The 72089-nt window shown below is 38.1% G+C and overlaps 3 non-coding genes across 3 annotated transcripts; 2 read left to right on the top strand and 1 right to left on the bottom strand.

The window, feature by feature from the left end:
• The first annotated feature begins 29446 nt into the window (after nucleotides 1–29446).
• On the top strand, nucleotides 29447–29554 carry LOC148564782 (small nucleolar RNA R71). Its single transcript, XR_015883933.1, has one exon. It is a non-coding gene; the product is annotated as a small nucleolar RNA R71 (small nucleolar RNA).
• An 8564-nt stretch (nucleotides 29555–38118) lies between these two features.
• LOC148564781 (small nucleolar RNA R71) lies at nucleotides 38119–38222 on the bottom strand. Its single transcript, XR_015884560.1, has one exon. It is a non-coding gene; the product is annotated as a small nucleolar RNA R71 (small nucleolar RNA).
• Nucleotides 38223–50347: 12125 nt separating this feature from the next.
• LOC148564780 (small nucleolar RNA R71) lies at nucleotides 50348–50455 on the top strand. Its single transcript, XR_015884694.1, has one exon. It is a non-coding gene; the product is annotated as a small nucleolar RNA R71 (small nucleolar RNA).
• Nucleotides 50456–72089: the final 21634 nt, after the last annotated feature.

The raw sequence follows: 72089 nt of genomic DNA, 5'->3' as shown, positions 1-72089 counted from the left end.
TAACCAAATTTTTTTAATTCTTAGATGCATAACTAAATTTTCAGATTTAACATCTTTATATCTTTTTCAATTACAAATCTCATCTTTTTCATATCATGATTTTATTTTCTTCCATCAATCATACCTCTATGTCATATTTCTTTCAAATTTTTCGAAATCCCTCCCCTCCTCCTATAAATATACATTCGGCCATCCCCTCTTCTCCAATAATTCAATTACAAATCTCATATCATTTTTTTTATAAAAAAGATTTGAAAAAGATAAGATTTTTAAATTGAAAATTTGATTTGACTCATAAGAAACAACTAAGTTTTAAAAAGTTTTGAAAAAATCAACTCAAATTTTCAAAATTTATGAGTGAAAAAGGGAAAGATATTTTTTTGATTTTTGAATTTTTAATGATGAAAGAGAAAAACCTGAAAAGGACTCAATGCATGAAAGTTATGGATCAAAACAATGAATGCATGCAAGAATGCTATGAATGTCAAGATGAACACTAAGAACACTTTGAAGATCATGATGAACATCAAGAACATATTTTTTTTGAAAAAGTTTTCAATGCAAAGAAAACATGCAAGACACCAAACTTAGAAATCTTTCATGTTCAGACACTATGAATGCAAAAATGCACATGAAAAACAAGAAAAGACACAAAACATGAAAACATCAAGATCAAACAAGAAGACTTACCAAGAACAACTTGAAGATCATGAAAAACACTATGAATGCATGAATTTTTCGAAGATTTTATGCAAACTTTAAAACATGCAATTGACACTAAACTTAAAATTGACTCAAGACTCAAACAAGAAACATGAAATATATATTTTTTTATTTTTTATGATTTTCTAATTTTTTTGGTATTTTTCGAAAATTAATTTGAAAAAGGAAAATAAGGATTCCAAAATTTTTAATATGAATTCCAGGAATCTTGCATTCTTAGTCTAAAGCTTCAGTCTAGGAATTAGACATGGCTCACTAGCCAGCCAAGCTTTCAATGAAAACTCCGGTCCAAAACACTAGACATGGTCAATGGCCAACCAAGCTTTAAGTGACAAATCAAGCATACAGCAGCTGATGGATTAGCAACAACTAGCTTGCTCTTGATAATGTTGGGTTGGAAGCCCCAGTCCAAAAGAATTTAGACATGGCTTTACAGCCAGCCAGGCTTCAACATGCTTCATGAAACACTAGAATTCATTCTTAAAAATTCTGAAGAATATAAATAAAAAATTTTTTTTTTGAAATATTTTTTTGAAAATTTTCGAAAATAAAACAAAAAGAAAATTACCTAATCTGAGCAACAAGATGAACCGTCAGTTGTCCAAACTCAAAACAATCCCCGGCAACGGCGCCAAAAACTTGGTGTGCGAAATTGTTACTCTGGGGTTGTAAAATTTGTTGTTTGTTCTCTCCCTGGCAATGGCGCCAATAACTGGTGCACAATACCATGGTCCAAACATAACTTCACAACTTTGCACAACTAACTAGCAAGAGCACAGGGTCGTCCAAGTAATAAAACCTTACGTGAGTAAGGGTCGATCCCACGGAGATTGTCGGTATGAAGCAAGCTATGGTCACCTTGTAAATCTCAGTCAGGCGGATATCAAATGGTTATGGAGTTTTCGAAAATAAATAATAAATAAATAGAAAATAAAGATAGAAACACTTATGTAATTCATTGGTGGGAATTTCAGATAAGCGTATAGAGATACTTTCGTTCTTTTGAACTTCTGCTTTCCTGCTGTCTTCATCCAATCAGTCCTACTCCTTTCCATGGCAAGCTTTATGTAAGGGCATCACCGTTGTCAATAGCTACATCCCATCCTCTTGTGAAAAAGGTCCAAATGCTCAGTCACAGCACGGCTAATCATCTGAGGTTTTCGATCATACTGGAATAGGATTCACCCTCCTTTTGCATTTGTCACTACGCCCAGCACTCGCGAGTTTGAAGTTCGTCACAGTCATTCAATCCCTGAATCCTACTCGGAATACCACAGACAAGGTTTAGACTTTCCGGACTCTCATGAATGCCGCCATCAATCTAGCTTATACCACGAAGATTCTGATTAAGAGATCCAAGAGATATTCATTCAATATAAGGTGGAACGGAAGTGGTTGTCAGGCACGCGTTCGTAAGGGAATGATGATGATTGTCACGTTCATCACATTCATATTGAAGTGCAAATGAATATCTTAGAAGCAGAATAGGTTGAATTGAATAAAGAAACAGTAGTACTTTGCCTTAATTCATAAGGAACAGCAGAGCTCCACACCTTAATCTATGGAGTGTAGAAACTCTACCGTTGAAAAATACATAAGTGAAAGGTTCAGGCATGGCTGAATGGCCAGCCCCCAAACGTGATCAATATGATCCAAAGACGAACTAAAATCATAAGATGTCTAATACAATAGTAAAAAGTCCTATTTATACTAAACTAGTTACTAGGGTTTACAGAAGTAAGTAATTGATGCATAAATCCACTTCTGGGGCCCACTTGGTGTGTGCTTGGGCTGAGCTTGAAGTTTACACATGCAGAGGCTTCTTTTGGAGTTGAACGCCAAGTTGTAACGTGTTTTTGGCGTTCAACTCTGGTTCGTAACGTGTTTCTGGCGTTTAACTCCAGACTGCAGCATAGAACTGGCATTCAACGCCCTTTTGCGTCGTCTAAACTCGGCCAAAATATGAACTATTATATATTGCTGGAAAGCCCTGGATGTCCACTTTCCAACGCAATTAGAAGCACGCCATTATGAGTTCTGTAGCTCCAGAAAATCCACTTTGAGTGCAGGGAGGTCAGAATCCAGCAGCATCAGCAGTCCTTCTTCAACCTCTGAATCTGATTTTTGCTCAAGTCCCTCAATTTCAGCCAGAAAATACCTGAAATCACAGAAAAACACACAAACTCATAGTAAAGTCCAGAAATGTGAATTTAACATAAAAACTAATAAAAATATCCCTAAAAGTAACTAGATCCTACTAAAAGCATACTAAAAACAATGCCAAAAAGCGTATAAATTATCCGCTCATCACAACACCAAACTTAAATTGTTGCTTGTCCCCAAGCAACTGAAAATCAAATAGGATAAAAACAAGAGAATATACTATAAATTCCAAATTATCAATGAAACATAGCTCTAATCAGATGAGCGGGACTTGTAGCTTTTTGCCTCTTGAATAGTTTTGGCATCTCACTTTATCCATTGAAGTTCAGAATGATTGGCATCTATTGGAACTTAGAGTTCAGATAGTGTTATTGATTCTCCTAGTTCAGTATGTTGATTCTTGAACACAGCTACTTTATGAGTCTTGGCCGTGGCCCTAAGCACTTTGTTTTCCAGTATTACCACCGGATACATAAATGCCACAGACACATAATTGGGTGAACCTTTTCAGATTGTGACTCAGCTTTGCTAAAGCCCCCAATTAGAGGTGTCCAGGGTTCTTAAGCACACTCTTCTTTTGCTTTGGACCTTGACTTTAACCGCTCAGTCTCAAGTTTTCACTTGACACCTTCACGCCACAAGCACATGGTTAGGGACAGCTTGGTTTAGCCGCTTAGGCCAGGATTTTATTCCTTTAGGCCCTCCTATCCACTGATGCTCAAAGCCTTGGGATCCTTTTTATTTACCCTTGCCTTTTGGTTTTAAGGGTTATTGGCTTTTTGCTCTTGCCTTTTGGTTTTAAGAGCTTTTGGCTTTTTCTGCTTGCTTTTTCTCTTTTTTTTTCGCTATTTTTTTCTATTTTTTTTCTGCAAGCATTTGTATTCACTACTTTTTCTTGCTTCAAGAATCATTTTTATGATTTTTTAGATTATCAAATAACATGTCTCCTTGTCATCATTCTTTCAAGAGCCAACATATTTAACATTCATGAACAACAACTTCAAAAGACATATGCACTGTTCAGGCATTCATTCAGAAAACAAAAAGTATTGTCACCACATCAATATAATTAAACTAAGTTCAAGGATAAATTCAAAACTCATGTACTTCTTGTTCTTTTGAATTAAAACATTTTTCATTTAAGAGAGGTGATGGATTCATAGGACATTCATAACTTTAAGACAAAGTTACTAAATACTAATGATCATGTAATAAGACACAAACATGGATAGGCACTTAACATAAAGAAAACGAAAAACAGAGAATTTAAGAACAAGGAATGAGTCCACCTTAGTGATGGTGGCATTTTCTTCTTGAGGAACCAATGATCTCCTTGAGCTCTTCTATGTCTCTTCCTTGTCTTTGTTGCTCCTCCCTCATTGCTTTTTAATGTTCCACCCTTAATTGTCCCATGTTGGAACTTAATTTTCCTAGGGAGGTGTTGATTTGCTCCCAAAAATTCTGTGGAGGAAAGTGCATCCCTTGAGGTATCTCAGGGATTTCTTGATGGTGAGCTTCCTCATGCGTTTCTTGAGCCCCATGAGTGGGCTCTCTTGTTTGCTCCATCCTTTACTTAGTGATGGGCTTCTCTTCCTCAATGGGAATGTCTCCTTCTATGAAAGCTCCAGCTGAGTAACATGGATGGCAAATAAGATGAGGAAAAGCTAGCCTTACCAAGGGTGAGGACTTTTCGGCTATTTTGTAGAGTTCAAGGGTGATGACTTCATAAACTTCTACTTCCTCACCAATCATGATGCTATGAATCATGATGGCCCGATCCACAGTAACTTCAGATCGGTTGCTAGTGGGGATGATGGAGCGTTGGATGAACTCCAACCATCCTCTAGCCACAGGCTTGAGGTCCAGTCTTCTAAGCTGAACCGGTTTGCCTTTTGAGTCAATCTTCCATTGAACTCCTTCCACACATATGTCCGTGAGGACTTGGTCCAACCTTTGATCAAAACTGGCCCTTCTAGTGTAGGGGCGTGCATCTCCTTGCATCATAGGCAAGTCAAACGCCAACCTCACATTTTCCTGACTAAAATCTAAGTATTTCTCCCGAACCATGGTGAGATAATTCTTTGGGTTCGGGTTCTTACTTTGATCATGGTTCTTAGTGATCCATGCATTGGCATAGAACTCTTGAACCATTAGGATGCCGACTTGTTGGATGGGGTTTGTTAGAACTTCCCAACCTCTTCTTTAGATTTCATGTCGGATCTCCGGATACTCATTTCTCTTGAGCTTGAAAGGGACCTCGGATATCATAGAAGTGGTCTTGATGAGCTTTGGAGATGAATCTTTCCATCTCCCATGACTCGGAGGTGGAAGCTTTTGTCTTCCCTTTCCCTTTTCTAGAGGATTCTCCGGTCTTGGGTGCCATCAATGATAATGAAAAAACAAAAAGCTTATGCTTTTACCACACCAAACTTAGAATATTGCTTGACCTCGAGCAAGAGAAGAAAGAATAGATGATGAAGAAGAAGAAAATATGGAGGAGAGAAGGAAGAGGTGTATTCGGCCAAGAAGGGGAAGAGAGGGTTGTGTTGTGTGAAAATGAGGAAGAATGGAGTGCTTTATATAGGGAGGGGAGCAGGGTTTAGTTTCGGCCATATAGGGTGGGTTTGGGTGGGAAATTGATTTTGAATTTTGAAGGTAGGTGGAGTTTATGAGGTAGGTTTATGGGGAAGAGTGGATGGATGTGAGTGGTGAAGTAGTGATAGGGAAGAGAGATTGAGGTGATTGGTGAAGAATTTTGGGGAAGAGTGTTTATTGGGAAGAGAGGATGAACATTGAGAAGAGGGAAGAGAGTGAGTGGAGGTAGGTGGAGATCCTGTAGGGTCCACAGATGCTGAGATGATCCTGTGGGGTCCACAGATCCTGAGGTGTTAAGAAATTGCATCCCTGCACCAATTAGGCATGTAAAATGCCTTTTCATGCAATTCTGGCGTTTAAACGTCGAATTGGTGCTTGTTCTGGGCATTCAGCGCCCAGATGCAGCATATTTCTGGCGTTGAACGCCAGTTCTATGCTTGTTTCTGGCGTTCAGCGCCAGCTTTCCACACTGTGCATTTCTGGCATCTGAACACCAGGATGCTGCTTGTTTCTGGCGTTCAACGCCAGATCCATGCTCTGTTCTGGCGTTGAACGCCAGCCAGATGCTCCTTACTGGTGTTTAAACGCCAGTAAGTCCTTCCTCCAGGGTGTGATTTTTTTCTTCTTTTTTTGATTCTGTTTTTGATTTTTCTATTTATTTTGTGACTCCACATGATCATGAACCTAATAAAACATGAAAGAACAATAAAATTAAAATTAGATAAATAAAAATTGGGTTGCCTCCCAACAAGCGCTTCTTTAATGTCAATAACTTGACAGTGGGCTCTCATAGAGCCTCACAGATGTTCAGAGCATTGTTGAGACTCCCCAACACCAAACTTAGAGTTTGGATATGGGAGTTCAACACCAAACTTAGAGTTTGGTTGTGGCCTCCCAACACCAAACTTAGAGTTTGACTGTGGAGGCTCTGGTTGACTCTGTTTTGAGAGAAGCTTACTGTGCCTCTTTTCCATGTTTACAGAAGGAGAACCTTGAGTTTTAAACATAAGGGAGTCCTCATTCAATTGAAGGACTAGTTCACCTCTATCAACATCAATCACAGCTCTTGCTGTGGCTAGGAAGGGTCTTCCAAGGATGATGGATTCATCCTCATCCTTCCCAGTATCTAGGATTATGAAATCTGCAGGGATGTAAAGGCCTTCAACCTTTACTAACATGTCCTCTACTTGTCCATAAGCCTCTTTTCTTGAATTGTCTGCCATCTCTAATGAGATTCTAGCAGCTTGCACCTCAAAGATTCCGAATTTCTCCATTACAGAGAGGGACATGAGGTTTATCCCTGACCCAAGGTCACATAGAGCCTTCTCAAAGGTCATGATGCCTATGGTACAAGATATTAGGAACTTTCCAGGATCCATGATGAGCGGATAATTTATACGCTTTTTGGCATTGTTTTTAGTATGTTTTTAGTAGGATCTAGTTACTTTTAGGGATGTTTTCATTAGTTTTTATGTTAAATTCACATTTTTTAACTTTACTATGAGTTTGTGTGTTTTTCTGTGATTTCAGGTATTTTCTGGCTGGAATTGAGGGACTTGAGCAAAAATCAGATTCAGAGGTTGAAGAAGGACTGCTGATGCTGTTGGATTCTGACCTCCCTGCACTCAAAGTGGATTTTCAGGAGCTACAGAACTCAAAATGGCGCGCTTTTAATTGCGTTGGAAAGTAGACATCCAGGGCTTTCCATCAATATACAATAGTCTATACTTTGGCGGAGTTTAGATGACACAAAAGGGCGTTGAACGCCAGTTCTATGCTGCAGTCTGGAGTTAAACGCCAGAAACACGTCACGAATCAGAGTTGAACGCCAGAAATACGTTACAACCTGGCGTTCAACTCTAGAAAGAGCCTCTGCATGTGTGACATTCAAGATCAGCCCAATCACACAACAAGTGGGCCCCAGAAGTGGATTTATGCATCAATTACTTACTTCTGTAAACCCTAGTAACTAGTTTAGTATAAATAGGACTTTTTACTATTGTATTAGACATCTTATGATCTGGGGATCATCTTTTGATCATTTTTAGATCTCTAGACCTCCATGGGAGGCTGGCCACTCGGCCATGCTTACCCTGTATTCACTTATGTATGTTTCAACGGTAGAGTTTCTGCACTCCATAGATTAAGGTGTAGAGCTCTGCTGTTCCTCATGAATTAATGCAAAGTACTACTGTTTTATATTCAATTCAACTTATTTCGTTTTTAAGATATTCATTCGCACTTCAACATGAATGTGATGAACGTGATAATCATCATCATTCCCATACGAACGCGTGCCTGACAACCACTTTCGTTCCACCTTAGATTGGATGATTATCTCTTGGATCTCTTAGTCAGAATCTTCGTGATATAAGCTAGATTGATGGCGGCATTCATGAGAGTCCAGAAAGTCTAAACCTTGTCTGTGGTATTCCGAGTAGGAGTCTGGGATTGAATGACTATGACGAACTTCAAACTCACGAGTGCTGGGCGTAGTGTCAAACGCAAAAGGAGGCTGAATCCTATTCCAGTATGATCGAGAACCTCAGATGATTAGCCGTGCTGTGACAGAGCATTTGGACCATTTTCACAAGAGGATAGCATGCAGCCATTGACCACGGTGATGCCTCCAGATGATTAGACATGCAGTGACAGCGCATCGGACCATTTTCACAGAGTGGATGAAAAGTAGCCATTGACAATGGTGATGTCCTTACATAAAGCCAGCCATGGAAAGGAGTAGGACTGATTGGATGAGGACAGCAGGAAAGCAGAAGTTCAGAGGGATGAAAGCATCTCTATACGTTTATCTGAAATTCTCACCAATGATATACATAAGTATTTCTATATTTATTATCTGTTTTTTTATTATTATTTTCGAAAACTCCATAACCATTTGATATCCGCCTGACTGAGATCTACAAGATGACCATAGCTTGCTTCATACCAACAATCTCCGTGGGATCGACCCTTACTCACGTAAGGTTTATTACTTGGACGACCCAGTGCACTTGCTGGTTAATTGTATCGAAGTTGTGAATAAAAAACGATTTATTAAGACGTGCGTACAGAGTTTTTGGCGCCGTTGCCGGGGATCACAATTTCGTGCACCAAGTTTTTGGTGCCGTTGCAGGGGATTGTTCGAGTTTGGACAACTGACGGTTCATCATGTTGCTCAGATTGGGTAATTTTCTTCTTTTTTTATTTTCAAAAAGTTTTCAAAAAATTTTTCAAAAATCTTTCAAAAATTTCTCCTTTATTTTCGAAAAAAAATAAAAAAAATTCTTTTAAAAAATTTTTATTATGTTCTTCAGAATTTTTAAGAATGAATTCTAGAGTTTCATGAAGCATGTGAAGCCTGGCTGGCTGTAAAGCCATGTCTAAATTTATTTGGACTGGGGCTTCCAACCCAACATTATCAAGAGCAAGCTAGTTGTTGCTAATCCACCTGCTGCTGTTCCTGATCCACCTGATTTACATGCTAAAGCTTGACTGGCTATTAAGCCATGTCTAACCCTCAGATTGGAGCTTTAGACTAAGAGTGCAAGATTCTTGGAATTCATATAAAAAAAAAATTTGGAATCCTTATTTTTCTTTTTTTTTCTTTTTCACATTAATTTTCGAAAAACCCAAAAAAATCATAAAATCATAAAAATAAAAAATATTTTGTGTTTCTTGTTTGAGTCTTGAGTCACTTTCAAGTTTGGTGTCAATTGCATTTTTTCTAAAAATACTTTGCATTTTTCGAAAATTCATGCATTCATGCATTGCATTCATCATGATCTTCAAGTTGTTCTTGGCCAGTCTTCTTGTTTGATCCTCATATTTTCTTGTTTTGAGTCTTTTCTTGTTTTTCATATGCATTCTTGCATTCATAGTGTCTATACATGAAAAATTTCTAAGTTTGGTGTCTTGCATGTTTTCTTTGCATTGAAAATTTTTCAAAAATATGTTCTTGATGTTCATCATGATCTTCAAAGTGTTCTTGGTGTTCATCTTGACATTCATAGCATTCTTGCATGCATTCATTGTTTTGATCCAAAATTTTCACGCATTGCATCATTTTCATGTTTTTCTCTTTCATCATTAAAAATTCAAAAATAAAAAAAAATATATCTTTCCCTTTTTCACTCATAAATTTCAAAAATTTGAGTTGACTTTTTCAAAATTTTTTAAAACTTAGTTGTTTCTAATGAGTCAAATCAAATTTTCAATTTAAAAATCTTATCTTTTTCAAAAATCATATCTTTTTCACTTTTCTTATTTATTTTCGAAAATTTTTAAAATATTTTTCAAAAATCTTTTTCTTATCTTTATCTCCTAATTTTCGAAAATAACATCATCAATTAATGTTTTGATTCAAAAATTTCAAGTTTGTTACTTGCTTGCTAAGAAAGATTCAAACTTTAAGTTCTAGAATCATATCTTGTGATTTCTTTTGAATCAAGTCATTAATTGTGATTCTAAAAATCAAATCTTTTTCAAAAACTAATTTCAATCATATCTTTTCAAAAATATATTCCTATCTTATCTTTTTCAAAAATTTGATTTTAAAATATCTTTTCTAACTTATTATCTTCTTATCTTTTCAAAAATTGATTTTCAAAATTTGTTTCAACTAACTAACTAACTTTTTGTTTATTTCTTTTCTTTTTAAAAACTACCTAACTAACTCTCTCTCTCTCTAATTTTCGAAAATATCTCTCTCTTTTTCAAAAATTCTTTTTAATTAACTAATTGTTTCAAATTTTAATTTTAATATTTCTTCTTTTAATTTTCGAAAATCACTAACCATTTTTCAAAAATAATTTTCGAAAATCCTTCTCTCTCATTTCCTTCTATTTATTTATTCATCTACTAACATTTCTCTCCCATCAAAAAATTCGAACACTACCTCCCTCTCTGTGTTCGAGTTTTTCTTCTTCCCTTCTTTACATTACATTCTTTTCTTCTTCTACTCACACAGGGGAACCTCTATACCTGGGTAAAAAGGATCCCTATTATTATTATTTTTCTGTTCCCTTCTTTCTCATATGAGCAGGAGCAAGGACAAGAATATTCTTGTTGAAGCAGATCCAGAACCTGAAAGGACTCTGAAGAGGAAACTAAGAGAAGCTAAATTACAACAATCCAACAAGCACCTTTCAGAAATTTTCGAACAAGAGGAGGAGATGGCAGCCGAAAATAATAATAATACAAGGAGAATGCTTGTTGACTTTACTACACCTAATTCCAATTTACATGGAAGAAGCATCTCCACCCCTACTATTGGAGCAAACAATTTTGAGCTGAAACCTCAATTAGTTTCTCTGATGCAGCAGAACTGCAAGTTCCATGGACATCCATCTGAAGATCCTTTTCAGTTCTTAACTGAATTCTTGCAAATCTGTGATATTGTTAAGACTAATGGAGTAGATCCTAAAGTCTACAGGCTCATGCTTTTCCCTTTTGCTGTAAGAAACAGAGCTAGAGTGTGGTTGGACTCTCAACCCGAAGATAGCCTAAACTCTTGGGATAAGCTGGTCATGGCTTTCTTAGCCAAGTTCTTTCCTCCTCAAAAGCTGAGCAAGCTTAGAGTGGATGTTCGAACCTTCAGACAGAAAGAAGGTGAATCCCTCTATGAAGCTTGGGAGAGATATAAGCAACTGACCAAAAAGTGTCCTTCTGAAATGCTTTCAGAATGGACCATCCTGGATATACTCTATGATAGTCTGTCTGAATTAGCTAAGATGTCATTGGATACTTCTGCAGGTGGATCCATTCACCTAAAGAAAACGCCTGCAGAAGCTCAAGAACTCATTGACATGGTTGCTAATAACCAGTTCATGTGCACTTCTGAGAGGAATCCTGTGAGTAATGGGACGCCTCAGAAGAAGGGAGTTCTTGAAATTGATACTCTGAATGCCATATTGGCTCAGAACAAAATATTAACTCAGCAAGTCAATATGATTTCTCAGAGTCTGAATGGAATGCAAGCTGCATCCAACAGTACTCAAGAGGCATCTGCTGAAGAAGAAGCTTATGATCCTGAAAACCCTGCAATAGCAGTGGTGAATTACATGGGTGAACCATATGGAAACACCTATAATCCCTCATGGAGAAATCACCCAAATCTCTCATGGAAGGATCAACAAAAGCCTCAACAAGGCTTTAATAATGGTGGAAGAAATAGGTTTAAAAATAGTAAACCTTTTCCATCATCCACTCAGCAACAGACAGAGAACTCTGAACAAAATACCTCTAATTTAGCAAACTTAGTCTCTGATCTATCTAAGGCCACTGTAAGTTTCATGAATGAAACAAGGTCCTCCATTAAAAATTTGGAGGCACAAGTGTGCCAGCTGAGTAAAAGGATCACTGAAATCCCTCCTATTACTCTTCCAAGCAATACAGAAGAAAATCCAAAAGGAGAGTACAAGGCCATTGAATTGACCATCATGGCCGAACCCACAAGAGGAGAGAAGGACATGAATCCCAAGGAGGAAGACCTCCTGGGACGTCCTGTGATCAAAAAGGAGTTTCCCTCTAAGGAACCAAAGGAATCTGAGGCTCATCTTGAGACCATAGAGATTCCATTAAACCTCCTTATGCCTTTCATGAGTTCTGATGAGTATTCTTCTTCTAAAGAGAATGAGGATGTCACTGAAGAACAAGTTGCCAAGTACCTTGGTGCAATCATGAAGCTGAATGCCAATTTATTTGGTAATGAGACTTGGGGAGATGAACCTCCCCTGTTCACCAAAGAACTAAATGCATTGGATCAACTGAGATTGCCTCAGAAGAAACAGGATCCTGGAAAGTTCCTGATACCTTGTACCATAGGCACCATGACCTTTGAGAAGGCTCTATGTGACATGGGGTCAGGAATAAACCTCATGCCACTCTCTGTAATGGAAAAACTGGGAATCTTTGAGGTACAAGCTGCTAAAATCTCATTAGAGATGGCAGACAATTCCAGAAAACAGGCTTATGGACAAGTAGAGGACATATTAGTAAAGGTTGAAGGCCTTTACATCCCTGCTGATTTCATAATCCTAGATACTGGGAAGGATGAGGATGAATCCATCATCCTTGGAAGACCCTTCCTAGCCACAGCAAGAGCTGTGATTGATGTCGACGGAGGTGAACTAGTCCTTCAATTGAATGAGGACTCCCTTATATTTAAAACTCAAGGTTCTCCTTCTGTAAACATGGAAAAGAGGCACAGTAAGCTTCTCTCAAAACAGAGTCAACCAGAGCCCCCACAGTTAAACTCTAAGTTTGGTGTTGGGGAGTCTCAACAATGCTCTGAACATCTGTGAGGCTCTATGAGAGCCCACTGTCAAGCTATTGACATTAAAGAAGTGCTTGTTGGGAGGCAACCCAATTTTTTATTTAATTATATTTTTATTAGTTATATGTCTTTATAGGTTCATGATCATGTGGAGTCACAAAATAAATCAAAAAATTAAAAACAGAATCAAAAACAGCAGAAGAAAAATCACACCCTGGAGGAGGATTTACTGCCGTTTAAACGCCAGTAAGGAGCATCTGGCTATCGTTCAACGCCAGAACAGAGCATGGATCTGGTGTTGAACGCCAGAAACAAGCAGCATCCTGGCGTCCAGACGCCAAAAATGCACAGTGAAGAAGAGCTGGCACTGAACGCCAGAAACAAGCATCTGGCTGGCGTTCAACGCCAGAAATATGCTGCATATGGGCGTTGAACACCCAGAACAAGCATCAGTTCGGCGTTTAAACGCCAGAATTGCATGCAAAGGCATTTTACATGCCTAATTGGTGCAGGGATGCAATTCCTTGACACCTCAGGATCTGTGGACCCCACAGGATCATCTCAGCATCTGTGGACCCCACAGGATCCCCACCTACCACCACTCACTCTCTTCCCTCTTCTCAATGTTCATCCTCTCTTCCCCAAAACTCTTCACCAATCACCTCAATCTCTCTTCCCTATCACTACTTCACCACTCACATCCATCCACTCTTCCCCATAAACCTATCTCATAAACTCCACCTACCTTCAAAATTCAAAATCAATTTCCCACCCAAACCCACCCTATATGGCCAAAATTAACCCCCCTCCCCTCCCTATATAAAGCCCTCCATTCTTCCTCATTTTCACACAACACAACCCTCTCTTCTCTTCTTGGCCAAATACACCTCTCCCTTCTCTCCTCCATATTTTCTTCTTCTTCTTCATCTATTCTTTCTTCTCTTGCTCGAGGGCGAGCAATATTCTAAGTTTGGTGTGGTAAAAGCATAAGCTTTTTGTTTTTCCATTACCATTGATGGCACCCAAGACCGGAGAATCCTCTAGAAAAGGGAAAGGGAAGACAAAAGCTTCCACCTCCGAGTCATGGGAGATGGAAAGATTCATCTCCAAAGCTCATCAAGACCACTTCTATGATGTTGTGGCCAAGAAGAAGGTGATCCCCGAGGTCCCTTTCAAGCTCAAGAGAAATGAGTATCCGGAGATCCGACATGAAATCCAAAGAAGAGGTTGGGAAGTTCTAACAAACCCCATCCAACAAGTCGGAATTCTAATGGTTCAAGAGTTCTATGCTAATGCATGGATCACAAGGAACCATGATCAAAGTAAGAACCCGAACCCAAAGAATTATCTCACCATGGTTCGGGGGAATTACTTAGATTTTAGTCCGGAAAATGTAAGGTTGGCGTTCAACTTGCCAATGATGGAAGAGAACGCACGCCCCTACACAAGAAGAGTCAACTTTGATCAAAGGTTAGACCAAGTCCTCATGGACATATGTGTGGAAGGAGCTCAATGGAAGATTGACTTAAAAGGCAAACCGGTTCAACTGAGAAGACTGGACCTTAAGCCTGTAGCTAGAGGATGGTTGGAGTTCATTTAACGCTCAATCATTCCCACTAGCAACCGGTCTGAAGTTACTATAGACGGGGCCATCATGATCCATAGCATCATGATTGGAGAAGAGGTGGAGGTTCATGAGATTATACCTCAAGAACTCTACAAGGTGGCTGCCAAGTCCTCCTGTAACGGCCCAACTTCCAGCATGTCATGATCATACTAAAAGTTGAACGTTACCAACTTGTTTCCCCAACTTAAGTAATATTTAATAAATATAAGCCTGTTCATTGTTAACACCTCGCGAGTTTCGAGTAATTTAATTTTTTTTAAAACAATAGTAGTTTAGAGTTTCATACATAGAGTATAACAACGAAACATGAGTACACACATTCAAGGAATTGTAGAAGGCAATACATAGAATATCACACCACAATATACGTCATAATGTAGAAGCAGCTCAGTTATACTAGTAAGGAATTATAACACAGCATCCTTCAGTTAGTGACTCATATAATATATATACACATATATACATAAGACGTCCCGGGGCCTGACCTGTCCAAAAGCCCCTAAGCTGGCACCCAGGCTAGGCTAACTCTATGACATGCCTATTCCCTCTGAGCATGCTAGTATAAGTGAGGGAAACACTCTAAGGTACCGTGGTTAGAATGGACGCGTCAAAAGTCTCCTCGTCTCTGATCCAAAAGCCCCTCACAGAAAACTGTTGGGTTGGTGATGATGCCTGCTCGCTGGTGCCCCATTTGGCTCATTGCTACCAGAAGAGATATCCTCGATCTCAGGGTCACGTACTATATAATTACGTACACAAGGTGCCGCACATTGGATGTAATACTCGTAGCTACGCACTGGATCGTCGTGGATGTACGGATGATTAATCTCGTAGGGCAGGACTCCCGTGTCCATCTGAAGAGGTGTAAGGGGTAAGAACTGGGGAGTTCTTAGTAAGGTCGGGGTTCATAGTTAAGTCCATTTATAATGTCCGCTTGCAAGTTTCTAAATCCTTTGAAAGTTGATGGTTTAACAATCAAATATTCAAAACCTTTTCAAAAGAAATCAGTTAATTAACCATAAATCCAAACTTCTTTTCCAGATATAAGAATGTCAGTTAATTAACCTTATAATGTCCGCTTGATTTTTCATACTTTACTAGACTATAAACATAAAAGAAGTTACCTACGCGGTATAAATGATCATCTTGTTCCAAGCATAGGTTCATTAAGTCTATGCTGAATCAGTCAGATACTTTATACAAAGCTAGACCTCAAACAAACCAACCACAGCCTTAGGCCCAAACAACTCAATCAACATCCAATCACCACAATCCAAACAATCAGTTACAAACACAAGTAATGAGGTTCAAACACAATCAAGAGCAGTTATGTTAAGTATAGCAGTTAGCAATTAAACAGAGTTGTTCACATAGGCAAACTAATTAAAATATGCACAAACAAGTATGATGCATGTCTGATCCTACTGCAGGTAATGAGCTCATTTGTCGGTTTCGACCCGCACCCGACGCAATCCGACCCTCCAGGTAAGATAAGGCCATCCCAGAACTTAATCCCAGATTAAGTACCGCATACCCTCTACCAAGTACTCTCGACTTGCAGGGCTGGTATTTGCTCAAATCTGAATATACCGCAGGTATGCGAATCAGGCCTCTACCAAGCATTCAGCTTGCAGGGCTGGTACATCTCTACCGCAGCCTGTCTGGGAAGCAACATCATAATACGGGCGTCCCCGCATAATATTCACAAGCATCGGCCGAAGGCTCATAAGTCACATATAACCATACTATTCATCACTTAGTAATCATCTTCATCATATTTCCACAATCATAAATCAAGCATCACAACATCATAGTGAGCTCATTTTACAATTTTCTGCTTACTCTGTAAGGTCAAGCACACTACTATATAGCTTCTAATTCCTTTTCTTTCCAACATGTATGAAAGTTTATAAAACCTCTTTCATTACCATACATACCTCAATATTTTCTGGACTCAAAACTGCCTTCCTGAGGCTTTTAGGAAAAACTGTCTTTTTATCAATATTTTATTATTATTAATAAAATAATATTATTAATAAAATAATATTAACAATAAAATAATATTTTAATATTTTAATATTAAAATAATAATATTTTATTCAACTTTCAAAAATTGCATTTTGACCCCTGAACCTTTTGGAAATTGAATTTTGACCCCTTAACTTTTAATATTTGCACTTTGGCCGCTTAACTTTTCTTTAATTAACTTTCAACCCCAAACTTTTTAATAATTATAATTTGACCCCAAAATCATCAAAACCAACGTTTTTCTTGTCCTTCAAAGACCAAAAATATTTTTCCAAAACTTCATCAGATTTCAGCTTGATTTTCAACTAGTTTTTCAATCTTTTCGGTAATTGATTTTTACCTGATTTTGACCAAACCAAAGAGCAACGTTTCAGCCATAAAATACACATCAAAAACACATCAAATATCATGAATTTCATGGCTGGAAAGCCACGTTTTCCAGCAGCAACAACAACAACTTCAGAACCATCAAAAACTTGATTTTCAAGCATTAAACAACAAGATCTCATGATCAAACCATCACACAAACACTCAAAATCAAGCTTCAAGCAACAAGAGCTGATTTAACACTTCAAGAACCAAACCAATCATTGATTAATTTACCAAACCTTACCTCCTTTGCAGCTGCCAAGAATTGAACCAAGAACAAGCTTCCAAAAGCACTTTTACGCCTATTTTAACATCAAAAACAACTTTAGAACCATATGAACCATGAAGGCTGAAGCTTCATGATGGTGAAAAGTAGGTTTTCCTCACCTCAAGGCAGCTAGAAATCATGTTTTCTTAGAGCCTGTGGTGATTGAACAAGAGATCTTAAGAGAAAATATGAAGAAAACATCATCAGCTTGAGTTCCCACCATGGATGAAACTTCAAGGAGGAGGAGCAGCCATCATGCCTTGATTTAATCCATGAAAATTGATATAGAAATGAAGAGGAGGAAGAGGTGATCATTTTGGACGGATTAGATTTTTGATAGGGGTTTTAGTTTGAAAAAGAACGGAGAAAGAAGCTTAGGTGTTCATGGAAGTTTTCATCGAAGTTCTTCCATTTCTCTCTCAAGAATTTCGAATTCTAACTTGTTTAGAAAGTAAAAATGATAGTAATGATGATACATGGGAGAACGTGGGGTTTGGATAAGCATTATCCTAAATTTTGGTGTAAAAATATCTCAAGAAAGGATAATTACGGAAGCTAGATGTATTAGAACACAAGTATTTCTTACTTTCTCCTTAAGAAAGCTTTGCTTGGAGAGCAAGAAAGGAAACATGTGGTGGCTAACTCTAGGAGAGCCACGTGTCACTGGGTGCTGACTCATCAGAGTTTAATAATAAAATATCATTCTGAAGATAATTACGAAAATTAGATACATCAGATTATACTACTTAAGGATAAGTATGAGCTTTACTAGTATAAATAATACTAGTAACATGATAATCATGAGAATAAAAGATATATGATGAAGCATTAGCATTGCTAAGTTCATCTAAGAATGCCGGTATTATCCATTACCGGTAGATTTCTAGCTCAGTTATTATATTACCAAACATAGATCAACATTAACCACATTAGAGAAAATAATAATATAATATTCCAAATAAAATAATAATGTATGAATATTATATTAATATAATTTTTCTCTCGAAATTCGAGACCGGCTCGTCACATAGAGACAAACTACGGAAATCAGAATTTTGAAATTCGGACCCGAAGTCGTTCAAAAACGTAACTTTTTGCGACGTGCCTGCTTAGATTAGGAGAGGTGTCTGGTGCAGTCAAGCTGCTGACTCAGCAGCTTGATGACATAGCACCTATGTAGTGGAGGTGCTTATATGCACTAAAATTCCTAAAAATTCCATAAAAATTCCGGTTGATCCCGAAAAAGTGCCGTTTCTTCGAGGCTAAAGGCTAGGCCGCTACATTCTACCCTCCTAAAAGAAAATTTTGCCCTCAAAATTTTAATTACCTCTAAAGAGAAACAGATAGTCTTTCCTCATTTCGTCTTCTAGTTCCCATTTGTACTCTTCAATACTAGTTTGTTCCCACACCACCTTAACCAATGGTACTGTTTTCCTTTTTAGCTGTTTGTCACTTCGTTCCACAATTCTGGCTGGTAAAGTTTGATATGTTAAGTCGGCTCGTAGCTGAGCTATCTTTGGTTGTAAAATGTGGCTTTTGTAGGGATTATATTTCTTGAATTGTGTAACAGGAAAAATATCGTGAAGGTTTGACAAATAAGAAAGGAGGGCTATTTGGTATGCTACTGGATCGACTCTTTTAAGAACTTGAAAAGTACCTAAGTATCGTGGACTCGATTTCTTAGTTCTAAGAGCTCTACCTATCCCAATTGTAGGTGTCACTCTTAAGAAAATATGGTCACCGTTACTAAACCCTAAGGGCCTATGCCTAATATCTGCATAGCTCTTCTGTCGACTTTGAGCAGTTTGATTCTCTTCTCGAATGTGCTTAATCCATTCAGCAGTCTCTTGTACTAATTCTGGCCCCAAAATCCTACCTTCATCCTTGTCATATCAGCATAATGGTGACTGACACTTTCTTTCATAGAAGGTTTCATATGGTGCCATTTTGATGCTTTGTTGATAACTATTATAATAAGCAAACTCAACCAACAGCAAATATTTGTCCCTGTTACCTTGTTGATCTTTCACCCAAGATTTCAACATATCTTCCAAAGTACGAATCGTTCGTTCTATCTACTCATCAGTCTGTATGTGATATGTTGTACTAAAATGCAGTTTTGTCTCTCTTATTCCTAATTTTAAGCTTTCAAAGACTGGGATCATCTCTTCTTCCTTGATCATCATCAGGGATATGCCCAAACTCTTTCGACTCAAAACATCTGCGACTACATTTGCCTTTCCAGGATGATAGCTTAACTTAAAGTCATAATCTTTTAGGAATTCCATCCATCATCTCTGCCTCATGTTAAGGTCTTTATGATCAAAGATATACTTCAAACTCTTATGATCAGAGAAAACTTTCAATTGAGCTCCATGCAAATAGTGTCTCCAGATCTTGAGTGCAAAAACCACTGCCACTAATTCTAGATTATGTGTCGGATAATTCTTTTCATGAGGTCTCAGCTGTCTCAAAGCATATGCCACTATATTCCTATGCTGCATCAATACGCATCCAAATCTCTTAAAAGAATCATTATACTACACCTCAAAAGGTTCATGTGGGTCTGGTAACACCAAAACTGATGCCGTCGTCAACTTTTCCTTTAAAGTTTCAAAACTTTCTTCGCACTCTTTTGTCCATTCAAACGGAACTTCCTTCCCTGTGAGGTAAGTCAAGGGTAAAGTTATCTTTGAAAAACCTTCAATAAACCACAAATAATATCCTGCTACCCCAAGAAACTACGAACTTTTTTAACTGTTGTAGGTTGTTTCCATTGTATCATTGCATCATTCTTTGAAGGATCTACCATTATACCGTCTTGTGTGATCACATGTCCCATGAATGCCACTTTTGCCGAACAAAGCTCACATTTTAACAGTTTCATATACAGCTTCCATCCTCTTAGTATCTAGTTTGAAAGGCAATCTTAACCATCCGAGTCCTTCACTCAAATTTGATGGTAACTCGACCGCAAAGAAATCTTAGAGAATACTGTCGCACCTCTCAGCTGGTCCATTAGATGATCTATTCTCAGTAGTGAATACTTATTCTTGATTGTAATCTTGTTCAGTTGCAGATAATCTACACACAATCTCGTCCCACTATCTTTCTTCTATACCAGTAACACTGGAGCTCCCCATAGCAGATAATAGAAGATAACCCTCTAACCCACTACTACCAAAGGTAACTCTTAGGGAATTCGAATAGAACATACAAGACTCAACTCACTCAATATGCATGCCAAATGTTTGGGAATATAGCATTTCATTTAGAACAATCAAGGAAAACATGATGATTAGACAACCAATCTAGACCTAAGATAACATCTATACCACATAAAGGCAAGTCGACCAGGTCTTGTATGAAAGTCCTAACCTCAATAACAAAAGGTACCTGTTGACACACTTGTCTAGTCAAGGCATTATGAAATATAGTTGTATGGACAATCATATCATAATTTAACACAGTAGAATCTAATCCCTACTCATGCGCAACAGTCGCAGAAATAAAAGAATGTGACGCACCAGAGTCATACAATACAGTTAAGAGTCGAGATTTGACATAACACTGGCCTTGGATTAGGGAGTCTGATTTCATTGCATCATCAGCAATCATAGCAAACACACGTCCCTGCTGTCGCGGCCTATCTATTCCTTTTATTGGCTTCTTCGGACAGTCCTTAGCCATATGTCCAGATTGACCACAAGAAAAACAGATAATGCCTGTAGGTTGACAAGGTCTACCTCCAGGCTCCTTTCCACACTGGCTACACACTGGTCACACTTGTGCCTGCTGAGATTGCTTACCCATATCCTATCTCATTCTTCCTCCGTTACCACTATTACGCTTTCCCAAACGATCAACTGCTGAAGTAGTAGCAGTCGCCGTTTCACGCACAGCCTCAGCCATAGCGTGAATCACAGTAAATAGGTTATCATCGTTTCGTACGGAATGTTAGCGGTAGTCTCTCCCCAAGCGCTGCGTCTCTGTGAACTCATCCTAATCTTGTTCACACCAAACAATCGATACCAAGCTGGTCAGTCTCAATACCTCAAGTTGGGCGTGAACATTCTCAGAATGAAGGCACAAAGACAATCATGCAACACATATCACATGGATATCCTATAAGCATGAGACGCACAACAGAGCATGCAATGAAGCATGATCCAGTCCATTCCTCAGGCTCTAACAGGAAGGATAGCTCTGATACCAAATTGTAACGGCCCAACTTCCAGCATGTCATGATCATACTAAAAGTTGAACGTTACTAACTTGTTTCCCCAACTTAAGTAATATTTAATAAATATAAGCCTGTTCGTTGTTAACACCTCGCGAGTTTCGAGTAATTTAATTTTTTTTTAAAACAATAGTAGTTTAGAGTTGCATACATAGAGTATAACAACGAAACATGAGTACACACATTCAAGGAATTGTAGAAGGCAATACATAGAATATCACACCACAATATACATCATAATGCAGAAGCAGCTCAGTTATACTAGTAAGGAATTATAACACAGCATCCTTCAGTTAGTGACTCATATAATATATATACACATATATACATAAGACATCCCGGGGCCTGGCCTGTCCAAAAGCCCCTAAGCTGGCACCCAGGCTAGGCTAACTCTATGACATGCCTATTCCCTCTGAGCATGCTAGTATAAGTGAGGGAAACACTCTAAGGTACCGTGGTTAGAATGGACGCCTCAAAAGTCTCCTCGTCTCTGATCCAAAAGCCCCTCACAGAAAACCGTTGGGTAGGTGATGATGCCTGCTCGCTGGTGCCCCATCTGGCTCATTGCTACCAGAAGAGATATCCTCGATCTCAGGGTCACGTACTATATAATTACGTACACAAGGTGCCGCACATCGGATGTAATACTTGTAGCTGCGCACTGGGTCGTCGTGGATGTACGGATGATTAATCTCGTAGGGCAGGACTCCCGTGTCCATTTGAAGAGGTGTAAGGGGTAAGAACTGGGGAGTTCTTAGTAAGGTCGGGGTTCATAGTTAAGTCCATTTATAATTTCCGCTTGCAAGTTTCTAAATCCTTTGAAAATTGATGGTTTAACAATCAAATATTCAAAACCTTTTCAAAAGAAATCAGTTAATTAACCATAAATCCAAACTTCTTTTCCAGATATAAGAATCTGAAAAGTTTCCAAATGGTATGAATGACCAACTTGTCCCAAGCATAGGTTCAATTAAGTCTATGCTGTAAGAGTTTGATTTTTCATACTTTACTAGACTATAAACATAAAAGAAGTTACCTACGCGGTATATATGATCATCTTGTTCCAAGCATAGGTTCATTAAGTCTATGCTGAATCAGTCAGATACTTTATACAAAGATAGACCTCAAACAAACCAACCATAGCCTTAGGCCCAAACAACTCAATCAACATCCAATCACCACAATCCAAACAATCAGTTACAAACATAAGTAATGAGGTTCAAACACAATCAAGAGCAGTTACGTCAAGTATAGCAGTTAGCAATTAAACAGAGTTGTTCACATAGTCAAACCAATTAAAATATGCACAAACAAGTATGATGCATGTCTGATCCTACTGCAGGTAACGAGCTCATTTGTCGGTTTCGACCCGCACCCGAAGCAATCTGACCCTCCAGGTCAGATAAGGCCTTCCCAGAACTTAATCCCAGATTAAGTACCGAGTACCAAGTACTCTCGACTTGTAGGGCTGGTATTTGCTCAAATCTCAATATACCGCAGGTATGCGAATCAGGCCTCTACCAAGCATTCAGCTTGCAGGGCTGGTACATCTCTACCGCAGCCTGTCTGGGAAGTAACATCACAATACGGGCGTCCCCGCATAATATTCACAAGCATCGCCCTGAGGCTCCTAAGTCAAATATAACCATACTTTTAATCACTTAGTAATCATCTTCATCATCTTTCCACAATCATAAATCAAGCATCACAACATCACAGTGAGCTCATTTTACAATTCTCTGCTTACTCTGTAAGGTCAAGCACACTGCTATATAGCTTTTAATTCCTTTTCTTTCCAACATGTATGAAAGTTTATAAAACCTCTTTCATTACCATACATACCTCAATACTTTCTCTTGAACTCTTCCTTAGGTGTCTAATAAAGAGAATTAAGGAATTCTGGACTCAAAACTGCCTTCCTAAGGCTTTTAGGAAAAACTGTCTTTTTAATAATAAAATAATATTATTAATAAAATAATATTAACAATAAAATAATATTTTAATATTTTAATATTAAAATAATAATATTTTATTCAACTTTCAAAAATAGCATTTTGACCCCTGAACTTTTTGGAAATTGCATTTTGACCCCTTAACTTTTAATATTTGCATTTTGGCCCCTTAACTTTTCTTTAATTAACTTTCAACCCCAAACTTTTTAATAATTATAATTTGACCCCAAAATCATCAAAACCAACGTTTTTCTTGTCCTTCAAAGACCAAAAATATTTTTCCAAAAGTTCATCAGATTTCAGCTTGATTTTCAACTAGTTTTTCAATCTTTTCGGTAACCGATTTTTACCTGATTTTGACCAAACCAAAGAGCAACGTTTCAGCCATAAAATACACATCAAAAACACATCAAATATCATGAATTTCATGGCTGGAAAGCCACGTTTTCCAGCAGCAACAACAACAACTTCAGAACCATCAAAAACTTGATTTTCAAGCATTAAACAACAAGATCTCATGATCAAACCATCACACAAACACTCAAAATCAATCTTCAAGCAACAAGAGCTGATTTAACACTTCAAGAACCAAACCAATCATTTATTAATTTACCAAACCTTACCTCCTTTGCAGCTGCCAAGAATTGAACCAAGAACAAGCTTCCAAAAGCACTTTTACGCCTATTTTAACATCAAAAACAACTTTAGAACCATATGAACCATGAAGGCTGAAGCTTCATGATGGTGAAAAGTAGGTTTTCCTCACCTCAAGGCAGCTAGAAATCACGTTTTCTTAGAGCCTGTGGTGATTGAACAAGAGATCTTAAGAGAAAACATGAAGAAAACATCATCAGCTTGAGTTCCCGCCATGGATGAAACTTCAAGGAGGAGGAGAAGCCATCATGCCTTGATTTACTCCATGAAAATTGATATAGAAATGAAGAGGAGGAAGAGGTGATCATTTTGGTCGGATTAGATTTTTGATAGGGGTTTTAGTTTGAAAAAGAACGGAGAAAGAAGCTTAGGTGTTCATGGAAGTTTTCATGGAAGTTCTTCCATTTCTCTCTCAAGAATTTCGAATTCTAACTTGTTTAGAAAGTAAAAATGATAGTAATGATGATACATGGGAGAACGTGGGGTTTGGATAAGCATTATCCTAAATTTTGGTGTAAAAATATCTCAAGAAAGGATAATTACGGAAGCTAGATGTATTAGAACACAAGTATTTCTTACTTTCTCCTTAAGAAAGCTTTGCTTGGAGAGCAAGAAATGAAACATGTGGTGGCTAACTCTGGGAGAGCCACGTGTCACTGGGTGCTGACTCATCAGAGTTTAATAATAAAATATCATTCTGAAGATAATTACGAAAATTAGATACATCAGATTATACTACTTAAGGATAAGTATGAGCTTTACTAGTATAAATAATACTAGTAACATGATAATCATGAGAATAAAAGATATATGATGAAGCATTAGCATTGCTAAGTTCATCTAAGAATGCTGGTATTATCCATTACCGGTAGATTTCTAGCTCAATTATTATATTACCAAACATAGATCAACATTAACCACATTAGAGAAAATAATAATATAATATTCCAAATAAAATAATAATATATGAATATTATATTAATATAATTTTTCTCTCGAAATTCGAGACCGGCTCGTCACATAGAGAAAAACTACGGAAATCAGAATTTTGAAATTCGGACCCGAAGTGATTCAAATACGTAACTTTTTGCGACGTGCCTGCTTAGATTAGGAGAGGTGTCTGGTGCAGTCAAGCTGCTGACTCAGCAGCTTGATGACATAACACCTGTGTAGTGGAGGTGCTTATATGCACTAAAATTCCTAAAAATTCCATAAAAATTCCGGTTGATCCCGAAAAAGCGCCGTTTCTTCGAGGCTAAAGGCTAGGCCGTTACACCTCCACTATGGAAAGGTTAGTTTTTCCTCACCTCATTTGCCATCTATGCAATTCGGCTGGGATTGACATAGAAGGAGACATTTCCATTGAGGAAGAGAAGGATGGAGCAAACAAGATAGCCCATTCATGGAGCTCAAGAGACGCATGAAGCTCATCACCATGAGATCCCGGAGATGCCTCAAATGCATTTTCCTCCACAAAAACTATTGGGAGCAAATCAACACCTCCCTAGGAGAACTAAGTTCCAACATGGGACAATTAAGAGTGGAACATCAAGAGCACTCCATCATCCTTCATGAAATTAGAGAAGATCAAAAAGCAATGAGGGAGGAGCAACAAAGACAAGGAAGAGACATAGAAGAGCTCAAGGACATTATTGGTTCCTCAAGAAGGAAACGCCACCATCACTAAGGTGGATTCATTCCTTGTTCTTACATTCTCTGTTTTTCGTTTTCTTTATGTTAAGTACTTATCCATGTTTGTGTCTTATTACATGATCATTAGTATTTAGTAACTATATCTTAAAGTTATGAATGTCCTATGAATCCATCACCTCTCTTAAATAAAAATGTTTTAATTCAAAAGAACAAGAAGTACATGAATTTCGAATTTATCCTTGAACTTGGTTTAATTATATTGATGTGGTGACAATACTTTTTGTTTTCTGAATGAATGCTTGAACAGTGCATATGTCTTTTGAAGTTGTTGTTTAAGAATGTTAAATATGTTGGCTCTTGAAAGAATGATGAAAAGGAGACATGTTATTTGATAATCTGAAAAATCATAAAAATGATTCTTGAAGCAAGAAAAAGCAGTAAAGAACAAAGCTTGCAGAAAAAAAATAGCGAAAAAAAATAGAAAGAAAAAGAAAAAGCAAGCAGAAAAAGCCAAAGCTCTTAAAACCAAAAGGCAAGAGCAAAAAGCCAATAGCCCTTAAAACCAAAAGGCAAGGGTAAATAAAAAGGATCCCAAGGCTTTGAGCATCAGTGGATAGGAGGGCCTAAAGGAATAAAATCCTGGCCTAAGCGGCTAAAACAAGCTGTCCCTAACCATGTGCTTGTGGCGTGAAGGTGTCAAGTGAAAACTTAAGAACCCTGGACACCTCTAATTGGGGACTTTAGCAAAGCTGAGTCACAATCTGAAAAGGTTCAGCCAACTATGTGTCTGTGGCATTTATGTATCCGGTGGTAATACTGGAAAACAAAGTGCTTAGGGCCACGGCCAAGACTCATAAAGTAGCTGTGTTCAAGAATCATCATACTGAACTAGGAGAATCAATAACACTATCTGAATTGTGAGTTCCTATAAATGCCAATCACTCTAAACCTCAATGGATAAAGTGAGATACCAAAACTATTCAAGAGGCAAAAAGCTACAAGTCCCGCTCATCTGATTGGAGCTATGTTTCATTGATAGTTTGGAATTTATATTATATTCTCTTCTTTTTATCCTATTTGATTTTCAGTTGCTTGGGGACAAGCAACAATTTAAGTTTGGTGTTGTGATGAGCGGATAATTTATACGCTTTTTGGCATTGTTTTTAGTATGTTTTTAGTAGGATCTAGTTACTTTTAGGGAGGTTTTCATTAGTTTTTATGTTAAATTCACATTTCTGGACTTTACTATGAGTTTGTGTGTTTTTCTATGATTTCAGATATTTTCTGGCTGAAATTGAGGGACTTGAGCAAAAATCAGATTTAGAGGTTGAAGAAGGACTGCTGATGCTGTTGGATTCTGACCTCCCTGCACTCAAAGTGGATTTTCTGGAGCTACAGAACTCAAAATGGCGCGCTTCCAATTGCTTTGGAAAGTAGACATCTAGGGCTTTCCAGAAATATATAATGGTCCATACTTTGGCCGAGTTTAGACGACGCAAAATGGCGTTGAACGCCAGTTCTACGCTGCAGTCTGGAGTTAAACGCCAGAAACACGTCACGAACCAGAGTTGAACGCTAGAAATACGTTACAACCTGGCGTTCAACTCCAGAAAGATCCTCTGCATGTGTAACATTCAAGCTCAACCCAAGCACACACCAAGTGGGCCCCGGAAGTGGATTTATGCATCAATTACTTACTTCTATAAACCCTAGTAACTAGTTTGGTATAAATAGGACTTTTTACTATTGTATTAGACATCTTATGATCTGGAGATCATATTTTGATCATTTTTAGATCTCTAGACCTCCATGGGAGGCTGGCCACTCGGCCATGCTTACCCTGTATTCACTTATGTATGTTTCAATGGTAGAGTTTCTGCACTCCATAGATTAAGGTGTGGAGCTCTACTGTTCCTCATGAATTAATGCAAAGTACTACTGTTTTATATTCAATTCAACTTATTTCGTTTCTAAGATATTCATTCGCACTTCAACATGAATGTGATGAACGTGACAATCATCATCATTCCCATACGAACGCGTGCCTGACAACCACTTCCGTTCCACCTTAGATTGGATGATTATCTCTTGGATCTCTTAGTCAGAATCTTCGTGGTATAAGCTAGATTGATGGCGGCATTCATGAGAGTCCGGAAAGTCTAAACCTTGTCTGTGGTATTCCGAGTAGGACTCTGGGATTGAATGACTGTGACGAACTTCAAACTCGCGAGTGCTGGGCATATTGACAGACGCAAAAGGAGGGTGAATCCTATTCCAGTATGATCGGGAACCTCAGATGATTAGCCGTGCTGTGACAGAGCATTTGGACCATTTTCACAAGAGGATAGGATGCAGCCATTGACAACGGTGATGCCTCCAGATGATTAGCCATGCAGTGACAGCGCATCGGACCATTTTCACAGAGAGGATGAAAAGTAGCCATTGACAATGGTGATGTCCTTACATAAAGCCAGCCATGGAAAGGAGTAGGACTGATTGGATAAAGACAGTAGGAAAGCAGAAGTTCAGAGGGACGAAAGCATCTCTATACGTTTATCTGAAATTCTCACCGATGATATACATAAGTATTTCTATCTTTATTCTCTGTTTATTTATTATTATTTTCGAAAACACCATAACCATTTGATATCCGCCTGACTGAGATCTACAAAATGACCATAGCTTGCTTCATACCAACAATCTCTGTGGGATCAACCCTTACTCACGTAAGGTTTATTACTTGGACGACCCAGTGCACTTGCTGGTTAGTTGTATCGAAGTTTTGAATAAAAAACGATTTATTAAGATGTGCGTACAGAGTTTTTGGCGCCGTTGTCGGGGATCACAATTTCGTGCACCAATCCTGTTTCTTCTGAGGCAATGTCAGTTGATCCAGATCACTCAGTTCCTTGATGAGCAAGGGAGGTTCATCTTCCCAAGTCTCATTACCAAATAGTTTGGCATTCAGCTTCATTATTGCACCAAGGTACTTGGCAACTTGCTCTTCAGTAACATCCTCATTCTCTTCAGAAGAAGAATACTCTTCAGAGCTTATGAAGGGCATAAGGAGGTTCAATGGAATCTCTATGGTCTCTAGATGAGCCTCAGAGTCCTTTGGTTCCTCCTTGGATTCGGCCATGATGGTTATATCAATGGCCTTGCACTCTTTCTTTGGATTCTCTTCTGTATTGCTTGGAAGAGTACTAGGAGGAGTTTCAGTGATCTTCTTACTCAGCTGGCCCACTTGTGCCTCCAAATTTCTAACGGAGGACCTTGTTTCATTCATGAAACTCAGAGTGGCCTTAGATAGATCAGAGACTAAATTTGCTAAGCTAGATGGATTCTGCTCAGAATTTTCTGTCTGTTGCTGAGTGGATGATGGAAAAGGTTTACTACTGTTAAACCTATTTCTTCGGCCATTATTAAAACCTTGTTGAGGCTTTTGTTGATCCTTCCATGAGAAATTTGGGTGATTTCTCCATGAGGGGTTATAGGTGTTTCCATAAGGTTCACCCATATAATTTACCTTTGCTATTGCAGGGTTCTCAGGATCATAAGCTTCTTCTTCAAAAGATGCCTCTTGAGTTCTGTTGGATGCAGCTTGCATTCCATTCAGACTCTGAAAAATCATATTGACCTGTTGAGTCAATAGTTTGTTCTGAGCCAATATGGCATTCAGAGTATCAATTTCAAGAACTCCCTTCTTCTGAGGCGTCCCATTACTCACAGGATTCCTCTCAGAAGTGTACATGAACTGGTTATTAGCAACCATGTCAATGAGTTCTTGAGCTTCTGCAGGCGTTTTCTTTAGGTGAATGGATCCACCTGCAGAAGTATCCAATGACATCTTAGCTAATTCAGACAGACCATCATAGAATATATCCAGGATGGTCCATTCTGAAAGCATGTCGGAAGGACACTTTTTGGTCAGTTCCTTGTATCTCTCCCAAGCTTCGTAGAGGAATTCACCTTCTTTCTGTCTGAAGGTTTGAACATCCACTCTAAGCTTACTCAGCTTTTGAGGAGGAAAGAACTTGGCTAAGAAAGCCTTGACCAGCTTATCCCAAGAGTTCAGGCTATCCTTAGGTTGAGAGTCTAACCATATTCTAGCTCTGTCTCTTACAGCAAATGGGAAAAGCATCAGCCTGTAGACTTCAGGATCTACTCCATTAGTCTTAACAGTATCACAGATCTGCAAGAATTCAGTTAAGAACTGAAAAGGATCTTCAGATGGAAGTCCATGAAACTTGCAGTTTTGTTGCATCAGAGAAACTAATTGAGGTTTAAGCTCAAAACTATTTGCTCCAATGGTAGGGATGGAGATGCTTCTTCCATGTAAATTGGAATTAGGTGCAGTAAAGTCACCAAGCATCCTTCTTGCATTATTATTATTTTTGGCTGCCATCTCCTCTTCCTGTTCGAAAATTTCTGTAAGGTTATCTCTGGATTGTTGTATTTTAGATTCTCTTAGTTTCCTCTTCAGAGTCCTTTCAGGTTCAGGGTCTGCTTCAACAAGAATGTTCTTGTCCTTGCTCCTACTCATATGAAAAAGAGGGAACAGAAAAATAATAATAATAGGGATCCTTTTTACCCAGGTATAGAGGTTCCCCTGTGTGAGTAGAAGAAGAAAAGAATGTAATGTAAAGAAGGGAAGAAAAGAAAATTCGAACACAGATGGAAGAGGGGGTTCGAATTCGGGTGAGATGAAGTATTAGTAGATGAATAAATAAATAGAAGGAGATGAGAGAGAAAGAGGATTTTCGAAAATAAAATTTTGAAACCGGTTAGTGATTTTCGAAAATTAGGGATGTAAGCGAATTAAAATTAAAAATTGAAACAATTAGTTAATTAAAAAGAATTTTTAAAAAAGAGGGAAGAGATTTTTGAAAATTAGAGAGAGAGAGTTAGTTAGGTAGTTTTGAAAAAGATAAGAAACAAACAAAAAGTCAATTAGTTAGTTGAAAAAGATTTGAAAAAGATTTGAAAATCAATTTTGAAAAGATAAGAAGATAAGAAGTTAGAAAAGATATTTGAAAATCAAATTTTTGAAAAAGATAAGATTTAAAAAAAAATATGATAGAAAGATATGATTAGAATTAGTTTTGAAAAAGATTTGATTTTTAAAATCACAATTAATGACTTGGTTCACAAGAAATCACAAGATATGATTCTAGAACTTAAAGTTTGAATCTTTCTTAACAAGCAAGTAACAAACTTGAAAATTTTTGAATCAAAACATTAATTGTTGATGATATTTTCGAAAATATGATAAAATTAAGAAAAAGATTTTGAAAATATTTTGAAAAATATTTTTGAAATTTTCGAAAAGAAATAATAAAAAAATGGAAAAGATATGATTTTTTTTTAAAAAAGATTTGAAAAAGATAAGATTTTTAAATTGAAAATTTGATTTGACTCATAAGAAACAACTAAGTTTTAAAAAGTTTTGAAAAAATCAACTCAAATTTTTGAAATTTATGAGTGAAAAAGGGAAAGATATTTTTTTTATTTTTGAATTTTTAATGATGAAAGAGAAAAACATGAAAAGAACTCAATGCATGAAAGTTATGGATCAAAACAACGAATGCATGCAAGAATGCTATGAATGTCAAGATGAACACCAAGAACACTTTGAAGATCATGATGAACATCAAGAACATATTTTTTTGAAAAATTTTTCAATGTAAAGAAAACATGTAAGACACCAAACCTAGAAATCTTTCATGTTCAGACACTATGAATGCAAAAATGCACATGAAAAACAAGAAAAGACACAAAACAAGAAAACATCAAGATCAAACAAGAAGACTTACCAAGAACAACTTGAAGATCATGAAAAACACTATGAATGCATGAATTTTTCGAAAATTTTATGCAAACTTTAAAACATGCAATTGACACCAAACTTAAAATTGACTCAAGACTCAAACAAGAAACATGAAATATTTTTTTTTAATTTTTTATTATTTTCTAATTTTTTTGGTATTTTTCAAAAATTAATTTGAAAAAGGAAAATAAGAATTCCAAAATTTTTAATATGAATTCCAAGAATCTTGCGTTCTTTACATGGCTCACTAGCCAGCCAAGCTTTCAATGAAAACTCCGGTCCAAAACACTAGACATGGCCAATGGCCAGCCAAGCTTTAAGTGACAAATCAAGCATACAGCAGCCGATGGATTAGCAACAACTAGCTTGCTCTTGATAATGTTGGGTTGGAAGCCCCAGTCCAAAAGAATTTAGACATGGCTTTACAGCCAGCCAGGCTTCAACATGCTTCATGAAACACTAGAATTCATTCTTAAAAATTCTGAAGAATATAAATAAAAAAAATTTTTTTGAAAGATTTTTTTGAAAAATTTTCGAAAATAAAACAAAAAGAAAATTACCTAATCTGAGCAACAAGATGAACCGTCAGTTGTCCAAACTCAGAACAATCCCCGGCAACGGCGCCAAAAACTTGGTGTGCGAAATTGTTACTCTGAGGTTGTAAAATTTGTTGTTCGTTCTCTCCCTGGCAATGGTGCCAATAACTGGTGCACAATACCATGGTCCAAACATAACTTCACAACTTCGCACAACTAACCAGCAAGTGCACTGGGTCGTCCAAGTAATAAAACCTTACGTGAGTAAGGGCCGATCCCACGGAGATTGTCGGTAAGAAGCAAGCTATGGTCACCTTGTAAATCTCAGTCAGGCGGATATCAAATGGTTATGGAGTTTTCGAAAATTAATAATAAATAAGTAGAAAATAAAGATAGAAACACTTATGTAATTCATTGGAGGGAATTTCAGATAAGCATATAGAGATACTTTCGTTCTTCTGAACTTCTGCTTTCCTGTTGTCTTCATCCAATCAGTCCTACTCCTTTCCATGGCAAGCTTTATGTAAGGGCATCACCGTTGTCAATGGCTACATCCCATCCTCTTGTGAAAAAGGTCCAAATGCTCTGTCACAGCACGGCTAATCATTTGAGGTTCTCGATCATACTGGAATAGGATTCACCCTCCTTTTGCGTCTTTTACTACGCCCAGCACTCACGAGTTTGAAGTTTGTCACAGTCATTCAATCCCTGAATCCTACTCGGAATACCACAGACAAGGTTTAGACTTTCCAGACTCTCATGAATGCCGCCATCAATCTAGCTTATACCACGAAGATTCTGATTAAGAGATCCAAGAGATATTCATTCAATCTAAGGTGGAACGGAAGTGGTTGTCAGGCACGCGTTCGTAAGGGAATGATGATGATTGTCACATTCATCACATTCATATTGAAGTGCAAATGAATATCTTAGAAGCGGAATAGGTTGAATTGAATAAAGAAACAGTAGTACTTTGCATTAATTCATAAGGAACAGCAGAGCTCCACACCTTAATTTATGGAGTGTAGAAACTCTACCGTTGAAAAATACATAAGTGAAAGGTTCAGGCATTGCCGAATGGCCCGCCCCCAAACGTGATCATTATGATCCAAAGACGAACTAAAATCATAAGATGTCCAATACAATAGTAAAAAGTCCTATTTATACTAAACTAGTTACTAGGGTTTACAGAAGTAAGTAATTGATGCATAAATCCACTTCCGAGGCCCACTTGGTGTGTGCTTGGGCTGAGCTTGAAGTTTATACGTGCAGAGGCTTCTTCTGGAGTTGAACGTCAAGTTGTAACGTGTTTCTGGCGTTTAACTCCAGACTACAGCGTAGAACTAGCGTTCAACGCCCTTTTGCGTCGTCTAAACTCGGCCAAAGTATGGACTATTATATATTGCTGGAAAGCCCTGGATGTCTACTTTTCAACGCAATTAGAAGCGTGCCATTTTGAGTTCTGTAGCTCCAGAAAATCCACTTTGAGTGCAGGGAGGTCAGAATCCAACAGCATCAGCAGTCCTTCTTCAACCTCTGAATCTGATTTTTGCTCAAGTCCCTCAATTTCAGCCAGAAAATATCTGAAATCACAGAAAAACACACAAACTCATAGTAAAGTCCAGAAAGTGAATTTAACATAAAAACTAATAAAAGTATCCCTAAAAGTAACTAGATTCTACTAAAAACATACTAAAAATAATGCCAAAAAGCGTATAAATTATCCGCTCATCAGTGATCCCGGAAGTTAAATTCAATCTGAAAGAGGATGAATATCCAGAGATCCAAGAGCAAATTCAAAATAGAGGATGGGAAATTCTAGCCAATCCTGAGACAAAGGTTGGAAGAAACATGGTTCAGGAATTCTACACAAATCTGTGGCTGACAGATAAAGAGAGAATAACTAGAACCACCTTTCATACCTACCGAACCATGGTCAGAGGGAGGCTTATTTACTTCCATCTGGACAAAATAAGAGAGATCTTCAAATTGCCTCAACTACAAGATGATCCATGATGAGCGGATAATTTATATGCTTTTTGGCATTGTTTTTAGTATGTTTTTAGTAGGATCTAGTTACTTTTAGGGATGTTTTCATTAGTTTTTATGTTAAATTCACATTTCTGGACTTTACTATGAGTTTGTGTGTTTTTCTGTGATTTCAGGTATTTTCTGGCTGAAATTGAGGGACTTGAGCAGAAATCAGATTCAGAGGTTGAAAAAGGACTGCTGATGCTGTTGGATTCTGACCTCCCTGCACTCAAAGTGGATTTTCTGGAGCTACAGAACTCGAAATGGCGCGCTTCCAATTGCGTTGGAAAGTAGACATCCAGGGCTTTCCAGAAATATATAATAGTCCATACTTTGGCCAAGAATTGACGACGTAAACTGGCGTTCAACGCCAGCCTTCTGCCCAAATCTGGCGTCCAGCGCCAGAAAAGGATCCAAAACCAGAGTTGAACGCCCAAACTGGCACAGAAACTGGCGTTCAACTCCACAAATGGCCTCTGCACGTGCTACACTTAAGCTCAGCCCAAACACACACCAAGTGGGCCCCGGAAGTGGATTTATGCATCAATTACTTACTCATGTAAACCCTAGTGACTAGTTTATTATAAATAGGACCTCTTACTAGTCTTTTTGACAATCTTGGGATTACCTTATGATCCTTTGATCACGTTTTGGGGGCTGGCCATCTCGGCCATGCCTGAACCTTTCACTTATATATTTTCAACGGTAGAGTTTCTACACTCCATAGATTAAGGTGTGGAGCTCTGCTGTTCCTCAAAGATTAATGCAAAGTACTTCTGTTTTCTATTCAATTCATCTTATTTCGCTTCTAAGATATCCATTCGCACCCAAGAACGTGATGAAGGTGATGATTATGTGTGACGCTCATCATCCTTCTCCCTTATGAACGCGTGCCTGACAAACACTTCTGTTCTACATGAAATAAGCTAGAATGAATATCTCTTAGATCTCCTAATCAGAATCTTCGTGGCGTAAGCTAGAATGATGGCGGCATTCAAGAGAATCTGGAAAGTCTAAACCTTGTCTGTGGTATTCCGAGTAGGATTCAATGATTGAATGACTGTGACGAGCTCCTAACTCGCGATTGCAGGGCGTTAGTGACAGACGCAAAAGGATAGTAAATCCTATTCCAGCATGATCGAGAACCGACAGATGAATAGCCGTGCCATGACAGGGTGCGTGAGCATATTATTCACTGAGAGGATAAGATGAAGCCATTGACAAGGGTGATGCCTCCAGACGATTAGCCGTGCCGTGACAGGGCATTGGATCATTTTCCCGAGAGATGACCGAAAGTAGCCATTGACAGTGGTGATGTATCACATAAAGCCAGCCATGGAAAGGAGTAAGACTGACTGGATGAAGATAGCAGGAAAGCAGAGGTTCAGAGGAACGAAAGCATCTCCATTCGCTTATCTGAAATTCCTATCAATGAATTACATAAGTGTCTCTATCCCTATTTTATTAATTAATATTTGAAAACACCATTATCACTTTATATCTGCCTGACTGAGATTTAAAAGGTGACCATAGCTTGCTTCATACCAACAATCTCCGTGGGATTCGACCCTTACTCACGTAAGGTATTACTTGGACGACCCAGTGCACTTGCTGGTTAGTTGTATCGAAGTTGTGACAATTATGAATTAAGATCAGAGCACCAAGCTTTGGAGCCATTACCAGGATTTGTTCGAGCCTGGAGATCACAATTTCGTGCACCAAGTTTTTGGCGCCGTTGCCGGGGATTGTTTGAGTTTGGACAACTGACGGTTCATCTTGTTGCTCAGATTAGGTAATTTTCTTTTTATTTTCTTTTCAAAAAAAATTTTTCAAAAATAATTTCAAAAATCTCTCATCTGTTTTCGAAAAAAAAAAAGATAAAAATGTTTTCAAAAATAAATTATTCTATGGCTTCAGAATTTTTAAGAATGAATTCTAGTGTTTCATGAAGCATGTGAAGCCTGGCTGGCTGTAAAGCCATGTCTAAATTTATTTGGACTGAGGCAGCAATTTGTTATCAAGAGCAAGCTAGTTGGAGTTAATCCACCTGCTACTGTTTCTGATTTACATGCTAAAGCTTGGCTGGCCATTGGCCATGTCTAGTGTTTTGGACTGGAGCTTTCTTCGAAAGCTTGGCTGGCTAGTGAGCCATGTCTAATTCCTGGACTGAAGCTTTAGACTAACATGGCAAGATTCCTGGAATTCATATTAAAAATTTTGGAATCCTTATTTTTTTTTCATATTATTTTCGAAAAAAAATCCAAAAAAAATTAGAAAATCATAAAAATAAAAAATATTTTGTGTTTCTTGTTTGAGTCATGTGTCATGTTATAAGTTTGGTGTCAATTGCATGTGCATCTTGCATTTTTCGAAAATTTCATGCATTCATGGTGTTCTTCATGATCTTCAAGTTGTTCTTGGTAAGTCTTCTTGTATGATCTTGATGATTTTTTGTTTTGTGTCTTTTCATGTTTATCATATGCATTCTTGAATTCTTAGTGCCTAAGCATTAAAGAATTCTAAGTTTGGTGTCTTGCATATTTTCTTTGCATTAAAAATTTTTCAAAAAAAGTGTTCTTGGTGTTCATCTTGACATTCATAGCATTCTTGCATGCATTCATTGTTTTGATCTAAAAATTTCATGCATTGCATATTTTTCATGTTTTTCAAAAAATTTCAAAAATAAAAAAAAATATCTTTCCCTTTTTCTCTCATCAAATTCGAAAATTTGGATTGACTTTTTCAAAATTTTTTAAAATCAAATTGTTTCTCATGAGTCAAATCAAATTTTCAATTTGAAAATCTTATCTTTTTCAAAATCTTTTTCAAAAATCAAATCTTTTTCAAATATCTTAGTAATTTTCGAAAATTCCAAAAATATTTTTCAAAAATCTTTTTCTTATTTTTAAAATCAATTTTCGAAAATAACATAATCAATTAATGTTTTGATTCAAAAATTTGAAGTTTGTTACTTGCTTGTTAAGAAAGATTCAAACTTTAAGTTCTAGAATCATATCTTGTGATTTTTTTTATGAATCAAGTCATTAATTGAGATTTTAAAAATCAAATCTTTTTCAAAAACTAATTTCTATCATATCTTTTCAAAAATATCTTCTTATCTTATCTTTTTCAAAAATATCTTTTCAAAATATCTTTTCTAACTTCCTAACTTCTTATCTTTTCAAAATTGGTTTTCAAAATTTGTTTCAACTAACTAACTAACTTTTTGTTTGTTTCTTAACTTTTTCAAAACCACCTAACTAATTCTCTCTTTCTAATTTTCGAAAATATCTCCCCCTTTTTCAAAAATTTCTTTTTAATTAACTAATTATTTTTAATTTTTATTTTTGATTTCAAAAATTTTCGAAAATTACTAACATTTTTCAAAAACCATTTTCGAAAATCACTAACTCTTTTTCAAAAATAATTTTTGAAAATTCCCTCCCTCTCTCTCATCCTATTCTATTTATTCATTCATTAACTAACATCTCTTCCTCACATCATCACCAAATTCGAACCCCGTCTTCTATCTGTGTTCGAATTTCTTCCTCTTTTCTTCTACTCACATAAGGGAACCTCTATACTGTGGCAAAGAGAATCTCTATTATTATTATTATTATTATTATGTGCCTTCTTCATTGTCATATGAGCAGGAGCAAGGATAAGAACATTCTTGTGGAAGCAGATCCAGAACCTGAAAGGACTCTGAAGAGAAAATTAAGAGAAGCTAAATTACAACAATCCAGAGATAATCTTTCAGAAATTTTTGAACAGGAGAAGGAGATGGCAGTCGAAAATAATAATAATGTAAGGAAGATGCTTGGTGACTTTACTGCACCTAATTCCAATTTACATGGAAGAAGCATCTCCATTCCTGCCATTGGAGCAAACAACTTTGAGCTGAAACCTCAATTAGTTTCTCTGATGCAGCAGAACTGCAAGCTTCATGGACTTCCATCTGAAGATCCTTTTCAGTTCTTAACTAAATTCTTGCAGATATGTGATACTGTTAAGACTAATGGAGTAGATCCTGAAGTCTACAGGCTCATGCTTTTCCCTTTTGCTGTAAGAGACAGAGCTAGATTATGGTTGGATTCTCAACCTAAAGACAGCCTGAACTCTTGGGATAAGCTGGTCACGGCTTTCTTAGCCAAGTACTTTCCTCCTCAAAAGCTGAGCAAGCTTAGAGCTGATGTTCAAACCTTCAGACAGAAAGAAGGTGAATCCCTCTATGAAGCTTGGGAAAGATACAAACAGTTGACCAAAAAGTGTCCTTCTGACATGCTCTCAGAATGGACCATCCTGGATATATTCTATGATGGTCTGTCTGAGTTATCTAAGATGTCATTGGATACTTCTGCAGGTGGATCCATTCACCTAAAGAAAACGCCTGCAGAAGCTCAAGAACTCATTGACATGGTTGCTAATAACCAGTTCATGTACACTTCTGAAAGGAATCCTGTGAGTAATGGGACGCCTATGAAGAAGGGAGTTCTTGAGGTTGATACTCTGAATGCCATATTGGCTCAGAATAAAATATTGACTCAGCAAGTCAATATGATCTATCAGAGTCTGCATGGAATGCAAGCTGCATCCAACAGTACTCAAGAGGCATCTTCCGAAGAAGAAGCCTATGATCCTGAGAACCCTGCAATAGCAGAGGTAAATTACTTAGGTGAACCTTATGGAAACACCTATAACTCAACATGGAGAAATCATCCAAATTTCTCATGGAAGGATCAAAAGCCCCAACAAGGCTTTAATAATGGTGGAAGAAACAGGTTTAGCAATAGCAAACCTTGTCCATCATCAACTCAGCAACAGACAGAGAACTCTGAACAAAATGCTTCTAATTTAGCAAATCAAGTCTCTGATCTATCTAAGGCCACTGTAAGTTTCATGAATGAAACAAGGTCTTCCATTAGAAATCTGGAAGCACAAGTGGGCCAGCTGAGTAAAACGATCACCGAAATCCCTCCTAGTACTCTCCCAAGCAATACAGAAGAGAACCCAAAAGGAGAGTGCAAGGCCATTGACATAAGTGCCATGGCCGAACCTGTAAAGGAAGGAGAGGACGTGAATCCCAAGGAGGAAGACCTCCTGGGATGTCCAGTGATCAATAAGGAGCTTCCCTCTGAGGAACCAAAGGACTCTGAGGCTCATCTAGAGACCATAGAGATTCCATTGAACCTCCTTATGCCCTTCATGAGCTCTGATGAGTATTCCTCTTCTGAAGAGAATGAGGATGTTACTGAAGAGCAAACTGCCAAGTTTCTTGGTGCAATCATGAAGCTGAATGCCAAATTATTTGGCGTTGATACTTGGGAAGTTGAACCTCCCTTATTCATCAATGAACTAAGTGATTTGGATCAACTGACATTGCCTCAGAAGAGACAGGATCCTGGAAAGTTCATATTACCTTGTACCATAGGCACCATGATCTTTAAAGCTCTGTGTGACCTTGGTTCAGGTATAAACCTCATGCCCCTCTCTGTAATAGAGAAACTGGGAATCTATGGGGTGCAAGCTGCTAAAATCTCATTAGAGATGGCAGACAGCTCAAGAAAACAGGCTTATGGACAAGTAGAAGATGTATTAGTAAAGGTTGAGGGCCTTTACATACCTACTGATTTCATAGTCCTGGATACTGGAAAGGAAGAGGATGAATCCATCATCCTAGGAAGACCTTTCCTGGCCACAGCAAGAGCTGTGATTGATGTTGACAGAGGTGAAATAGTCCTTCAATGGAATGAGAACTCCCTTGTATTCAAAACTCAAGGATCTCCCTCTACAACCATGAAGAGGAAGCATGAAAAGCTTCTCTTAAAGCAGAGTCAACCAGAGCCCCCACAGTCAAACTCTAAGTTTGGTGTTGGGAGGCCACAACCAAACTCTAAGTTTGGTGTTGAACTCCCATATCCAAACTCTAAGTTTGGTGTTGGAGAGTCTCAACAAAGCTCTGCACATCTGTGAGGCTCCATGAGAGCCCACTGTCAAGCTATTGACATTAAAGAAGCGCTTGTTGGGAGGCAACCCAATGTTTATCTAATTCTTATTTTTATTGTTTTTCATGTTTTCTTAGGTTCATGATCATGTGGAGTCACAAAATAATTAGAAAATTTGAAAACGGAATCAAAAACAGCAGAAAAAAATCACACCCTGGAGGAGCATCTGTCTGGCGTTCAGCGCCAGAACAGAGCATGGTTCTGGCGCTGAACGCCCAAAATGGGCAGCTTCTGGGCGCTGAACGCCAGAACAGGCATAGTTCTGGCGTTCAACGCCAGAAATGGCACACAGATGGGCGTTGAACGCCCAAAATGGCCACCAACCTGGCGCTGAACGCCCAGAGTTGGATACAAAGGCATTTTTACATGCCTAATGGGTGCAGGGATGTAAATCCTTGAACACCTCAGGATCTGTGGACCCCACAGGATCCACTCAGGATCTGTGGACCCCACAGGATCCCCACCTACCTCCACTCACTTCTTCTCACCACTCTCTTTCACACAACCCCACAAACACTCTTCCCTAAAAACCCCTCACCAATCACCTCAATCTCTCTTCCCCACTAAACCTTCACCACTCACATCCATCCCCTCTTCCCCATAAACCTACCTCATAAACTCCACCTACCTTCAAAATTCAAAACCAATTTCCCACCCAAACCCACCCATATGGCCGAACCAATACCCCACCTCCCTTCCCTATATAAAGACCTCCATTCTTCATCAAATTCCCACAACACACCCCTTTACACCCTTCTTGGCCGAAACCACATTTCCCTTTCCCCCTCCTTATTTCTTCTTCTTCTTCCTCTATTCTTTTGTTTATTGCTCGAGGGCGAGCAATATTCTAAGTTTGGTGTGGTAAAAGCATAGCATTTTTGTTTTTCCATTACCATTGATGGCACCCAAGACCGGAGAATCCTCTAGAAGAGGGAAAGGGAAGACAAAAGCTTCCACATCCGAGTCATGGGAGATGGAAAGGTTCATCTCCAAAGCCCATCAAGACCACTTCTATGATGTTGTGGCCAAGAAGAAGGTGATCCCTGAGGTCCCTTTTAAACTCAAAAGAAATGAGTATCCGGAGATCCGACATGAAATTCAAAGAAGAGGTTGGGAAGTTCTAACAAATCCCATCCAACAAGTCGGCATCCTAATGGTTCAAGAGTTCTATGCCAATGCATGGATCACCAAGAACCATGATCAAAGTAAGAACCCGGATCCAAAGAACTATGTTACAATGGTTCGGGGGAAATACTTAGATTTTAGTCCGGAAAATGTGAGGTTGGCGTTCAACTTGCCATACATGGAAGAGAACGCACGCCCCTACACAAGGAGAGTCAACTTTGATCAAAGGTTGGACCAAGTCCTTATGGACATATGTGTAGAAGGAGCTCAATGGAAGATTGACTCCAAAGGCAAGCCGGTTCAACTAAGAAGATTGGACCTCAAGCCTATAGCTAGAGGATGGTTGGAGTTTATTCAATGCTCAATCATTCCCACTAGCAACCGGTCTGAAGTTACTATAGACCGGGCCATCATGATCCATAGCATCATGATTGGAGAAGAGGTGGAAGTTCATGAGATTATACCTCAAGAACTCTACAAGGTGGCTGACAAGTCCTCCACCATGGCAAGGTTAGCCTTTCCTCACCTCATTTGCCACATATGCAATTCAGCTGGGATTGACATAGAGGGAGATATCCTCATTAAAGAGGACAAGCCCATCACTAAGAAAAAGATGGAGCAAGCAAGAGAGCCCAGTCATAGAGCTCGAGAGGCGCAAGAAGCTCACTTCCATGAGATCCCTGAGATGCCTCAAATGCACTTTCCTCCACAAAATTATTGGGAGCAAATCAACACCTCCCTAGGAGAATTGAGTTCCAATATGGGACAACTAAGGGTGGAACATCAAGAGCACTCCATCATGCTGCATGAAATAAGAGAAGATCAAAAGGCAATGAGGGAGGAGCAACAAAGACAAGGAAGAGACATAGAAGAGCTCAAGGACATCATTGGTTCCTCAAGAAGGAAACGCCACCATCACTAAGGTGGATTCATTCCTTGCTTTCTCTGTTTTTTGTTTTCTATGTTATGTGCCTATCTATGTTTGTGTCTTCATTACATGATCATTAGTAGTAGTAACTTTGTCTTAAAGATATGAATGTCCTATGAATCCATCACCTCTCTTAAATGAAAAATGATTTAATTCAAAAGAACAAGAAGTACATGAGTTTCGAATTTATCCTTGAACTTAGCTTAATTATATTGATGTGGTGACAATGCTTCTTGTTTTCTGAATGTATGCTTGAACAGTGCATATGTCTTTTGAAGTTGTTGTTTAAGAATGTTAAATATGTTGGCTCTTGAAAGAATGATGACTGAGAGACATGTTATTTGATAATCTGAAAAATCATAAAAATGATTCTTGAAGCAAGAAAAAGCAGCAAAAAACAAAGCTTGCAGGAAAAAAAAATAGGCGAAAAAAAAAATAGAAAGAAAAAGAAAAAGCAAGCAGAAAAAGCCAATAACCCTTAAAACCAAAAGGCAAGGGCAAATAAAAAAGGATCCCAAGGCTTTGAGCATCAGTGGATAGGAGGGCCTAAAGGAATAAAATCCTGGTCTAAACGGCTAAACCAAGCTGTCCCTAACCATGTGCTTCTGGCGTGTAGGTGTCAAGTGAAAACTTGAGACTGAGCGGTTAAAGTCAAGGTCCAAAGCAAAAGAAGAGTGTGCTTAAGAACCCTGGACACCTCTAATTGGGGACTTTAGCAAAGCTGAGTCACAATCTGAAAAGGTTCACCCAATTATGTGTCTGTGGCATTTATGTATCCGGTGGTAATACTGGAAAACAAAGTGCTTATGGCCACGGCCAAGACTCATAAAGAAGCTGTGTTCAAGAATCATCATACTGAACTAGGAGAATCAATAACACTATTTGAACTCTAAGTTCCTATAGATGCCAATCATTCTAAACTTCAATGGATAAAGTGAGATGCCAAAACTATTCAAGAGGCAAAAAGCTATAAGTCCCGCTCATATGATTGAAGCTCTGTTTCATTGATAGTTTGGAATTTATAGTATATTCTCTTCTTTTTATCCTATTTGATTTTCAGTTGCTTGGGGACAAGCAACAATTTAAGTTTAGTGTTGTGATGAGCGGATAATTTATACGCTTTTTGGCATTGTTTTTAGTATGTTTTTAGTAGGATCTAGTTACTTTTAGGGATGTTTTCATTAGTTTTTATGTTAAATTCACATTTCTGGACTTTACTATGAGTTTGTGTGTTTTTCTGTGATTTCAGGTATTTTCTGGCTGAAATTGAGGGACTTGAGCAGAAATCAGATTCAGAGGTTGAAAAAGGACTGCTGATGCTGTTGGATTCTGACCTCCCTGCACTCAAAGTGGATTTTCTGGAGCTACAGAACTCGAAATGGCGCGCTTCCAATTGCGTTGGAAAGTAGACATCCAGGGCTTTCCAGAAATATATAATAGTCCATACTTTAGCCAAGAATTGACGACGTAAACTGGCGTTCAACGCCAGCCTTCTGCCCAAATCTGGCGTCCAGCGCCAGAAAAGGATCCAAAACAAGAGTTGAACGCCCAAACTGGCACAGAAACTGGCGTTCAACTCCACAAATGGCCTCTGCACGTGCTACACTTAAGCTCAGCCCAAACACACACCAAGTGGGCCCCGGAAGTGGATTTATGCATCAATTACTTACTCATGTAAACCCTAGTGACTAGTTTATTATAAATAGGACCTCTTACTAGTCTTTTTGACAATCTTGGGATTACCTTATGATCCTTTGATCACGTTTTGGGGGCTGGCCATCTCGGCCATGCCTGAACCTTTCACTTATATATTTTCAACGGTAGAGTTTCTACACTCCATAGATTAAGGTGTGGAGCTCTGCTGTTCCTCAAAGATTAATGCAAAGTACTTCTGTTTTCTATTCAATTCATCTTATTTCGCTTCTAAGATATCCATTCGCACCCAAGAACGTGATGAAGGTGATGATTATGTGTGACGCTCATCATCCTTCTCCCTTATGAACGCGTGCCTGACAAACACTTCTGTTCTACATGAAATAAGCTAGAATGAATATCTCTTAGATCTCCTAATCAGAATCTTCGTGGCGTAAGCTAGAATGATGGCGGCATTCAAGAGAATCTGGAAAGTCTAAACCTTGTCTGTGGTATTCCGAGTAGGATTCAATGATTGAATGACTGTGACGAGCTCCTAACTCGCGATTGCAGGGCGTTAGTGACAGACGCAAAAGGATAGTAAATCCTATTCCAGCATGATCGAGAACCGACAGATGAATAGCCGTGCCGTGACAGGGTGCGTGAGCATATTATTCACTGAGAGGATAAGATGAAGCCATTGACAAGGGTGATGCCTCCAGACGATTAGCCGTGCCGTGACAGGGCATTGGATCATTTTCCCGAGAGATGACCGAAAGTAGCCATTGACAGTGGTGATGTATCACATAAAGCCAGCCATGGAAAGGAGTAAGACTGACTGGATGAAGATAGCAGGAAAGCAGAGGTTCAGAGGAACGAAAGCATCTCCATTCGCTTATCTGAAATTCCTATCAATGAATTACATAAGTGTCTCTATCCCTATTTTATTAATTAATATTCGAAAACACCATTATCACTTTATATCTGCCTGACTGAGATTTACAAGGTGACCATAGCTTGCTTCATACCAACAATCTCCTTGGGATTCGACCCTTACTCACGTAAGGTATTACTTGGACGACCCAGTGCACTTGCTGGTTAGTTGTATCGAAGTTGTGACAATTATGAATTAAGATCAGAGCACCAAGCTTTGGAGCCATTACCAGGATTTGTTCGAGCCTGGAGATCACAATTTCGTGCACCAATCCAGAATCCTTTAATAGGAGAATGGTGAGAGTAGATAAGGGGTTGGATCAAGTTCTACAGGACATATGCCTCCCTAGAACTAAGTGGATAACCAATTCAAAAGGTGTCCCAAACCAACTCAAGAGGGGAGATCTCAAACCAGTTGCAAGAGGCTGGTTGGACTTCATTGGGTGTTCTATATTGCCCACTACCAACCACTCTGAGGTCACTGCCAAAAGAGCAGTGATGATTCATTGTATTATGCTTGGAAAAGAAGTGGAGATTCATCATCTGATTTCTTGTGAGATTTACACAATTGCAAACAAGAACTCCACTGAAGCCAAACTGGCCTACCCAAGCTTAATTTCTCTGCTATGTAAAGATGCTGGGGTGAGGATGGGAGTAAATGAATTCATCCCAATCGAACACCCAATCACCAAGAAGTCAATGGAAGGACAAGTGCAAGACAACTCCATCAAAAGGAGGGCGCAGGAGTTCCTCCCAGAAATTCCTGAAATTGACTACTGGACCTGCCTAGAAGCATCTGTTACCAAGCTGCAAGAAGCTATGGAACAACTTAAGGAAGAACAGTAGAATCAAAACTGCATGCTCTGCAAACTGCTGAAGGAACAGGAGAAGCAGGGGCGTGAGCTACAGGAGCTGAAGTGCCAGAAGCTCTCCCTTGAAGGACCAAGCACCCCACAGATTGAGGGAGCATCCACTCCTCAAAATCAAGGTTGTTGAGTCCTAACTCTGTGATAACCTTTATTATTAAGAGTCATTTATTCTTCTGCTTTTAATTTTCTGTCTTCTATTATTATGGGTCTGCGCTTATATTTATTTTTGAGTCTTATTTTTATTCCATAATCAATAAAAATTTAAAGTTTATGTCTTAAAGCTATGAATGTCCTATGAATCCATCACCTTTCTTAAATAAAAAGTATTTTTAATTGAAAAAGAAAAAGAAGTACATGAATTTTGAATTTTAAAACAGTTTAATTATTTTGATGTGGTGGCAATACTATTGTTTTCTGAATTAATGCTTGAATAGTGCATATTTTTGAAGTTGATTGTTTATGAATGTTAAAATTGTTGGCTCTTGAAAGAATGATGGAAAAAGGAGAAATGTTATCTGATGACCTGAAAAATCATAAAATTGATTCTTAAAGCAAGAAAAAGCAGTGAAAAGCTTGCAAAAAAAAAAGGGGAGAGGAGAAAAAAAAGAAAAAAAGAGAAAAGAAAAAGAAAGAAAAAGAAAAGCAAGCAGAAAAAACCAATACCCCTTTAAACCAAAAGGCAAGGGTGATAAAAAGGATCCAAGGCTTTGAGCATCAGTGGATAGGAGGGCCCACAGGAATAAAATCCTGGCCTAAGCGGCTAAACCAAGCTGTCCCTAACCATGTGCTTGTGGCGTGAAGGTGTCAAGTGAAAACTTGAGACTGAGCGGTTAAAGTTGAGGTCCAAAGAAAAATGAAGAGTGTGCTTAAGAACCCTGGACACCTCTAATTGGGGACTCTAGCAAAGCTGAGTCACAATCTGAAAAGGTTCACCCAGTTATGTGTCTGTGGCATTTATGTATCTGGTGGTAATACTGGAAAACAAAGTGCTTAGGGCCACAGCCAAGACTCATAAAGTAGCTGTGTTAAAGAATCAACAAACTTAACTAGGGGAATCAATAACACTATCTGGATTCTGTGTTCCTTTAGATGCCAATCATTCTGAACTTCAAGGAATAAAGTGAGATGCCAAAACTGTTCAAAAGCAAAAAGAAAGCCCCGCTCATCTAATTAATACTGATCTTCATAGATATTTTTGGAATTCATTGTATATTCTCTTCTTTTTATCCTATTTGATTTTCAGTTGCTTGGGGACAAGCAACAATTTAAGTTTGGTGTTGTGATGAGCGGATAATTTATACGCTTTTTGGCATTGTTTTTAGTATGTTTTTAGTATATTTTAATTAGTTTTTGTTATATTTTTATTAGTTTTTATTTAAAATTCACTTTTCTGGACTTTACTATGAGTTTGTGTGTTTTTCTGTGATTTCAGGTATTTTCTGGCTAAAATTGAGGGACCTGAGCAAAAATCTGATTCAGAGGCTGAAAAATGATTGCAGATGCTGTTGGATTCTGACCTCCCTACACTCAAAGTGGATTTTCTGGAGCTACAGAAGCTCAATTGGCGCTCTCTCAATTGCGTTGGAAAGTAGACATCTTGGGCGTTCCAGTAATTTATAATAGTTCATACTTTGCCAGAGATTTGATGGCCCAAATAGGCGTTCCAAGTCAGCTCAAGAATTCTGGCATTTAACGCCGGAACTGGCATAAAAACTGGAGTTAAATGCCCAAACTGGCACAAAAGCTGGCGTTTAACTCCAAGAAAAGTCTCTACACATGAAAGCTTCAATGCTCAGTCCAAGCACACACCAAGTGGGCCCCAGAAGTGGATTTTTACACTAAACATCCTAGCTTACTCATTTTCTGTAACCCTAGGTCACCAGTTCACTATAAAAACTACTTTTAGTGATTCATCTTGTACCTCATGACACTTTACACGTTTCATATTGTATTCTCTATGGCATGAGTCTCTAAACCCCATTGTTGGGGGTGAGGAGCTCTGCTGTTATTCATGAATTAATGCAATTACTATTGTTTTCCATTCTATCACGCTTGCTTCTATTCTAAGATATTCATTCGCACCTCAACCTGATGAATGTGATGATCCGTGACACTCATCATCATTCTCACCTATGAATGCATACCTGACAACCACCTCCGTTCTACCTTAGATTGAATGTATATCTCTTAGCCTCATGATTCAGATCAGAGTCTTCGTGGTATAAGCTAGAATTATTGGCGGCCATTCCTGAGATCCGGAACGTCTAAACCTTGTATGTGGTATTCTGAGTAGGATCTGGGAAGGGATGGCTGTGACGAGCTTCAAACTAGCGATTGTTGGGCGTGTGACAGACGCAAAAGGATCAATGGATCCTATTCCAGCATGATCGAGAACCGACAGATGATTAGCCGTGCGGTGACAGCACATTTGGAACGTTTTCACTAAGAGGACGGGAAGTAGCCATTGACAACGGTGATGCCCAACATAAAGCTTGCCATGGAAGGAGCCTTGCGTGCATGAAGAAGAAGATAGTAGGAAAGCAGAGATTCAGAAGACAAAGCATCTCCAAAGCCTCAACCTATTCTTCATTACTGCATAACAAGTATTTATTTCATGTTCTTTTACTTTTTACAATTAAATCTGAGAATTATTGATATCCTGACTAAGAGTTACAAGATAACCATAGCTTGCTTCAAGCCGACAATCTCCGTGGGATCGACCCTTACTCACGTAAGGTATTACTTGGACGACCCAGTGCACTTGCTGGTTAGTTGTGCGGAGTTGCAAAAGTGTGATTGTAATTTCGTGCACCAGCATGCAAAACACCCTTAGAATGCATGTCTGGTGTTAAACGCCAGCTTGCTGCTTGTTTCTGACATTTAACGCAAGCGTTTCTCCCATTCTTGGCGTTAAACGCCAATTCCATGCTCTGTTCTGGCGTTAAACGCCAATCTGGTGCTTGTTTTGGCGTTTAACGCCAGCTTGATGCTTCTTTCTGGCGTTAAACATCAGTTTGATGCTTCTTACTGGCGTTTAAACGCCAGTAAGCTCTTCCTCCAGGGTGAGCTATTTTTAATGCTGTTTTTCATTCTGTTTTTGATTTTTCAGTAGTTTTTGTGACTTCACATGATCATCAACCTAAAGAAAACATAAAATAGCAATAAAAAATAAATAGATATAATTAAATAGCATTGGGTTGCCTCCCAACAAGCGCTTCTTTAATGTCAACAGCTTGACAGTGAGCTCTCATGGAGCCTCACAGAAAATTAGAGGAATGTTGGGGCCTCTTAACACCGAACTTAGAGTTTGGTTGTGGCTTCCCAATACCAAACTTAGAGTTTGAATGTGGAGGTTTTGTTTGACTCTGTATTGAGAGAAGCTTTTCATGCTTCCTCTCCATGGTTATAGAAGGAGAACCTTGAGTCTTAAATACAAGGTAGCCCTCATTCAACTGAAAGACCAACTCTCCTCTGTCAACATTAATCACAGCTTTTGCTGTGGCTAGAAAGGGTCTACCAAGGATGATGGATTCATCCTCATCCTTCCCAGTATCTAGGATTATGAAATCCGCAAGGATGTAAAGGCCTTCAACCTTTACTAACACGTCCTCTACTAGTCCATAGGCCTGTTTCATTGATTTGTCTGCCATCTCTAATGAGATTCTTGCAGCTTGTACCTCAAAGATTCCCAGTTTCTCCATTACAGAGAGTGGCATGAGATTTATCCCTGACCCAAGGTCACACAGAGCTTTCTCAAAGGTCATGGTGCCTATGGTACAAGGTATGAAGAACTTCTCGGGATCCGATTTCTTCTGAGGCAATGTCTGCCTCATTAGTGTACTCAGTTCATTGGTGAGCAAGGGGGGTTCATCCTCCCAAGTCTCATTACCAAATAAACTGGCATTCAACTTCATGATTGCTCTTAGATACTTAGCAACTTGCTCTGCAATGGTGTCTTCATCCTCTTCAGAGGAAGAGTATTCATCAGAGCTCATGAATGGCAGAAGGAGGTCCAATGGAATCTCTAGGGTCTCTGTATGAGCCTCAGAATCCTTTGGTTCCTCAAAAAGGAACTCCTTCCTGTCCAGAGGACGTCCCAAGAAGTCTTCCTCACTGGGATTCACGTCCTCCTCCTCCTCTGGGCATTCGGCCACACCAAGTAAGGTTATGGCCTTGCACTCTCTCTTGGGATTTTCTTCTGTATTGCTTGGGAGAGTACTGGGAGGAGTTTCAGTAATCTTCTTACTCAGCTGACCCACTTGTGCCTCCAAATTTCTAATGGAGGACCTTGTTTCATTCATGAAATTTAGTATGGTTTTGGATAGATCAGAGACTATAGTTGTCAGGCCATAATGGCTCTGTTCAGAATTCTCTGTCTGTTGCTGAGAAGGTGATGGAAAAGGCTTGCTATTGCTAAACCTATTTCTTCGACCATTATTATTGAAGCCTTGTTCAGGCTTCTGTTGATCCTTCCATGAGAGATTAGGATGATTTCTCCATGAAGGATTATAGGTGTTTCCATAGGGTTATCCCATGTAATTCACCTCTACTATTGCAGGGTTCTCAGGATCATAAGCTTCTTCTTCAGAAGATGCCTCTTTAGTACTGTTGGATGCAGCTTGCAATCCATTCAGACTCTGAGAAATCATATTCACTTGCTGAGTCTATATTTTATTCTGAGTCAATATGGCATTCAGAGTATCAATTTCAAGAACTCCCTTCTTCTGAGGCGTCCCATTGTTAACAGGATTCCTCTCGGAGGTGTACATGAACTGGTTATTTGCAACCATTTCAATGAGTTCCTGAGCTTCTGCAAGGGTTTTCACGTGAAGAGATCCTCCTGCAGAATGGTCCAATGACATTTTTGACAACTCAGACAGACCATCATAGAATATACTTATGATACTCCATTCTGGAAGCATGTCAGTAGGACACCTTTTGATCAGTTGCTTATATCTTTCCCAAGCTTCATAGAGGGACTCTCCTTCCTTCTGTCTGAAGGTTTAGATTTCCACTCTAAGCTTGCTCATCATTTGAGGAGAAAAGAATTTGGCCAGGAAAGCACTGACCAGCTTATCCCAAGAGTTCAGGCTTTCCTTAGGTTGTGAATCCAACCATGTTTTAGCTCTATCTCTTACAGCAAAAGGGAAAAGCATAAGCCTGTAGACCTCGGGATCAACTCCATTGGTCTTGACAGTGTCACAGATTTGCAAGAATTCAGCTAAAAACTGATGAGGATCTTCCATTGGAAGTCTATGAAACTTGCAATTCTGCTGCATTAGAGAAACCAATTGAGGCTTAAGCTCAAAATTGTTTGCTCAAATTGCAGGAATTGAGATGCTTCTTCCATTGAAGTTAGAAGAAGGTGCAATAAAGTCACCAAGCATCTTCCTTGCATCTCTACCATTGTTATTAGGTTCAGCCATGTCTCATTCTCTTTCGAAAATTTCTGTCAGGTCCTCTCTAGAGGGTTGTGCTTTAGCTTCTCTTAGTTTCCTTTTCAGAGTCCTTTCAGGTTCAGGGTCAGCTTCAACAAGAATTTTCTTATCCTTGTTCCTGCTCATATAAAAAAGAAGAGAATAGAAAAGAAAATATGGAATCCTCTATGTCACAGTATAGAGATTCCTTTATGTGAGTAGAAGAAGAGAAGAATAGAAGAAGGAGAAGAGAAGAACTCGAACACAGAGGAGAAGAATGGGTTCGAATTTTTGAATGGAAGAGGGGTACTAGTAGATAAATAAATAAATAGAAAGAGATGAGAGGGGGAAGAATTTGAAAATTAAATAAAATGAAATAAAAATATTTTTGTTTTAATTTTGACTATTAGTTATAATTTGAAATTTAAAAAGAAAAATAAAATTAAATCAAATTAAAATTTAAAACAAATAGTTAATTAAAAAATAATTTTGAAAAACTGTATAGGAGTTTTCGAAAATTAGAGAGAGAAAATTAGTTAGGTGGTTTTGAAAAAGATATGATTGAAATAGAAAACTTTTAAAAATAAACCAAAAAGCCAAGTAGTTAATTGAAAAAGATTTGAAAATCAAATTTGAAAGGGTGAGAAGTTAGAAAAGATTTTGAAATTGATTTTAAAAAAGATATGATTGAATTGAAAAAGATATGATTGAAAATCATTTTGAAAAAGATTTGAATTGGAAATTAAAAAGATTTGATTTTGAAAATTGAAATTGATTACTTGACTAACAAGAAACTAAAAGATATGATTCTAAAATTTAAAGATTGAACCTTTTCTTAATAGGTAAGTAACAAACTAAAAAATTTTTTGAATCAATCACATTAATTGTTAGTAAAGATTTTGAAAATGGAATAAAATAAGAAAAATACTTTTGAAAATCAATTTGAATTTTCGAAAATATGAAAGAAAAATGAAAAAGATTTGATTTTTGAAAATGATTTGAAAAAGATAGAATTTTTAAATTGAAAATTTGATTTGACTCATAAGAAACAACTAAATTTTGAAAAATTTTTGAAAAAGTCAACTCAAATATCCGAAATTTATGAGAAGAATAAGGGAAAGATATTTTTTTGATTTTTGAATTTTTAATGAGAAGAGAGAAAAATACAAAAAAAGATACAAGACATAAAAATTATGAATCAAAACAAGAAAAATATGCAAGAACACTTTGAATGTCAAGATGAACATCAAGAACATGTTTTTGAAATTTTTTAAGAAAAGAAAAGCATTCAAGACACCAAACTTAAAAATTTTTTATGTTGAGACACTAACAAATTGAAAATGCATATGAGAAATAAGAAAAGATGCACAACAAGAAAATGCAAAGATCAAAACAAATAAGATCATCAAGAACAACTTGAAGATCATGAAGAACATATGATGAATTTTCGAAAATTAAGAAAAATTTACAAACATGCAATGGACACCAAACTTAAAACTTGACACTAGACTCAAACAAGAAACACAAAATATTTTTGGTTTTTATGATTTTGTAAATTTTTTTTTGATTTTTTGAAAATTAGTTGGAAAAAGAAAAATAAGGATTTCAAAATTTCTAATGAGAATTCCAGGAATCATGCAATGTTAGTCTAAAGCTCCGGTCCAGGAATTAGACATGGCTTACAAGCCAGCCAAGCTTTCAGTGAAAGTTCCGGTCCAAAACACTAGACATGGCCAATGGCCAGCCAAGCTTTAAGATACAAATCAGGTATACAACAGGTGAATTGATGAGAATCAAAAAAGCTCTTGTGATGATGAGTTGAAACCTCGGTCCAAAAGATAAGACATGGCTTCACAGCCAGCCAGACTTCAACAGATCATCATGAAACTCTAGAATTCATTCTTAAAAATTCTGAAGTTATAGAATAATTTATTTTCAAAATTTTTTTATTTTTTTAAAGTTTTTTTCGAAAATAAAAATAAAAACAAAAAGCTTAAAATTAAAATAAAATTACCTAATCTGAGCAACAAGATGAACCGTCAGTTGTCCAAACTCGAACAATCCCCGGCAACGGTGCCAAAAACTTGGTGCATGAAATCGTGATTGTTCGTCCTTGGTAACGGCGCCAAAAACTTAATACATACGTTCATAATCTTAGTTCTTTTTCACAACTTCTCACAACTAACCAGCAAGTGCACTGGGTCGTCCAAGTAATAAACCTTACATGAGTAGGGGTCGATCCTACGGAGATTGTCGGCTTGAAGCAAGCTATGGTCATCTTGCAAATCTCAGTCAGGTGGATTCAAATGGTTATGGTGAATTGATAGTTAAAATATAATTAAAATATAAAATGGGATAGAGATACTTATGCAATTCATTGGTGAGAATTTCAGATAAGCATATGGGGATGCTTTTGTTCTTTCTGAACCTCTGCTTTCCTACTGTCTTCATCCAATCATTCATACTCCTTTCCGTGGCAAGCTGTATGTTGGGCATCACCATTGTTAATGGCTACATCCCGTCCTCTCAATGAAAATGGTCCAAATGCGCTGTCACCGCACGGCTAATCATCTGTCAGTTCTCGAACATGCTGGAATAGGATCTAGTGATCCTTTTGCGTCTGTCACTACGCCCAGCACTCACGAGTTTGAAGCTCGTCACAGCCATCCCTTCTAAGATCCTACTCGGAATACCACAGACAAGTTTAGATTTTCCGGATCTCAAGAATGGCCGCCAATAATTCTAGCCTATACCACGAAGACTCTGATCATAAATCAGGAGGCTAAGAGATATGCATTCAAGCTTGCTTTCATGTAGAACGGAAGTGTTTGTCAGGCACGCGTTCATAAGTGAGAATGGTGATGAGTGTCACATAATCATCACATTGATCATGTTCTTGTGTGCGAATGAATATCTTAGAGAAGAAATAGGCTTGAGTTGAATAGAAAAACAATAGTACTTTGCATTAATTCATGAGGAACAGCAGAGCTCCACACCTTAATCTATGGTGTGTAGAAACTCTACCGTTGAAAATACATAAGAACAAGGTATAGGCATGGCCGAATGGCCAACCTCCCCAAATGGCATATGAATTCGAAAATAGGGAAAAAGACTGATCCCTGATCAAGGATGGTCAAAAGATGTAAAATAAATCACTAAAAGTAATTTTTATACTAAACTAGTAGCTAGGGTTACATAAGATAAGTAAATGATGTAGAAATCCACTTCCGGGCCCACTTCGTGTGTGCTTGGGCTGAGCATTGAGCTTTCATGTGTAGAAACTCTTTTTGGAGTTAAACGCCAGGTTGTAGCCTATTTCTGGTATTTAACTCTGATTTGCAACCTGTTTCTGGCGTTTAACTCTAGAATAGGGCAGGAAGTTGGCGTTTGAACACCAGTTTCCATCATCAAAACTCGAGTAAAGTATAAACTATTATATATTGCTGGAAAGCCCTGGATGTCTACTTTCCAACGCAATTGAGAGCGCGCCAATTGGATTTCTGTAGCTCCAAAAAATTGACTTCGAGTGCAGGGAGGTCAGAATCCAACAGCATCTGCAGTCCTTCTTCAGCCTCTGAATCAGATTTTTGCTTAAGTCCCTCAATTTTAGCCAGAAATTACCTGAAATCATAGAAAAACACACAAACTCCTAGTAAAGTCCAGAAATGTGATTTTTATTTAAAAACTAATGAAATTATATTAAATACTAACTAAATTATACTAAAAACTATGTAAAAATAATGCCAAAAAGCGTATAAATTATCCGCTCATCACCGTCCTTTGAAGACCAAAATGGCCATCACCCTCGGAAGAGTGGCAAGCCTCCAAGATTGGCTGAAATTCGGATTGGGGAATACACCATCTAATTACTTGTTCGGTACCACATCTCCATAAGTATGGGTCATCCCATACATAATATTTGGATTTGCTTTTGAGCTTATCCTTTTGATGTTGAGAAAAATTGGGAGGAATGGGGTGAGCAACCAAGTGACTGGCAATAGGTGCATACCAAGGGATCACCTCGGATATTGCTAGCAAGCCCTTAAGAGGAAATGTATCATTGATAGGAGTGGGATCACCCTTTATGTGCTCAAGGCGACTCAAGTGGTCCACCACTAAGTTTTGCGAACCACTCCTATCTTTGATTTTAAGATAAAATTCTTGCAATAGTAACACCCATCGGATCAACCTTGGTTTCGATTCCTTTTTGGCCAACTAATATTTCAAAGCCGCATGATCCGAGTATACTACCACCTTAGAGCCAAGTAAATAAGCCCAGAATTTATCCAAGGCAAAGACAATAGCTAACAATTCCTTCTCGGTGGTAGTATAATTGGACTGCGCTCCATCTAAAGTCTTAGACGCATAGGCAATGACATAAGAAATTTTACCCTCGCGCTGAGCTAGCGCCGCTCCCACTGCATAGTTTGAGGTGTCACACATGATTTCGAATTGTCTAGTCTAGTCCGGCCCTCTTACTATTGGAGCTTGGGTCAAAGCGATCTTTAGCTTGTCAAATGCCTCCATGCACTCTTCACTCATATCAAATTCCATATCCTTTTGCAACAATCGAGAGAGAGGTAGTACAACCTTACTAAAGTCCTTAATGAATCGCTGGTAAAAACTTGCATGTCCAAGAAACGCACGGACTTCCCTCACAGAAGAGGGGTAAGACAAACTAGAAATAACATTGACCTTTGCTGGATCAACAGAAATCCCATTATTAGAGACAATGTGCCCTAAAACAATACCTTGTCTAATCATAAAATGGCATTTGTCAAAATTTAACACAAGGTTTGATTTAGTACACCTCTCTAATACTTTTCCAAGATTGTCTAGACAAAGATCAAAGGAATCCCCATAGACACTAAAATTGTCCATGAACACCTCCATGCAATGCTCCAAAAGATCTGCAAATATACTCATCATACACCTTTGGAACGTAGCCAGTGCGTTGCACAAGCCAAACGGCATTCTTTTATACACATACGTTCCGAAAGGGCATGTGAAGGTGGTTTTCTCTTGATCTTCCAGAGCAATGTGGATTTGAAAATAACCCGAATAGCCATCTAAGAAATAGTAATGAGATTTACCGCATAGGCAATCAAGCATTTGATCGATGAATAGCAATGGAAAGTGATCCTTCCTAGTGGCTAAGTTTAATCGCCGATAGTCAATACACACCCTCCATGAGTTTTGGACTCTTGTAGCTATAAGCTCCCCACTCTCATTCTTGATTGTAGTAACACCAGATTTCTTTGGAACCACTTGGATGGGGCACATCCACTCACTATCCGAAATCGGATAAATAATGTCCGCATCTAATAACCGGGTGACCTCATTCTTCACAACCTCTAGAATGGTAGGATTTAGATGCCTTTGAGGTTGTCGAACGGGTTTGGCTCCTTATTCTAGGAAAATTCGGTGTTCACATACTTGGGGGCTAATGCCAACTAAGTTCGCCAAGCTCCACCCAATAGCCTTTTTGTTCCTCCTCAAGATATTAAGCAACTTCTCCTCTTGGTGGGAGGAGAGCTCCCTTACAACAATTACCGGGAGCTTTTGGTCATCTTCAAGGAAGGCATATTTTAGGTGGGATGGGAGTGGCTTCAAATCTGTACTTTGTTCATGACTTGGCACCTTGTCTTCCGGTATCACCGGAGGTGATAAGGCATCTTCTTCACATACATGGGAACTCCCTACACTTGGGTCTTGAATCATACATGGGAACTCCCCACATCTTGGTGAATTTTGGCCACAACATTATCAATCATATCACACCGGAAGATAGAATGGTCCTCTGGTGGGTGTCTCATGGCTTCATCAAGATTAAAGCTCACTTCTCTTCAATCGATCTCAAACGAGTAGGTACCCGAAAACGCATCTAATTTGAACCGGGAGGTCTTCAAGAACGGCCTCCCAAGCAAGATAGATGAGGTCCTCCCAGAATCACTAGGGGGCATCTTAAGAATATGAAAATCAATCAGGAGTACTAACCCCTTTATACTCAGTAGAACATCCTCCGCAATACCAACTACAAAAATTATGCTTTTGTCCGCCAAAACAAACTGGGCGGCCGACTGTTTCAATGGTGGAAGCTTTAAGACCTCATAAATGAACAAAGGCATGATGCTCACGCAAGCACCGAGACCACACATACAGTCGACAAATTGTACCCCATCTTTGGTGCAAGTTACTAGGCAAGGGCCAAGGTCACCACACTTCTCCGGCACATCATCCGTTAAAGTGGAGATTGAGCTTCCCAATGGAATAGTTTCTAAATCATTAAGCTTCTCATTGTTCATGCATAGGTCCTTTAGAAACTTGGAAAATTTAGTTACTTGGTGCATAGCATCAAAGAGAGGAATGGTTACCTCAACTTTCTTGAATATCTCTAACATTTTGGGATCCAAATCAACTTGCTTCTTGGTCTTCCTTGCCAATGTGGGAAATGGAATTGGAGTAGCTTCCTGCAAGACATTTCCATCCTTAGGAATTCCACCCCTTAGTTGAGCAATCACTTCTTCAACTACCTCTTGGGCTTCATCCTCCTCTTCGACTTCTTCTAACTCAACCACATCCTCATCTTGAGTGACCTCTATTGGACTTGGCTCTTCATGACTTCTCTCTTGCAATTTGGTACCGGACCTCAAGGTGATGGCATTGATGCCACCCTTAGGGTTAGGTAGGGGTTAAGAAGGTAAGGCACTAGAGCTTGAGGGTTGAACATTAGAGCTAGAGGTTGAATCCATACGAGAAATAAGGGCTTGGATGGTAGATACAAGACCATTGATGCTAGAGTTAATCGAGGCTTGAAATTCTTTTTGTCATTGAATGAGAGAACGGATCTCATCTTGGTTGAAGGGAGAAGAAGAAGGGTAAGTAATTTAGGGGGCTTGTGGTTGGTTGGATTGAGGGGCTTGCCTTTGATGAAGTGCTTGCTAGGTTTAGTAGGCCCTACCTTGGCTTTGGTTTTGGTATGGAGGGTTTTGTTGGTACCAGTTTTGTTGGTTATTGTTGTTCCATTTTTGGTTCCCACCGTTGTCCCTTCCTCCTTGATTATAGATGTCCCTCCACACTTGGTTCCCACCGTTGTCCTTCCACCTTTAGTTTCCACCGTTGTCCCTTCCTCCTTGATTATAGTTATCCCTCCATCCTTGGTTGGAGTTGTCTTGCCAACCTTAGTTAAAAGTACCCTCTTGATTATAGTTGCCTCCTTGTTGGTGATAACATTTGTTTGGGCGATTGTAGTAGGCATTAGTAGCCACCAAGGTATTATCATCTTGGAGGTTTGGGGCATTCATCGGTGTAATGGGTGTAACAAGAGCAAATTCTGCACACTCTTTGGGGGGGGGAGACCAACTGTTGACTTTGTTGTGGTTGAGGAGGTGGAGGTTGTTGTTGATTGAGATGGAGTTGCTTGAGAATATTTGTCATTTCTCCCAAGGTTTGGGTAAGGGCGACAGTCTCACCACTAGTAGAAACTTCATTTATAGCTCTTGGATGGTTGTTTCTTTGTCTAGCGTGTTTAGTGGACTCGGCCAAATCGGTGATCAATTGCCATGCCTCCTCCGCCGTTTTATACTTTCTCAAGGAACCATTGCTTGAGGCATGCAAGAGGATCTTGTCTTGTGGTTTCATTCCTTGGCAAAAATAGCTAATCAACATTAGAATGTCGATCATATGGTAGGGGCATGAGTCAAGAAGCCTCCGAAATCGTTCCCAATACTCATATAGAGTTTCCATTTCACCTTGGACAATGCATGAAATTTCTTTCCTCAATCTATCCGTCACCTCCGGAGGAAAGAATTTATCTAAAAACTCCCTTCGAAGCAAATTCCAATCACTAACAATCTCATCGGGCAAAGTGTAGAACCACTCTTTGGCTCTTCGCTCAAGTGAAAATGGGAAGGCAAATAGCCAAATAGCAACCTCATCGGAACCCTCCCGCCTAGTTGTTGAACATACACCTAGAAAGTCTCTAAGGTATCTAATAGGATCTTGGGCGGAGAGTCCATGAAACTTGGGTAGAAGATTAATCAAGGTGGTCTTGAGCTCAAAATTAGCATTTAACTCCAGATGATGCACTTGAAGCGATTGAAGAATAAAGTCCGGAGCACCGGGTTCCTTAAGAGTGACTCTCCTTGGAGTGGCCATAGTTTTGCTACCTAGATCAATAGAAGACGTATTAGTAGTACGGATGGAAGAATAGATGGTTTCCTCCTCAAATGACGTTTCCGATTCAACCTTGGATAAGGTTGGTGAATTGGTAGGAACCCTTTCATCACCTTCAAAGGCTAACCGTCTCTGAGATTGCCTAAGATGTGAGATAGTTCTCTTAATTTCCGGATCAAAAGGGGCTAAGCTAGGATCTGGTAGTGAACGCATCATTCAATGAAAGAAGCATAAAGCTCATGACATCAAGATGCACTAAACAAAGGTTAATCCTAACTAACAATTGAACTAGCAAACAATCAATAAAAATGCAAGTATTCACATATCCACATATTTACACTAACCAGTAACATGGCACACATATGCAACTCCCCAGCAACGGCGCCATTTTGATGAGCGATATTTTGTCAGTATAGAATTTCCCAATAGGATTATGTCATGAGTATAGTCTAAACCAACAAGCTATAACGCATCAAACATAGAAAATGTGTGTCCACAATTCAAAATCAATAACCGAGAGTATTAGTCCCAAGTCGTTCTCCCTAGGAGTTGCCCTAAGATGCACATCATTGGTTAGGAGTTCTCTTGGTGTTTGAGGTTGAATACGAGAAATGTAAACAAGCTTGCAAAAAAGCAATGAACAAATAACAAGAGTGAATGACAATCAATCAATGTAAAAGCCTTGGCTAGGATTGGGAATTGGAATTCCTATCCTCATTGCCTCCAACAATTGTGATAAGAATTGGTTATTGCTCCACTTAGTTAACCTCTAACTATGAAGGAAAGTCAAGTGGAAATAATCAATTTGAGTCCACAAGTCCTAGTATAATCCTAAGGAAGAACTAGATTTAGTGTCATTCAAATCAATTAGCAATTTCCAATTATCAATCAACAAAAGGCTTTGACAATTCAAGTGTTTCCAATTATCCAACCCCTAAGCCAAGAGTGAAATTTTACTCCATAGCTATAGTTGGCATTTTCTCAAACATTTGGTGAGCAATAATGAAAGACATTGTGGAATTGAGAAGAGAATTTGAATTCAAGCTATCTAAGACAAGCAATTAACAACAATCAAGCAATTAACCACAATGAACATGAAATTCCTCAATGCATTAAGAGAAAACAAAGTAACGTAACGACCCAATTTTCAATACGCCTAGGACATACCAGAAACTGAGTGCTACCAATTTGTCATCCTAATTATTATCTATTATTTATTATATGAGCCTGATTCGTTGTTAAAAGCGTAGTTAGTTAGCGAGGTACTTTTTTCTTGAAAATATTTGGTTTGATAAACAGAATTATTTATAATCAATTCAAAAATAATAACAGATAAAACAGTTATAAGCAACCACACATAAATACATCACAAGCAGCTAACAACATTTAGTGATCCAGCCTTTACTAGAGTATAGACATTTAGTTAGAACAATCCTAGATATAGCTAGATAATAACTAAATACATATATATACATACAACATCCCAGGCCCTGACCTGTTCAAGAAGTCCCTAAGCTGGCACCTAGGCTAGTCTAGACTCTATACTCACCTATTCCCTCTACACTACTAAAGCGAGGGAAAGTACGCTCTAAGTCTTCAAAACTCAAGTCAGGTGGAACGTCACCAAAAGGTAGAACATCATCTGCTACTCCTCTGCACGATCATATGTCATCAAAGAGCGTCTCTCAAGTACTTCATCGAGTGGCCACATAACAGCAACATCGTACGGAGGACTTAGGCTAAAATTTGTAGAAAAGCGGGGTGCAGACGTTGGCTGGCCTCATAGTATATACATATAAACAGGTAACGGAGTTCACTCTAGACTCAGAAGACTATTTAGAGTGGAATCCTTTTTGTGAACGATCGTCAGCGAACTACGGAAGGGTACTCATGCTTCCATCTGAAGGGGGAAGGGAGAGAGAAGGGGTAAGAACTGGGGAGTTCTTAGTAGGGCCGGGGTTATTAGTTACGTTCATTAATTCCGTGTTGTTTAGCAGATAAATAGCAGAATACCGAGAAGCAGTAGACAGAAAAAACAGATAAATAGAGAAAATAAAGAAAACAGAAAGCAAAACACAAACAAAAGAATACAAGAAAACAAAACACAGACACAAAGAATAGAATGAAAACAAAGAAGGCATACATTCAAACAACAATCATAACAGAGGAAATGCGCAACCAAATATGATGCATGTCTAGCCCTAGCGCAGGTAATGAGCTCATTTGTCGGTTACATACCTGCTCCCGACGTTACCCGGAGTCCTTTGACCAGGTAAGGCTTCCCTGTTGGCAATGCCCCTCGCAAGTGTCCTTTGACTTGTGAGGCAAACCACTGCAAGAGTCCTTTGACTTGCATGGCAGAGCTAGTTAACTTATATCTGCCCAACACACTCTCTGTAAGAGTCCTTTGACTTACAGGAGCATACACACACTCTTACTATAAGAGTCCTTTGACTTACAGGAGTATATGCTAGTCGTGTGTTCTCGATACCTCTGTAAGAGTTCTCTGACTTACAGAATAGCATTATAACTAAGTATCCCAGGAAAGCACTCTAAGTGGTCGTACCACCATCTTATCTGACTGCCTTCACGCAGCAGATCATCACATAATCATTCTCATTATCATCATTCATTATCATTCTCATTATTCATCACCACCTTCACATTCTTATGCAGTACCTCTTTCTTTCTCTGTATCTCTTTACTCTGTTTTAATTACTCTGTTCTCTGCATCTCTTTTCTCTTCTCTGATTACTCTTTTCATCTGTATCTATATTACTCTTTTTCTCTTTATCTCTTTACTTTACTCTGGTTACTCTGTTCTCTGTATTTCTCTACTCTGCTCTGATTTCTCTGCATAACGTACGTATTTAAAGTTTATGTAAATTTCGGTATGAATAGTTCGCTTGTCCCAAGTATAGGTTCATTAAGTCTATACTGAAACAGTTTAAGTTTTCATATAATTCCTAACCCTATTCGTAAATTCCAGGACTAGCTATGTTGCCCTAGTTCGTTCACTAGTCTCTGTCTATTTTTCTGTCATTAAAACTTTACAGACTTTTTTTTTTATTTTTATCTTTTCTTCAACTTTTTATCTTTTCTTTATCTTTGCCTCACTATCATGTTATTACCACTCCCTAAGTGTTTTATGAAGGTAATTATGAGATTCTGTGCTTAAAGTTGTCTTTCTAAAGCTTTTACAGAAAACTGCCTTTTCCGCATTATTTTATTATTTTTATTAAAATATTATTTTTAATTAAATATTATTATTTAATATTTTATCATTATTTATTATTTTATTATTAATTTTTCGAAAATTAACTTTACTTTAACCTTTAACCTTTAAAATTCACTTTTTACCACCCGTAACTTTTAATATTTCTACTTTTACCACCCTAACTTTTGAAAATTACAAAATAACCCCCCAAACACCAAATTAATTACTTCCTTGCCCTTTTATGAATCAAAAAGGTGTTCTTCATTGTTCTTCATCACACTCAAAGTGTTCTTCATGTTCTTCATAAATTCTTCAGATTCTTTCTCTGTTTTTACCCGTTTTTCAGTCTTTTCAGCAACCGATTTTTACCATAATTCATAATAAATTAGCAGCCACTAAAACCCCATCTTTTCTACATGATTTCAACACAAATTGAACCTCAATTTAAGCTTAGGGTTTCGTTTTTCCAGCTGCCCAAGAACATGAACTTTAAAGCTTGAATTTCATCAAATTTCACCAAATTTTCACCAAGAATCAATCATATATGCAACCAATTTTTAGCACATCCAAATAATACAACATTCACACAACTCAAACACAAATAATCAAGATTAATTTCGTGACACCCTACCTAGTTTTGCTGCTCCTAATTCGGTTAAACTTTCAGGTGGTCCTTAAGCACTTTTTCCTCCTAAATCACATCAAGAACAACTTTAAATCCAAAAACTCTCAACTGACCAAATCTCACTCAGCATGTTAGGAAGAGATATCTCACCTTATACTTGCTGGAAATTAACGTTTCTTGGCCCTCAAGTCAAGTTAAGCATGATTCCTAAGGAAGAACATCAAGAAAACACATGTTTTGCATGGTTTTCCTTGAAAACCGAATTTAAATAGGAAAGGGACAGCCATCTAACCTTATTTCCAGCCTTGATAAGTTACATGGTTATGTAGAGGAAGAAGAGAGGATCATTTTGGTGAAATCGAAATTTTGATTTGAGTTTTGGTTCAGAAGAAATCAAGCTTTGAAGATTAAGTGTTCATGAAAGTTTCTCTCTTTTCTCTCTTGTTATTTTCGGCCAAAATGATGAAATGAGACAGCCTTGGAGGTCTTGGGGGTGTAAGGTGAGTTGTGATTGGTTGGATTGGAGGTGGATTAAAATAATATTAAAATATCTCAGGTGTACAACTACTAAAACTAGGTGTATCGGAACACTCGTAAAAACATCTCTAAAAATTATTTTCTGAGCTACTAGCATAAATGACACTAGTAACATATTTATTATGAGAATAGAACATGTATAATGAGGCCTTAGCATTGCTAAAGTCATCAGAGAGTGCTGGTGCTAAGCTGCACCAGTAAACCGTAAACCCGATTAAACCGATTTTCTGTTTTTAACTAAAACAGACTAGGTAACCTTATAATATCATTCAAGCATTTTCTAATACTAATATAATAATAATATTATACTATTATCTCTCTCCTCTTATAAATCGAGTCCAGTTTGTCAAACTGAGACTATTTACGAAAAACCGAATCAAAACCCCTAACCGATACGGTTCAAAAACTAGGTTCTTCGTGACCGCGTTATCGAGCTTGTCTCAACTAAGGTCCTGAGTTAAAGATAATATAATGACAATGAGGATTGAGATGCTTGATGATACAGAAGAGGTATTCCCTTTACTGATCTTTCGGAGAAATCCGTGTATTCAGAAAAGATCTTGCGTGCTAAAAAATTAGGGTTGTTACATTCTACCCTCCTAAAAGAAAATTTTGCCCTCAAAATTTCAACCAGATGCAAGAATCCTTCTTCAATCGATCTATTTCCTTCAAGCCATCATGATGAAGAGATCGGTCCGTTCCTTACAGCATCCAAATCTCACACAACCATAGCCATGAAGATCATAACAGCTATAAGAATAGTTGTGCCTTACACGAATTTGTCGTTTGGAACTCGATTAAACCATGCCTATTCACAGTCATTAAGGTCTTATCCGCAACAAACAATCAACATTAAGGTGATCAGTCTTAATATCTCAAGTTAGGTACGAACATTCCCAAAATGAGCACTCATAGACATTCATGCCAAATGTATCTTAAAGATACCCTAACGACATGAGACACACAAGCAGAGTATGCAATGAAGCATAGTCAGTCCACTCCACAGGCTCTACTGGGAACGAACTGCTCTGATACCAAATTGTAACGACCCAATTTTCAGTATGCCTAGGACATACCAGAAACTGAGTGCTACCAATTTGTCATCCTAATTATTATCTATTATTTATTATATGAGCCTGATTCGTTGTTAAAAGCGTAGTTAGTTAGCGAGGTACTTTTTTTTTTTTAAAAATATTTGGTTTAATAAACAAAATTATTTATAATCAATTCACAAATAATAACAGATAAAACAGTTATAAGCAACCACACATAAATACATCACAAGCAGCTAACAACATTTAGTGATCCAGCCTTTACTAGAGTATAGACTTTTAGTTAGAACAACCCTAGATATAGCTAGATAATAACTAAATACATATATATACATACAACATCCCAGGGCCTGACCTGTTCAAGAAGTCCCTAAGCTGGCACCCAGGCTAGTCTAGACTCTATACTCACCTATTCCTTCTACACTACTAAAGCGAGGGAAAGTACGCTCTAAGTCTTCAAAACTCAAGTCAGGTGGAACGTCACCAAAAGGTAGAACATCATCTGCTACTCCTCTGCACGATCATATGTCATCAAAGAGCGTCTCTCAAGTACTTCATCGAGTGGCCACATAACAGCAACATTGTACGGAGGACTTAGGCTAAAGTTTGTAGAAAAGCGGGGTGCAGACGTTGGCTGGCCTCATAGTATATACATATAAACAGGTAACAGAGTTCACTCTAGACTCAGAAGACTATTTAGAGTGGAATCCTTTTTGTGAACGATTGTCAGCGAACTACGGAAGGGTACTCATGCTTCCATCTAAAGGGGGAAGGGAGAGAGAAGGGGTAAGAACTGGGGAGTTCTTAGTAGGACCGGGGTTATTAGTTACGTTCATTAATTCCGTGTTATTTAGCAGATAAATCGTAGAATACCGAGAAGCAGTAGACAGAAAAAACAGATAAATAGAGAAAATAAAGAAAACAGAAAGCAAAGCACAAATAAAAGAATACAAGAAAAAAAAACACAGACACAGAGAATAGAATGAAAACAAAGAAGGCATACATTCAAACAACAATCATAACAGAGGAAATGCGGAACCAAATATGATGCATGTCTAGCCCTAGCGCAGGTAATGAGCTCATTTGTCGGTTACATACACGCTCCCGACGTTACCCGGAGTCCTTTGACCAGGTAAGGCTTCCCTGTTGGCAATGCCCCTCGCAAGTGTCCTTTGACTTGTGAGGCAAACCACTGCAAGAGTTCTTTGACTTGCAGGGCGGCACTAGCAACCCACTGCAAGAGTCCTTTGACTTGCATGGCGGAGCTAGTTAACTTATATCTGCCCAACACACTCTCTGTAAGAGTCCTTTGACTTACAAGAGCATACACACACTCTCACCGTAAGAGTCCTTTGACTTACAGGAGTATATGCTAGTCGTGTGTTCTCGATACCTCTGTAAGAGTCCTCTGACTTACAGAATAGCATTATAGCTAAGTATCCCAGGAAAGCACTCTAAGTGGTCGTACCACCATCTTATCTGACTGCCTTCACGCAGCAGATCATCACATAATCATTCTCATTATCATCATTCATTATCATTCTCATTATTCATCACCACCTTCACATTCTTATGCAGTACCTCTTTCTTTCTCTATATCTCTTTACTCTGTTTTAATTACTCTGTTCTCTGCATCTCTTTTCTCTTCTCTGATTACTCTTTTCATCTGTATCTATATTACTCTTTTTCTCTTTATCTCTTTACTTTACTCTGGTTACTCTGTTCTCTGTATTTCTCTACTCTGCTCTGATTTCTCTGCTTAACGTATGTATTTAAAGTTTATGTAAATTTCGGTATGAATAGTTCGCCTGTCCCAGGTATAGGTTCATTAAGTCTATACTGAAATAGTTTAAGTTTTCATATAATTCCTAACCCTATTCGTAAATTCCAGGACTAGCTATGTTGCCCTAGTTCGTTCACTAGTCTATGTCTGTTTTTCTGTCATTAAAACTTTACAGACTTTTTCTTCGATTTTTATCTTTTCTTCAACTTTTTATCTTTTCTTTATCTTTGCCTCACTATCATGTTATTACCACTCCCTAAGTGTTTTATGAAGGTAATTATGAGATTCTGTGCTTAAAGTTGTCTTTCTAAAGCTTTTACAGAAAACTGCCTTTTTCGCATTATTTTATTATTTTTATTAAAATATTATTTTTAATTAAATATTATTATTTAATATTTTATCATTATTTATTATTTTATTATTAATTTTTCGAAAATTAAATTTACTTTAACCTTTAACCTTTAAAATTCACTTTTTACCACGCGTAACTTTTAATAATTCTACTTTTACCACCCTAACTTTTGAAAATTACAGAATAACCCCCCAAACACCAAATTAATTACTTCCTTGCCCTTTTATGAATCAAAAAGGTGTTCTTCATTGTTCTTCATCACACTCAAAGTGTTCTTCATGTTCTTCATAAATTCTTTAGATTCCTTTTCTGTTTTTACCCATTTTTCAGTCTTTTCAGCAATCGATTTTTACCATAATTCATAATAAATTAGAAGCCACTAAAACCCCATCTTTTCTACATGATTTAAACACAAATTGAACCTCAATTTAAGCTTAGGATTTCGTTTTTCCAGCTGCCCAAGAACATGAACTTTAAAGCTTGAATTTCATCAAATTTCATCAAAATTTCAACAAATTTTTACCAAGAATCAATCATATATGCAACCAATTTTTAGCACATCCAAATAATACAACATTCACACAAATCAAACACAAATAATCAAGATTAATTTCGTGACACCCTACCTGGTTTTGCTACTCCTAATTCGGTTAAACTTTCAGGTGGTCCTTAAGCACTTTTTCCTCCTAAATCACATCAAGAACAACTTTAAATCCAAAAACTCTCAACTGACCAAATCTCACTCAGCATATTAGGAAGAGATATCTCACCTTATACTTGCTGGAAATTAACGTTTCTTGGCCCTCAAGTCAAGTTAAGCATGATTCCTAAGGAAGAACATCAAGAAAACACATGTTTTGCATGGTTTTCCTTGAAAACCGAATTTAAATTGGAAAGGGACAGCCATCTAACCTTATTTCCAGCCTTGATAAGTTACATGGTTATGTAGAGGAAGAAGAGAGGATCATTTTGGTGAAATCGGAGTTTTGATTTGAGTTTTGGTTCAGAAGAAATCAAGCTTTGAAGATTAAGTGTTCATGAAAGTTTCTCTCTTTTCTCTCTTGTTATTTTCGGCCAAAATGATGAAATGAGACAGCCTTGGAGGTCTTGGGGGTGTAAGGTGAGTTGTGATTGGTTGGATTGGAGGTGGATTAAAATAATATTAAAATATCTCAGGTGTACAACTACTAAAACTAGGTGTATCGGAACACTCGTAAAAATGACACTAGTAACATATTTATTATGAGAATAGAACATGTATAATGAGGCCTTAGCATTGCTAAAGTCATCAGAGAGTGCTGGTGCTAAGCTGCACCAGTAAACCGTAAACACGGTTAAACCGATTTTCTGTTTTTAACTAAAACAGACCAGGTAACCTTATAATATCATTCAAGCATTTTCTAATACTAATATAATGATAATATTATACTATTATCTCTATCCTCTCATAAATCGAGTCCAGTTTGTCAAACTGAGACTATTTACGAAAAACCGAATCAAAACCCCTAACCGATACGGTTCAAAAACTAGGTTCTTCGTGACCGCGTTATCGAGCTTGTCTCAACTAAGGTCCTGAGTTAAAGATAATATAATGACAATGAGGATTGAGATGCTTGATGATACAAAAGAGGTATTCCCTTTACTGATCTTTCGGAGAAATCCGTGTATTCAGAAAATATCTCACGTACTCAAAAATTAGGGTTGTTACAAGTAACAAGATCCAAATCCAAGATCTACAATGCTAACGTAACAAGAATACTAAATTGAGAGTAGAAGAGTGAGATCTACAAACTAGAACAATGTAGAATTGAAATTGAATTCAGATCTAACCAAAGGAACCAAGTGAAATTGGAATTGGTGAAATCGGAATTTTGATTTGAGTTTTAGTTCAGAAGAAATCAAGCTTTGAAGATTAAGTGTTCATGAAAGTTTCTCTCTTTTCTCTCTTGTTATTTTCGGCCAAAATGATGAAATGAGACAGCCTTGGAGGTCTTGGGGGTGTAAGGTGAGTTGTGATTGTTTGGCTTGGAGGTGGATTAAAATAATATTAAAATATCTCTGGTGTACAACTACTAAAACTAAGTGTATCGGAACACTCGTAAAAACATCTCTAAAAATTATTTTCTGAGCTACTAGCATAAATGACACTAGTATCATATTTATTATGAGAATAAAACATGAATAATGAGGCCTTAGCATTGCTAAATTCATCAGAGAGTACTGGTGCTAAGCTGCACCAGTAAACCGTAAACACGGTTTAACTAATTTTCTGTTTTTAACAAAAATAGACTAGGTAACCTTATAATATCATTCAAGCATTTTCTAATACTAATATAATGATAATATTATACTATTATCTCTCTACTCTCATGAATCGAGTCCGGTTCGTCAAACAGAGACTATTTACGAAAATTAGAATCAAAACTGCCAACCGATACGGTTAAAAAACTAGGTTCTTCGCGATTGCATTATCGAGCTTGCCTCAGAGGAGGTTCTAGCTTAAGGATGACATAATGATAATGAGGATTGAGATACTTGATGATATAATAGAGGTGTTCCCTTTACTGATCTTCCGGAGAAATCCGTACTTTCATAAAAGACCTCATGTACTCGAAAATCAGGGTTGTTACATTCTACCCTCCTAAAAGAAAATTTTGCCCTCAAAATTTCAGTTACCTAGGAATAGATGCGGGTAATTAGCTTTCATCTTATCTTCCAGTTCCCAAGTGTGCTCTTCTTCTCCTCTTGGTTCCCAAGCTACTTTGACTAAGCGAACAACTTTGCCTCTTAGCTGCTTATCACTTCTTTCTACTATCTGAACTGGTGATGCTTGATATGTCAAATCATTTCGTAACTGTACTGTCTTTGGTTGTAAAATGTGGCTCTTGTCGGGAATATATTTCTTAAGTTGCGAGACTTGAAGAACATCATGAAGGTTTGATAAATAAGGAGGAAGGACTATTTGATAAGCTACTAGACTGACTCTTTTAAGTATTTGGAAAGGTTCTATGTATCGTGGGTTAAGCTTTTTAGTCTTAAGGGCTCTACCTATTCGAGTAGTCGAAGTTACTTCTAGAAAGGCACGGTTTCCGTCACTAAACTCTAAGGGTCTACATTTATTATCAGCATAGCTCTTTTGACAGCTTTGTGCTGTCTAGATCTTCCAACGAATCTCCTTTATCTTCTCAGTAGTTTCTTATACTAAGTTTGGACCTAAGACACTAGCTTCTCCATAGTCATTCCAACACAATGGTGTCTGACAACTTCTTTCGTAGAGAGCTTCATATGGTGCCATCCCGATACTTTATTGGCAACTGTTGTTGTAGACAAATTCGACCAACAACAAATACTTATCCCAGCTGCTTTGGTTGTCTATCATACATGATCGTAACATGTCTTCTAACGTCTGGATTATCTGCTCTGATTGTCCGTCTATCTGAGGATGGTATGTTATACTCGTGTACAATTCTGTTTCCAACGCTTTCTGAAAAGCTCCCCAAAATCTAGTAGTAAACCTCGAAACTCGATCTGAGACAATTTACGAAGGTATCTTGTGTAGTCGTACAATTTCTTGAATATATATATTCATTCCAGCCTTTCTAATGTATAGTCAACTCGAATCGAAAAGAAGCACGCCGACTTTGGCAACCTGTCCACAATCACCCAAATGGCATTACGTCCTGTTGAGGTTCTTGGCAATCTCGTGATAAAATCCATAGTAATCTGCTTCCATTTCCATTGTGGTATTTCTAAGGGTTGCAGGGTTCCTGACGGCTTCTGATGTTCCACCTTCACCTTCTGGCAGGTTAAACATTTTGAGACATAATCAGCTACTTCTTTCTTTAAGCCCGGCCACCAGAACATTTGTTTCAAATCTTGATACATCTTTGTCACCCAGGATGCATAGAAAGTCTACTTTGGTGAGCTTCAGCAAGAATCTTTTGTTGCAATTCTCCAGAGTTAGGCACACAAATTCTATTCTTGTACCTCTATAGGCCACTACGATCCTGTCTCACAACTTCTTCAGCTCTGCAAGCAATGGTGACATCCGGTGTGGTGCTATAGAAATCAGTCCAGTTCCAGGTACTAGATCAATGCTGAATTCTATCTCTTGCTGAGGAGGAAACTCAGGTATGTCGTCCAAGAAAATATCAGGAAATTCCTTCACCATTCGGATTCGTTCTAAGCTTAATTCACTATCATTCAAGCTAGCCGCTAACAGAACATACCCCTCACAATCACTCCCGCCTAAGGTAACTCTTACAGAATTCAGATATAAGGTGTGGGACAGAAATGGTACTTGTAGGCACACTAAACTGGTCAAAGCATTTTGGGATGCAGGTGTATGGACAAACAAGTAAAAATTCAATTTAAAGAAATATAATCCTAACTCGTGAAAAATAGTTAGAGAAATAAAGAATGCGATGCACCCGTCAATAGTGATAGTAAACACTCGTCCTTGTTGTTGGGTTCTGACTGGATTTCGAGTAAATCCCTTTGGACAATCCTTGGCAATGTGTCCAAGTTCTCCACAAGCATAGCAGTTAGGTGATCCAAACTGGCAAGACCTGTTACTATGCTCTTTTTCGTATTGCTTACATGCAGGGTTTATGTAAGCCTGATGAGCTCGTTTACCATTGCCTTGCCTTACTTTAACTCGAGCGATAAATCCAAACTTTATAGTATTGCCAGCGGACTCATCTACCATTCTTTTTCGATAGTCTCTTGCCCGATGTCCTTCCTTATTACAGTAGTAACATAAACCTGCTCTGAACCGGCAAAGCCTACTACCATGATGCTTTCCACAAGTTGGGCATACTACACCACTTTGAGCTTGGTGAGGTTGACTCTCATGTCCTTGTTCAATGTCACGGTTACTGTCACTACCATTATTGCGAGTTAGAAGGCTGACATCTCGGTTGTTTCCATTCCAACGCTAGAATTTACCAATGGCTTTAAAGTTGCGACCTTGAGGGGCTAAATTTTGAACAAAGTCTCTTTGTGAATCCTCCTCTTGTTTCAACTGCATAAGCTCCATCTCCTTAGCATCACGTGCTGCTCCCGGAAAATACTTTTTATAAAATTCGTCCCTAAAGATATCCCAAGGAATGTCATTCTCATTCTGTTGTAGCAGTCACTATATCCCCTGCCACCAGTACTCAGCTTCTCCCTCGAGCATATAAGTAGCAAACTCCACGTGTTGTCCTTCCAAAACATGCTGCGCTCTCAGTGATCGTTCAATACCTCGAAACCAGTTATCAGCGTCAGTCACAACGAGTGTACCCTTGAACTTAGGCAGATTAACCTTCAGAAAGGTGATAAACCCCAATTTTGTGGTTTATCTTGCGCTTATTTTGGGGGATTTATCCACCTTTTCCCACATTTATTCAATAAAACAGCATGGTTTTGTAATTCTCCCTTAAATTATGCTTAATTGTAAAAACATGCTTTTTAGGCCTTAAATTGGGGATTCTAACCCACCTTAATTCCATTCGATGCC

The sequence above is a fragment of the Arachis ipaensis genome, chromosome B5 (assembly GCF_059453495.1).
Source record: "Arachis ipaensis isolate K30076 ecotype BB chromosome B5, ASM5945349v1, whole genome shotgun sequence".
Taxonomy (NCBI): domain Eukaryota; kingdom Viridiplantae; phylum Streptophyta; class Magnoliopsida; order Fabales; family Fabaceae; genus Arachis; species Arachis ipaensis.
This window is presented reverse-complemented; position numbering and strand designations above follow the sequence as displayed.